The sequence below is a fragment of the Medicago sativa genome, chromosome 1, assembly GCF_051527215.1.
Source record: "Medicago sativa cultivar Bolivia chromosome 1, Bolivia_mono, whole genome shotgun sequence".
Lineage (NCBI taxonomy): Eukaryota > Viridiplantae > Streptophyta > Magnoliopsida > Fabales > Fabaceae > Medicago > Medicago sativa.
The window spans coordinates 37204570-37267870 of NC_140749.1; the positions used below are offsets into that span (position 1 = coordinate 37204570).

The following is a 63301-nucleotide window of genomic DNA, read 5'->3' on the forward strand; positions in this document are numbered from 1 at the left end:
CCGGCCCTATGGAAAAGGCCACCATTAGGAGGAGAGGGCTATCAACGAGATGGAGCTAGTTCTCGATTCACCCATTTTGATTATTTTCACTAAATTGAGTTTACTATACTTTAAAAAACATTTTTGTTTTGAGTCGAGAGAAAAGAGCTATCCGTTAGATGGAGCCGCCCCTATGGAAAGGCCACCATTAGGAGGAGAGGGCTATCAACGAGATTGAGCTAGTTCTCGATTCATCCATTTGATTATTTTCACTAAAGTTGGATTTATATACTTTCTTTAAAGTTGATTATTTTGGTGAAATCAAATTGAATGTGATTTTATATTTTATTTGAAGTTGATTATTTCGATCATTTTCATTAATGGAGTTTTCTATATTTTCTGTAAAGGCTTTTACTATGATTTTCATCGGTGTATTTATAAATGCTTGTAACCTATTTTTCACCTCTTTAAATATGGGATTTTCTTTGAATTATTCTTATTTGATTGGAAATATTTATACATGTGTAAATTATCATGCGTCTAATGCGGATCAATAGAATTTTATACAATTACTATTTTTGTAAATTGACATTAGATTTGAGAAAGTAAATAATCGTGCCCTTGTGTGTTTCCCTTCTAGGTGGTGGTTGTTGTCTCTCACTAAGTCTTTGTGACTTACCCCTTCTTCTTACATTTTTTTTTCAGATTCAAAGTGTAACACCCTAAATTTTTCATAATATATATTCTATATGTTCATTCTCTATTTATTATTTTAAGTTGTTTTAATTTGACATGTATGATGCTTATTATTGGGACATCGTGTGAATTAATAAGAATTGTGTGCATATTTTATTTTAACTATTTTTAACTATCATTTTATTTAATTATTTATTTTATAAATAATTATCTTGGTGTCTTAGTAGTATTTTGATTATTTTTCCTTATATGTGTAGTTGCTATGATGTGATAATGTTATACGTATTTATTTGATTTATAAATAATATAAAATGTTATATTTTATTCATTGATTTATTACCGTAAGCATTTTAGAAAAATGATAGTAGTTTATAATAAGTATTTTTGGGATAATTTTAATTATGGGTGAGTAAAATAAAAATAGAAGAGTATAATGCTGATTTTCAAATGGGCCTAATTGCTTATACGATGTAAAGGATCTAGTAAAATCTAATAGGTATAATCTTGATATGTACCTATATATATCATATATACAATCAACTTAACCTAATAGCCAATACACATGAGATCAAACAAAAATAGAATAGTGCCGCCTGTGTAAATTAGGAGAAAAACAATTATCAACGTTAAAGAGAATAGTCACGGTGAGGAGAAACAAAGTTAGCTACTTCATTGGATAGGTTGCCTTTATGGGTTCGTTGCTGCTACGCTGACCAAAAAGGAGATGTGAAGTTGCAGTTCAGTTTGTTATATATTGTTAAAGCTCCAATTCAGGTATGGGGTGAGAGAGAAGAGTTCGAGATCATGAGTGTAAATTAATTGGGATGAACGAAAAAGCCGTATTTCCCAAAGTTCATTCGGGGCTCACCGCGACGGTTGTAGCCCTTTGAGAGAATAATTAATTAATGTGCAAATTTAGATGTGGGAGGTTAAAAGAAGAATTAGAAACATTATTAATGTGTTGCTTGATTTAAACTATGTGAATATGTGGTATTTGAAGTCATGGATAAATTTCTGGGTGCTTATGCTTGATTTGCTGCAACTATTTAGATTGATGACTTATTTAATGAATGATATAGACGTGATGTTATGTATTAGAAGTTGGAATTGAAGTGGTGCCGTATACCTAGTATAAATAATAGTTTATTTTTTTTAAGTGATTTTATAGAGATAATAATTGAAATTATTCTTACTATCTTTGAATGTGTTTGAAATAAGATTTATTCTCCTTATAGATGTGTCTTGGATACCATAGTGCTAAATGTATTATTTTAAGATGTGTAAATGAAATATATTATTTGACTATGTGATATTTGAAGATGTATATGATTTAAAGATGTGGTATGTAAAGATGTGATATTTAAGAAGTATAGTTGATGTATTATTTGACTAAGTGTAATTTGTGAATTACTTGATGATGTGAAATTGATGTGTTAATTGATGATGTATAACTGAAGTGCTATTTAATGATGTGTATTTGATAATGATGCTATTTAAAGATGTGTTATATAATGAAGTGCTATTTGGAAGATGTGTGATTTAAATATGTGTTATTTATGATGCTTATGTTGATGTGATGTTTAAGATGTTGATGTTTATCGTTTGATGATGTTGACCATTAATGTCATAAAGTTGTAAGTGTCGGTCTAAGTTGCAAGAATTTAAGAAGTTGTCCATGATTATGAAGTTGTATAAGATGTTCACGTTGTTGTCTAAGTTGTAGGAAGATTGAGTCCATTGCATACCTATTAAAGTTGGGGGCTTTAGGCCCGGCAGCCATTGTGCTCATTAAAGTTGGGGGCTTTAGGCCCGGCAGCCATTGTGCTCATTAAAGTTGGGGGCTTTAGGCCCGGCAGCCATTGTGCTCATTAAAGTTGGAGGCTTTAAGCCCGGCAGCCTTTGTGCTCACATGTTGAAGAGCCTAATTACGCTCATTTACGTTGTTGAATGGTACCACATGCATTTGCATATCAAGAAGTTTCACGATGATTTAAGTTGTTAAGTTGTTAAGAGTGCATTGCCAAGTTGAGTCGTGTTGTCGAGTCAAGTTGTTAAGTTGTGATGTTTTAACGAATTACTTTGTGATGTCTATTAATGTAATTGTGTGAGACGATGAAGGTGATTATTTGTTGATGTCCTTATGAAGATGGTTATTGGTGACTACATGTGTTGTGACTAGTTGGAATTGAATTGTGACATTGTGTTTGTGAAGTTTTTTTGGTTCTTAAGTTGTAATGATATTTTCTACTAATATAGATTGAGATGATATAGTATATTCTTCAAGGTTCTGAATATTATGTTGTGATGTGAAACGACTTTGACTTAATTGCTTACATGTTCTTCTCATTTTTTTTTATACTATTACATGTTCTCGGAACTCACCCTTTCGTTGTTTGTGTTTGCTGGCTTGGCCCTGCGGTTGCGAAACCGTAGTTATATAGGTTATGAGTCTTGGAGTCAAGTGCATGCCTTTCGTGAGGACTTGTCTTGTGTCGTCGATTATTTTGGGGAAAAGCACCGCTCTGATAGTGACACGGGAAAAGGGATATGCTTACTTATTTAATTTTGTGCAAGAAAACCATTGTCTATGATGTAAAAAAGATTAGATGTTATTATTACTATAATTTTTAATGAAGTGAAATATGAATTATGTTTGTTATGAGTCAATGTGATATCCTAAATTTTGTGGAAGAATTCCTATATCATTAGAGAAGTTTTTATTTGACACTTTCCGCTGCGAATCAAACTCTATTTTTAATTAAATAATAGCAATAATTATTCTTGGGATTTAGGGTGTCACACAAAGTCAAGTGCGTAGAAAGCTTGTAGCAGAGTTAAGGATCTATCAATGTCATTCTTTTGGTAGGTCTCCTCTATGTATAAACTGAATGGTCGATGTATCTGCAGCTATTGATAGTCTAGAAATGTTTTGTTTTGAGTTGTACAAACATCTAGTTATGTCACTTTGAGATTCTGCTGATAATACAAGTATATAAACAGGATTCATATCTTGGAAAGTGTTCAAAATACAGAGGAAACTCTGTCGAAATTTCAGTGGATGTCATTTTAAGTGAAAGTAAATTTGAAAATTGTTTAAATTATAGTTTGTCAAGTGTCGTCAATAGGCTTGCCGGACTAGGATGCTTTAGTTCCTGCGCCGGTCACGATATTGAATTTTGGGTCGTGACAATAGCATATAGAGTGTAATATACTGTATATAGTGAAAAAATAGTATTGCTTCATAAACATCTTTTTAGCCTCTATAAATTAAACTGAGAATCAAAGCATCTGACACAACTTTTAAACTCTCAATTGTGAATTTCAATATCACTTGCACTTGCATTCAAATTCTCATTCTTGGAAAAACTCTGTTCATTCTTTTTCATTCATAAAGAAAAGTTTTTTCTGAGCATCAAGTCCATTTGCAAGTGATATTGATTATGATATACATCCATACAAATTTATTCTTCAATTACTTTGTTGTAAAGTTTCTTGTCATTGTTGGTGAGAATTGGTGTAAGATAGTGGGATGCTATCTTGTGTATGTTAGAAACATTGTTAGGTGTCTTGGGGTGAGATTGCTTGTAACAAAAATTTTAACGTAGTAAAATTCCTTCACGGGATGTACAGAGAGTGGATGTACCTATAAGGGAACCACTTAATTTCCTTGTGTTCTTTCTCTTTTCCTTACTCTATTTTTTCGCATTTCCATTCAAACCTTCATAATAACTTTTTGAAAAAATTATAAGAACATTAAACTCACAAAAATTATCCAATAAATCCTAAAATCTAAGTTATTAGTATTATTGTAGAAAAATATGCTATATGTGTGTATTTTAATAACTACATGTTACTATTTTCATTGTACATTGTGTACTTTTTTAATAGTATAAAAAATCAAATGTTTGACAAAAAAGTTATTTTATTTTAGATTCTTTATAATAAGTTTCTTAAAATTTTAAAAAAACAACCCATTGAACCGACCAAAACCCGACCAAACCAATATGTTCTCCATCAATTTAGTTTAATAAGAATTTTGTGAAAAAATTGTAAAAACTAAACCAAATCAATTTTTTTAGTGTAACCAAGAAAAACCAAATCAATTTTTTTTTATAGGATTAGTTTTTTTTTTTTAGCCAAATATAGAATCAAACCGACCTATTACACCTCTATTTCATCCTTTCCACTTGTACGTTTCTTAAATTTCTCATTTTGATTGCATCCACATTTTCTTTGATATTCGATTTTAATCTTCAATAATCACTTGCTATATGACCCAATTATCTTAATGAACCATCTAAGACCATAAAAGTTTTTTTTGACAAGAAAGACCATAAAAGTTAGTGATGTGAATTCTTAAAAAAAATAATTAGGGACGTTAATTCTATTCATTTATACATACTTTTTCTGAACGATCATTTATATATACTTATTGTGATAATCTATTCTGCCTTCGTTGTATTATCTGGTGCAATTGATTGTTGTCCAGTTGAACATGCCAACATAGTTGAAATGTCAGTATTTTGAAATAATATTGTTTTTCATGAAAATTGAAGTTTAGTTAAGACTTGTTGTATTACTTTTCTAGTGAAGGTCAATATCCAAATTGAGTCTGAGCAGTTTTTCTAGTTGCTTAGGCTCTCATTTTTAAAACAAGGCAGTAATGAAGTAAACAAAACTAAACAAAAACATTTATCTTCCATTTTCCTAATTCTAAACAGTAATATACATCTAGATTAGTTACAACATGAAGGAACACAGTTTCTTCCCCCATCTCTTGGAGAAATTACATTTTAGCAACGGTGTACAAGATGCAAACACATGGTTGTTCTTGCTTTCTGGATTTTGTATAATGTTTTGATGTACACTATATATCTGCTAACTAAACATATAACAAAGTTAATTGAGGATCCCTATCTTTGTGTATATATAAAATAAAATGTTGATTATGATAGATTTCAAGAATCTTGTGAAAATATTTTGAATATGAAGTCACGAAAACGCCTCGAGTATTGTCTTGGATCAACGGCTGATATCGAGGTTGGGTCATATTGAATGGACTTATAGGCATGCTCAAGCTTCTTACTGATATCATAGTCTTGAAGTATGTCAATGATACCGAAAAACAAGACAACCTCATAGTACTCTCCAATTGGTTCTCCTACGAGTTGTAATTCACAATCACTTGTTCTCACTGTCCTTTCAACCCGTGCTGGCATATTCACTCCCAATTTGATACTTGCCCATCTACAAACAAATATACAATAATTGTTTTAAGAATTTATCTCATAAACATTGATTCTATATTAAAACTTTCGAAAGACATGTGACCTGGAAGGATCTAGCAGAAGTTGATCCATGTCTTCGCGTGAAATACGGGGCGTTCCTTCACCCTCTGAATCACCTAAAATTTAACATCCAAATTATTTTTCTACGAATTTAACGAGGATGAACAAAAATTAAGACAAGATATACTATTACGGATAAGAAAAATACCATCAAGTGGAGTATGAGATCCTGAAGGAATAAGATCTCCTTCTGGTGATATATCTTTGAAATGAATGCCAACTAGTAGACTATAGTCCATAATTCCCTCCTGTTCCAAAAGCTCGCAGTCCCTGTCGATTTGCCTGAGATCATATATAACAAACACATGACATGTTCAATTGCTTATTCTTTTCGAGAAGGTAAAAATAGAAATATGTTATATGATAGCTAGCTAGGTCACATTAAAATTTTCTATAATATATTTAACTTTTATCACCTGCAAAATTCTAAAAACCAAGATCGTTGTAGTCGAAATATAAAATTTAGATCAAGATCTTTTAGGATGGTGGTTTCAGTAATCTCTGACTCAGGCTTAGTCGTTATGCGCCCAAGTGAAGAACCCTTCAAATCAAAGCGTCTATGTATGGTATACTCAGAACAAAAAAGGTTGCCCATTATGATAAATCGTACCTGAAATCCATAAATTTTATAAATATGAATTCCGTAGTTCTCTCTTATTAGAAATGCATGCTTTCCTATAAGGATAGATACTAGTAAATGCTTAAATTATTTTAAACAATAAAAATCGTCTACAACAGATAGGTACACCTTTTTCTGAGAAGGTCCATTTAACTTGACACAATGTAAACCATAAAACTTTGTCACTAGAGCATTTTCAAATGCTCGAAAATGATTGTAATAAGCAGGAAGCATTCTCAAGAGAGCCTGCAAAATAAAACCAGCACGTCCAAATCAATATTATGCTAATAACGTGTGTGCCTTGGTTTCGATAAGATAATTAGTATGAAACTCACTTTAGCCTCAGCTTTCTTCATTGTCTTAATCATATAACGGTCATCATTGGTCAAGTAAAAGAAGCTTCCACTTTTTCCAGGCGAAGAAAGTTCACGCAGGGCATCATTTCCACATATAGATAACATGTAATCAGCTGCATCCACCTTGAATAGCTTCCTAAGAGTTCTGAGGGAATTTTTAAGAGGTAGTTATATGTTGATCAATTATAATATGCAAAAGGGAACTTAATAATAAAAATTAATAAGGATTAACTACCTAAAAACTACTGGGCAATAGTCCTTCCATTTGAACTCACTGGACGGATGTGGAGGCGTATATTTGGATCCTTCGGGAGGAAATCTAGTCCATACTTTCTCTTTGGAATCAAAAGCTGAAGGTTTCAGATCTAAAGATGCTGAGGGGGCAGGTCTTCCAACAGAATGCCTATTATATGCAACAACTCAAACAATTATCATGAATAAAAACGCTACATTGTTTGTTTTTGTTTCTTAAAAAAAATTACGTTACCTGATTCCCAATTGTAAATTGAGCATGAGCTCATAATTCTTGTGTCCTTTGCATATGGTCTCTCCCTGCCTCTTTGATTTCTTTGGTGCTTTCAAAGTTTGTCTTGGATTATTAGAAGCATGTAAATGTAAACCAAGCAACTCATGATCATCTTTAGTTGGAGTTCTACTACCAGTTGGAGTTCTATTACCAGTTGGAGTTCTATTACCATCACCTTCCCCGCCGCCCCATAAATGCATTCTATCACTTGGTTTTTCAAGCCCTACACTTGCCCTCCCTGCATCCACTGACATTCTTCTCGGCTTAGCACTACCACCATCCCCCTTGGTAGACCTCCATACTGCAAGTCTCTTCTGTGATGGCAAAACTGAAACCTTCTCCCCAGGACTAACTTGATACTCACTCAACTCAGTATACACTTGTTGTGGTTCCCAATCAAGATGACCCTCTTGCGATTGCGATGACCCGGGAGAAGGATAATATGTTCCACTTTGATCTCTTGGATCCTTACTCCAATTACCTACATAAAAACTTCCATCACCCCATTTGAAAGTTCCATTCCCTTTAGGCAAACCATCTTCCCAATACCCATCATACCTATTCCCATTACTCCATACAAATGACCCTTTACCCCAAATACTCCCATTCCTCCATTCCCCAATATAATAGTTCTCATCTTTCCACTCATATCTCCCTTGTCCATCCTGCAAACCCCTTCTCCATTCTCCCTCATACTTATCTCCATTCGAATAACTCGTCTCACCATGACCATGTTTCAAATTCATTACCCATTGTCCCTTATAAGTATCCCCATTAGTAGCAGTGTATGCACCTATTCCATCCATATAACCACTCTTGAACTCCCCTTCATAAGCTGGCCCTGAAGGCCAAGTGAACCTTCCCTTTCCCATAGTTTTTCCTTTGAACCATTCTCCGACATATATACATCCATCTGTCCATAAGTACTTCCCTTTCCCGTGCGGGAAGTTATCAACCCATTCTCCTTTATAGTAATCTCCATTAGGTAGAACCCTCTCTGCATGGTATACTTCTTCATCCTTGCTTTCTTCTTCATGATCTCCATGTTGTGAAGCTACATATGTTGATCCAAATATGCTATTTGCACGCTTCTTCGCAACTGCCTGTGTCTTCTTCACCGTGGCCTCCCATGCCTTCATCATACTACTATCTTTACCCATCATTTTGTTATTTTACATCTGGAATGGAAAACCTTTCCACCAAATACTTAAAATTTCATGAATATGTATGCCTAGATAATGAAAAATAAATAAAAAATCATAACAAGATTATTGTATCATTAATGTAGTAATAGCATGCAATTTTTTCAATAGCTTGTGGGGCCTTCTCTCTTCTAAGCTGAAACCAACACGTGCATGTTGGTGTAAGATTTTTTGTTCTCATGATATTCTTGAGTATGTAAAGTTGATGTTCTAGGCTTGGATGAGATGCACATGCACAATATTTCCTTATTAATTTTGTGAACTTTGTTACACAAATTAATTCATTAAGGAATTAATCGTGACAATGAAGAAACTGTGGAAATTTTCATGACTGGATAGGTAAGATGCGGTTTTTTTCATGATCCAATGTTTGAATTATTTTTTGGTGAAAGAGAGAGACTCGGTCATATCCTACAACCACTAAAAACCGTAACACAAGGAGATAAGTGCTAAATCAACGGGTTTGTTTACTATTCTTGCAAAGGCCATAACAAATATATCTATTTACTGTTTGTTCATTGTTGCTAACCTTTCATATTTATTATTTTTCCTTCAAATTAATATTGTCTAATTTTGTCTATCAGACAATCATTTTCATCCTTTGTACATTGTATCCTCCATATCTTCTTTAAATATATATTTTCCATTAAAAAAACAATATGAGAAAATTGATTTTACCTCCCACGAGGTTTTACTCTAAGTAACAAACACTCATATGGTGGTTGGTGAACATGATAAACCTAAACCAGAATGTGTGCATATGCTTTTGTGTTAGAGATGTAAATTCGCTGCAAAAGCATTGTACTTTGATTTGATTGACAATATTCGTAAGTTATGGGATATGTCTGATAGGTGCAAGGATGGAGGTTTTGCCTTTACATTTTTTTTCTTCATCTGGGTAGTCATATAAGGAACACAATTAACAATGATTATCATGTTCTCATATGTTCAAACTAAATGGTAACCGCATGCATGCGCGAACACACATATATATTATGTTGCTAAACTATGATGATAGTGAAGTTAATAGAGAAGTCCCTTGAAATGGTAATTAGAGAGTCTTACGATGAATGACGAATGAACAAAGAAGTGTGTTTGTTTCCACACTGGCATTTAGGTTCGATTCGTCTCCATCAATATGTATATATTATATGCAAGTGGTCTGACCAATAAATCTCCTTCCGGATATTTTAGAACCCGTAATGTGATTTACACAAAAACACTAAGCGTGTATTTCAATAGTAGTTTACAAAAAAAATGTTTCCTACACTTCACTCGTGCATTAGAAAAGAGGAGGATTTAACCTGATAAAATGAGAGAGAAAAAGGCTATAAAACTTCCAAATTCGTATGTCTTATTATTAATGTTCATGTTAGTTTAGAAGATTTTATAATGACATAGTAGTAAGGTACCTTTTGAACAATCACACTGACACATCGACGCGAGTTCTTATCCCTAAAGGGACGATTCCATTCATTTTGAATTATTTTTTCCCTTTTAAAATAATGAATTTTATTAAAAATAAATAAACAATAGTGCATTCAACCACTAGACCATCTCATTCAATTGGATATAAACATTACAAATACACAACCTTCCAAATCAATATATTGGAACTATCTCATAATTTAAGATAGATTGGTAGGCAAGTTTTGAGTCAATTTTTCATTATAACAAATGCGCAAACTCACATGAAATCTCGGTGCAATCGAAAGAATTTTCAAATTGACATGTTTGGCTAAGCCTCATGTCTTTTATCTTTTTGATGAGAATTTTAAAATCAAACCATAGAAGTCTATTTAATTAGAAAAACAAAACTTTTGATATAACGTTTAGTAAGAATCTCTCCAAAATTCTCAAGAGTTTTGATGTAGAGAAGATAAGAGATAATTAATAATATGTTTTTGAAAGGTACCTCCCCAAACTCCGAACTCCAAAGAGTTTTGACACGAGAGGATCAAAGATAATGTTTTTAGAAAGCATCCTCTCCACACTCTTATTTGGGATAACATTTTTCTACCCAAATCTCAACGAGTTTCAATGGAGAGAGTTGTCTTGAGGTTTTAAATATGTTCCTCCCAAAACTTTTCAAGAATTGGACGAAGAGAGGATTCAAAATAGAAAGGCAAATGGTAACATGTGCTCCAAGGGCATATGCTAAGAAATTCAAAATAGAAATAAATGTCTTAAAAGTTGTGCATTCAACCTTATTTAACTTTTTAAAGTCAAAATTTTGTTCTTTTCTATGAAAAGTTTCTAATTTTGCATTCCTTAACGTGTGCCCTAAGCGCATAAGATAATGAGACCCAAATAGAAAACATCATCTCCTCCTCCGACCCAAGGATCCAAGATAACGTTTTGAAAAATGTTCTCCCCAAACTCCCTAGGTCAGAGAGTGTAATACCCCTCATGTAGAAATTCAATATCAGTTATTCTATCCCTGGAATTTTTAAGAGAAGGGCAAAATGGTAATTACACATAAGACTTTCAGGACCAAATTATATTATTTCAATGGACTACGGGAAATGAAATTTGCTGCTTAAAACTTTTACGGCATTTTATCGTATATTTTAGTTGAGGAAGAGTGTAGAAAGGGCATTTTGGTCATTTACTACACAAGATTTTTTTTCTTTTATTTTTCCACTACCATTTCTCTCACTTGAGAAAACTACTCCCTCCTTTCTCTCTTTCACTCTCACGACACCTTCTTCTTTTCTTCCCAAATCATCACTTCCTCACTCAAACCAAAATCCAATCTTTATAATTTTCCTACTTTTTCCCATGGATTCAAGCTTGATGAGATCAATTCTTCTCAATCTATATGTTGGAACTACTAAGAAACAAAGGTAAGCTCACTTCCTTTCTTTCCCAAGTGAACCCTAACCCCAATTTTTGTATTTTGTGTCAATTCTTGCCTTTCAATTGGTTTAAGTTGCTCCATGTTTAAATTCTCACTCAAGAATATATTCTTGAACAAAGAGATTGGAAGTTTCTAAGGAATCAAAGGATAGAGAAGAAATGAGAATTTTATGGGATGCTAGTTAAGTGAAATAGTAAGCTAATGACCTTAAATTGGACTGTTGTTGTGGTGTTTTGGGCTGGTGTTAGTGTTGATATTGATTGCTATTGCTAGATAAGTTACGGTTGAGTTTTATGAAATATTAACTACAATTCGTAAGGACAGAATTATGGTTTTTGGGTTATATATTTTGCGGTGTATTTCAGGTTAGAGTGATTATTTGATTTTTGGATTCCTCATTCAATTCCCTACAGTTTAGACACAAATTTTGTATGATTCGGAGTAGAAACGAATTCGGAAAACGCAATTGAAGTTGGTAAATTCTGCTGGAAATTTGGTTACGGGTTTTGAGACAGGGCTCCACTAAAATGGTAATAACTTTCTCTATGTAACTCCAAATCAGGTGGTTTTTGTTGCTATGGTTAGCTAACAAAATTGCCGTCGTTTGGGCACCGGTTTCACTAATTTTGGATCAGTATTGAAGTCGGGAGACGATTTTGAAGTATGGGGACTGATGTAGGATTTAAGCTGAAGACATTGTTTTTATGTTAGTGTAAATGATGCTTCTACGGCTTAGGAAAAGGTTTGAGTGCAGAAGCTTGGAGTGAGGAAAGCTTGGATAGATTTCAGAACTTTCATGTGAGTTCCTTTAGCTTAGAACCCACCTTTGAAGATCGATTATGAATATGCTAGACTATTAAGATAATACGAATAATTAGATCATTTTATGAATTACTTGCCTTTTGTGCAAACATTTCTATTATGCCATATGAATGGTACATTTGAAGTAGAATGAATATAAGATAGCAAGAATGATTATTTCATGATTAGGCTCTCTTACTTGTTAATTCTAAAATATCTTTTATGTTAATAAGTATGTTGATGTTAGTATAAATGTTGGAGGGAAATTAACAACGCAATTGATGCATATATACTGATAGAAATGATTTGAAAGAAAATTTGAAATGCAACCTATGAGTAATATGCTCACAGTGAATCATAGAAAATCACAGAAAATGGAAATGAGGAGAAAAATTGAAATGAGTAACATGCTCATAGAAAAAGAAAGAAAGAAAGAAAGAAAATATGAAAAACTCCGTTTGCTACAACGAGAGATAATGTAGCCTATGACGTACGGGTCATAGTAATCCGTTTGCTACAACGAGAGATAATGTAGCCTATGACGTACGGGTCATAGTAATCCGTTTGCTACAACGAGAGATAATGTAGCCTATGACGTACGGGTCATAGTAATGAATATGAAAAACTCCGTTTGCTACAACGAGAGATAATGTAGCCTATGATGTACGGGTCATAGTAATCCGTTTGCTACAACGAGAGATAATGTAGCCTATGAGGTACGGCTCATAGTAACGAATGAAATGTATAATTACTGATATGAAATTTTAAGTCAAGAATTATTCGAATAATATTTGAAAGAGAACAAAAAAAAAATTATGGAACCAAGGAAAATTCTAAGGACCCTCCAACATGAATACTAACATAGCATACACATATTAACATAAAAGTTATGTTTAGAATAAATTAGCTACGGAACAATGTTTCATGAGTATTTTATCAATAGTTGGAAATGACGAATGTTAGTTATGGAACTAGGGCTTAGTTAGCCGAAATTAGTTATTATCGGAAAAGGATCAGAGACATACTCAGATAAGTATGTCAAAGTATAGGTTACATCAGAATACGACATATTGGATATATGATTGTGATTGATATGATTTTGTTGATTATGATTATATTTGTTTTGTTATATGATTTGTTTATTGTTGCTGAAATGAATTTTAGGATTGGTGCCGAGCGGAGCATTGCTTCCTCTGATGCTATGGGGAGGAAGGACTCACTTTATCCTTGCCATTAGTTTAGATTATGGAATTGATTAACGTTAATATTGACGCATCTTGATGATATAGGAAATGATTATAGATTAATGTCAAACTTTATATATATATGAAGTATATGATAGAAATTTTGAATCAGAAGTATTTATCTGATAGGATGTTTTATTTTGAATTGTACAGTTAATATGAAAAATAAAGATGTTATTTGGAGATTATGGCTGATAGAACAGATTTTCTTTTAAAAACAGGATTTGCATCTTGGAAATGTTGAAAATACAGAGGAAACTCTGTCGAAATTTCAGTGAACATTTCTTTGAAATGAAAATTCAAATTGGAATTTTTATTTATTTATTTTAGTTTTCAAGTTTGCCTAATAGGCTTGCCGGGCTAGAATGATCTAGTTCGTGCGCCGGTCACGATGATTATTTTTGGGTCGTGACAAAGTTGGTATCAGAGCAGGTCGATTCAGATCGTGCCTTGGGTCAATGGAATTCAATAAGATGTAGTGTGACTATTGGGTTCCAGATATTTATTCCAAATGTCATGTCTGGCTGAGCCTGATCAACTCAGACTAGTATATGACAGTTAGAACAAATGTCTGAGAGATGAATGAAACCTTAACAGAAGACGCAGTATAAGGAGTATGATGTAAGGTGTGAAGAAATAAATCAGAGTGGCGCAGCGGAAGCGTGGTGGCTGGTACCTATACAGTTTAAATTAGTCAGCCAGAAAGAATCAGTTCGTAATGGATGTATGTTGGAATCTAAAGTTGAAATTGTTTATGCTTATTAGCAATTAAATTTCTAAAATTTCGAGGACGAAATTTCTTTAAGGGGGGTAGAGTGTAATACCCCTCATGTAGAAATTCAATATCAGTTATTCTATCCCTGGAATTTTTAAGAGAAGGGCAAAATGGTAATTACACATAAGACTTTCAGGACCAAATTATATTATTTCAATGGACTACGGGAAATGAAATTTGCTGCTTAAAACTTTTACGGCATTTTATCGTATATTTTAGTTGAGGAAGAGTGTAGAAAGGGCATTTTGGTCATTTACTACACAAGATTTTTTTTCTTTTATTTTTCCACTACCATTTCTCTCACTTGAGAAAACTACTCCCTCCTTTCTCTCTTTCACTCTCACGACACCTTCTTCTTTTCTTCCCAAATCATCACTTCCTCACTCAAACCAAAATCCAATCTTTATAATTTTCCTACTTTTTCCCATGGATTCAAGCTTGATGAGATCAATTCTTCTCAATCTATATGTTGGAACTACTAAGAAACAAAGGTAAGCTCACTTCCTTTCTTTCCCAAGTGAACCCTAACCCCAATTTTTGTATTTTGTGTCAATTCTTGCCTTTCAATTGGTTTAAGTTGCTCCATGTTTAAATTCTCACTCAAGAATATATTCTTGAACAAAGAGATTGGAAGTTTCTAAGGAATCAAAGGATAGAGAAGAAATGAGAATTTTATGGGATGCTAGTTAAGTGAAATAGTAAGCTAATGACCTTAAATTGGACTGTTGTTGTGGTGTTTTGGGCTGGTGTTAGTGTTGATATTGATTGCTATTGCTAGATAAGTTACGGTTGAGTTTTATGAAATATTAACTACAATTCGTAAGGACAGAATTATGGTTTTTGGGTTATATATTTTGCGGTGTATTTCAGGTTAGAGTGATTATTTGATTTTTGGATTCCTCATTCAATTCCCTACAGTTTAGACACAAATTTTGTATGATTCGGAGTAGAAACGAATTCGGAAAACGCAATTGAAGTTGGTAAATTCTGCTGGAAATTTGGTTACGGGTTTTGAGACAGGGCTCCACTAAAATGGTAATAACTTTCTCTATGTAACTCCAAATCAGGTGGTTTTTGTTGCTATGGTTAGCTAACAAAATTGCCGTCGTTTGGGCACCGGTTTCACTAATTTTGGATCAGTATTGAAGTCGGGAGACGATTTTGAAGTATGGGGACTGATGTAGGATTTAAGCTGAAGACATTGTTTTTATGTTAGTGTAAATGATGCTTCTACGGCTTAGGAAAAGGTTTGAGTGCAGAAGCTTGGAGTGAGGAAAGCTTGGATAGATTTCAGAACTTTCATGTGAGTTCCTTTAGCTTAGAACCCACCTTTGAAGATCGATTATGAATATGCTAGACTATTAAGATAATACGAATAATTAGATCATTTTATGAATTACTTGCCTTTTGTGCAAACATTTCTATTATGCCATATGAATGGTACATTTGAAGTAGAATGAATATAAGATAGCAAGAATGATTATTTCATGATTAGGCTCTCTTACTTGTTAATTCTAAAATATCTTTTATGTTAATAAGTATGTTGATGTTAGTATAAATGTTGGAGGGAAATTAACAACGCAATTGATGCATATATACTGATAGAAATGATTTGAAAGAAAATTTGAAATGCAACCTATGAGTAATATGCTCACAGTGAATCATAGAAAATCACAGAAAATGGAAATGAGGAGAAAAATTGAAATGAGTAACATGCTCATAGAAAAAGAAAGAAAGAAAGAAAGAAAATATGAAAAACTCCGTTTGCTACAACGAGAGATAATGTAGCCTATGACGTACGGGTCATAGTAATCCGTTTGCTACAACGAGAGATAATGTAGCCTATGACGTACGGGTCATAGTAATCCGTTTGCTACAACGAGAGATAATGTAGCCTATGACGTACGGGTCATAGTAATGAATATGAAAAACTCCGTTTGCTACAACGAGAGATAATGTAGCCTATGATGTACGGGTCATAGTAATCCGTTTGCTACAACGAGAGATAATGTAGCCTATGAGGTACGGCTCATAGTAACGAATGAAATGTATAATTACTGATATGAAATTTTAAGTCAAGAATTATTCGAATAATATTTGAAAGAGAACAAAAAAAAAATTATGGAACCAAGGAAAATTCTAAGGACCCTCCAACATGAATACTAACATAGCATACACATATTAACATAAAAGTTATGTTTAGAATAAATTAGCTACGGAACAATGTTTCATGAGTATTTTATCAATAGTTGGAAATGACGAATGTTAGTTATGGAACTAGGGCTTAGTTAGCCGAAATTAGTTATTATCGGAAAAGGATCAGAGACATACTCAGATAAGTATGTCAAAGTATAGGTTACATCAGAATACGACATATTGGATATATGATTGTGATTGATATGATTTTGTTGATTATGATTATATTTGTTTTGTTATATGATTTGTTTATTGTTGCTGAAATGAATTTTAGGATTGGTGCCGAGCGGAGCATTGCTTCCTCTGATGCTATGGGGAGGAAGGACTCACTTTATCCTTGCCATTAGTTTAGATTATGGAATTGATTAACGTTAATATTGACGCATCTTGATGATATAGGAAATGATTATAGATTAATGTCAAACTTTATATATATATGAAGTATATGATAGAAATTTTGAATCAGAAGTATTTATCTGATAGGATGTTTTATTTTGAATTGTACAGTTAATATGAAAAATAAAGATGTTATTTGGAGATTATGGCTGATAGAACAGATTTTCTTTTAAAAACAGGATTTGCATCTTGGAAATGTTGAAAATACAGAGGAAACTCTGTCGAAATTTCAGTGAACATTTCTTTGAAATGAAAATTCAAATTGGAATTTTTATTTATTTATTTTAGTTTTCAAGTTTGCCTAATAGGCTTGCCGGGCTAGAATGATCTAGTTCGTGCGCCGGTCACGATGATTATTTTTGGGTCGTGACAGAGAGGATCCAAGACAAACTCCTTGACATTCATAGCTCTAAATAACTTGTCTTAAGCACCTAACAAAAAGAAATTCCTAAAAAAAGAGGGAATTATGCTCTTTACCCAAATGGTTTCGTTCATTCCCAAAGTAAATGTCTAAAATGCCCTTACGCATGTTAACTCACGCCAGTTATAAGAGAAGCGTGACTTAAGTCACGCAGCGTGAGTTAACTCACGCTAGTATAAATTTCCAAAATTTTCACGTGACTTAAGTCACGCTTGCTGAAATTTGTCAACTGAAATTTGTCTCGCGAACCATTTGTCACATGGAAAAAATTTACATTATTTTAACTAATTTATATTCTCGTCTCTCTGATTTTTCCACCCAGCAATAACATGGCCTAGAAACAACAACAATCATAGAAACCGTTCAACAAACCCAGATACATAACAGATGCTTTGAAGGTTCTGGGTTGATTTGGGATGATGAACCCACAAATGAAATTCTGATTCACCTACTTGTTAGTCCAAATATGAAATTCTGATTGAAAAAGTAATGCATAAAATTGTGGGTCGATATAAAAACTAATGAGATGGTGGTGTTTTGTAACTGTATGTTTGTTTGTGTCTTCTTCAATGGATTATGGGTCATAGTAAGATGTATTGTAGGGATTGAAAAAGAGAAAGGGATGGTAGTATGAGAAATATATGAAAGAGGGGATTGAAGCAGTTGGGTTAGTGATGATGATGAGAAGGTCGGTGTATGGTGATGATGGTCATTACTACCTCACCTCAACGGGAACTAGAGCATGTATTAAAATTGTTTTTCAGCAAACGTGGTGAAAAATTTGGAAATTTATACTAGCGTGAGTTAACTCACGCAAATTTAACACTATCGTGAGTTAACTCACGCAGGGGCATTTTGGTCATTTATTTTGGGAATGAGCGAAACCATTTGGGTAAAGAGCAGAATTCAAAAAGAGGCACGTACAACTAGTGTAAACAGTGTGATGGCCCAGATGAAATCAGGCTGATGATGGAATGCTTGCTTTGAAACCTTCGTGAAACAAAAATGAAAGAGAATCTCACATTCGAAGGCACGCCCCCTTTGAAAACTTGTGCTGAAAATAAGTTAAAGGTTTTGTAGCCAGACACCTTTACAGGTGAAAACAGCCTTGCCATAGAAATGGGAAACAACGTTTATGTTAAAACTTAAAAGCTATTTAATTACTGTCAAACCCTCTCAATATTTCTTGCACTGTTGGATCCTTTCTATTTCTCAAAAGTAATCAAAAACTTCTTTTTATGATGTATAAAAGTATACATTTCTATGATGGAGATAATAGAACCAAAATTATATAACAAAATAACACCACTTTTTTTTTTTTAGAAATGGAGAAAATACCTACTCAACAAATGAACCCCATGAAATCATAAAACCTATTAATGCATTAATCAGTACAAGACAAAATATTCAAATTCGGGAAGTTCAATCTTACCATCAAACTAACTAATAATAGTTGCATTTGAAAAGTTGAAGCACAGGAGATAATATGCTAATCTCCTCAATCAAGCAAATCAGAAACTGGAGTTTTCCTAAACGGATCAAGTTGCGCCAACTGGGCAGCCAAAGCTTTGTTGGGGAATAGGTTATCAGCTTTCATCCTCTCCCTGATCCCATATGCCGGTAGTTTGGCGTTTTCATAAGCCTGTGCTAGAGCATGGAACGGAGATATTCTAGAAATATAATTAGCTTGTCTCAATCTATAGAAAATCTTCTCTGCGTTATGGACGTCACCCCTCTTTGCATACTGCTCCATAATAGTCATATAAGTAGTAAACATTGGCTTCATCTTATTTTGCTGTAGTGCCTTCTGCAAAACAGTGTCTGCCTTTTCGACTTCCCCTGCTTGAACATAAAGAGACACAAGTGCATCCCAGGTTGTTGGACCTATTGTGCATCTACTATCTCCCATTGTCTTAATAAGATCCTTACCCTTGTTTAGCATCTTATGCCTTATATAAATTTTCAGGAGTGCTTCGTAATTCCTGGCCGTAAGTTTCCATTTATTTGACATCATCTCAAAAACTGCCTCTGCTTCTTCAATTTTCTTCAATCTTCCCCAAGCTTCAATTGCAGCAAGGCAGTCCTCAACCCGTGGCTTTGACTCACAAACCTTCCAAATTCTCTCCACTTCATCAGCCCTACCCAGAATTGCATAAAGGCGAAGCAAAGTTGGGCATACCCACATATTCTCTTTCAAGTTTTCACCTTCAATCTCCTTCAATACAGCTTCAGTTTTTTCGGTAAGCCCAGCTGCGGCATAATGCCTGGCCAAAGCTGCCCGTGTTAGATGGTCCAGTTCACAACCTTCTGCCTTCATTGTCTCAACAATTTGAGACATCCCATCAATATCATTAGACATTCCCTTCACGTCTATTAAAATTTTGTAAGTATAAGAAGAAGGTTTGACATTCTCCTTTTCCATCATAAGTAACACGTCAGCTATTTTCTTCTTGTCAATCTTCTTATAAATGAGAAGCAACTGATTGCAAGCAAATGCTGTAACAGGAAAACCTAACTCCCTCATTTTGTTGAATGTTTCCTCCGTTTTCCTCAAATTTTCCAGACTAGCACAGTTAGCTAGTAATGTTCTGTATAATAATTCTCCTCTGAAAGAATTTGGAACATGCTCGAGGTATTTTTCTGCCTTTGGTAGGCCACGCAATTTGGCAATCAAATCAAGTTTAGAAGCATACTCTTTCTCAGTAAATTCAAGCTTTTTGTTTGACTCTAGCCAATCCAAGGCCTACAGTTCCAACCAAAGAAAGAAAAAAGATAAAATTGTGTTATAAAAATTAAAACATCATATTATGGAACCAGAAACATAAACAAGGTAAAATATACATTAATATTTAACGATGTAATACGTAAAATACTTCTAAAGAAGGATCAAATAAGACAATATGCCTGCAATATATGCCCAAAAAGGAAACGAACCATTCCCTCTCCCCTGCAAACGAGTTGGGATCCTCTCCATTTTTCCTCCCCATTACTATAGTTTTGAAGGGTTTTGAAGTGTCAATAAAATAATTGGACCCACAAAATGTCACATTATTACATTTATATTCCCAAAACTTTGATAATGGAAAAATGGAGTGGGTAAAAAATGGAGTGGATCTTGAATCCCTGAGACCTAACTATAGTTATTAACCCCGGAGAGCTGCATTGAATGACCAACCCGGCAACTTCAAAACTGCTACAACAGGATGGCCAATATACCAAAGGATATGGGTACAACTTACAACACAAGGTAAATAATTTATAATATGTGTATATAAATGCTGCATAAAACAGTATGAATGGACTCGTGAGATCAAAATTTGTTGGATGTGAACTATGAAGTACACTTACAGCAAAAGATGAAAAGAAAAGAAACAAAGACATGCATAAGTTAGACGAGAGAGAGAGTGGGAGCAGAGAATGAGTTTTTTTGGAACTAAGCCAACAGAGAAAATGCATGAATCAGCCGAGAGTGATAAGCAACCAACACGTTGAAGAAAGTCAAACAAGTGAACTTGGCTGAAAAAAAATACTGGGGCTCTGGAAAATCACCAGTAAACAAGTGGGATGATGAAAAGAAGTTTGGCTGAAAGTTCAGCACAGAGGTGGGGCAGTAGGGTTTCGTCCAGTGGGCAATGGCACAATAGGAAGAGGAAGAGTAAAGTGGAGCTTTTGTTCCCCATATTAGGGTTTGGCAACCAACCTCCAATGACCACTCAATCAAAACACAACATGATGCTTTGTATAATGCAGGGAGGCCCCTGAAAGCATGACAGGTAATGTATTCTAACTCATTCAATTGTCAGAAGCTAACTCTCTAATAACTAAATCGAAGTTGTTACTAGTTTAATCCAACAATAATACAATGAAAAATACAGCCAACACTATAATAATTGAATCGAAGTTGTTACTAGTTTAATCTAACAGTAATACAATGACAAATACATACAGAAAGTAAACTATTTTTATGTTGATTTACTTCACTAAAGAAAACATGGGCTGGAATGGAATGGACCTATGAAGCTGTGCTATGATAATGAGCCAGCAATCAGCAATTCAGCAAGCTCATAATCTGGGAAGCACTGACATTTTATCTGCAAAAAGCTCGTTGGTGGTTTGATTCATACTCGTATGTACCTTCACAAGGCCAACTTGCAGACATTCTTACCAAAGGATTGAGCAGTCCATATTTTGAAAGAATGTTATGCAAGCTGGAAATGAGAAATAGCTATTTTCCAGCTTTAGGGGAGTGTTGGAAATAGAGTCACATCCATGGTTGTCAAGGTTATTTCATAGAAGTTAACGAACGTGGAGGTTGTGGAGAGCCTATGTATTGTGAGTTGCGAGGCAATTTAGGATGTGGCCAAGAACCTATTTGGCCATGTTCAGCAACTTAATGAGGTTTAGGGTATCTCTCATTGACTGCTCAGGGTGAGGAGGCTATTTATTTGGACACAACAAATAGTCGTACATGCCCATCAAACAAACAAAAAACAAATAGTTGTACATATGTAGTATAAGAGGCTTACAGTTTTTTTAAATACGTGGGAAATTCATGTATTGATATATGACTTACTGTCATTATATTAAAAAAAAATTAAAAATACACCCAAGTTGTATATCCAATGTATGACTCACTGCAAAATATATAAAAAATAAAGATTGTTGATGGTATTCATGACTTTGCTTTAGAGGTTTCGATTCTCGTACTTGGTAATCACAATTCACACTTATTTTGGAATATATTTTGTTTGTTTCTAAGTAGGACCAAACACCCCAAGAAAACTGGTAATATCTTTTCAAGTTCAACTTGCACTATCCAGATAAATTTGAGAACTAATCACCCTACTGTGGTAAAAAAAACAATCCGTGACAATCATTCCTATTTTTCTACTAATGAGGAATTGGAAGATTAAACAAGCATAGCATGATATCAAACATCAAAGTCACTTTGTACTCAACCTGATAGCTGCATATATAAACACTAAACCATTAGGTGGGGTCAAATATCCATCATCATAAATACAATAACAGCCATTGCTCTGCCAATTATGTGTGATTGGCTCATTTATCAAATGACTTCATAATGGCCTATCCCATATTAAGTCTAAAATTATATATCATTTACTTCAAAATATCTCCTAAATTATGATGGTTTGACCCATGGTTGTCAAACTTGAGATCCCACTTAAGATTGTTTGGTATAGAAAAATCGTAAATCATGAATCGGAACATAGATCGTAAGATCCCAGCAAATAGACAAATTATATTTAGTTATTTATATATCATAATTAAGGGTGTGAGAATTTAAAGAAACAAATTCGAGAAAAACAAAAATAAAGATCGAAATAAAAGATAACAAGGTTAAAAAGAAAATTTAAAATTAAGAAACAAGAGTTCTTTCCAAAAAAAGAAAAAAGAACGAGAGTATTTAAAAAAAACAAAAAAGAGTGCAACCGAGACTGCAATTGAGACTCTGCTTCTTTGAATGTTTTAAAGGAAAGTGGACTTTCCGGATCGGGTCACATGATATAATCCTTTTAGTGGACCGGGTTGCTGCGCCTGCCACTCATTTTTAGGGTTTTTTGCTATCGGGTTAGGTCAGGTGACAAAACCTTCACCACCGGCGCAAGAGAAGAGTGCTGCTCCCACGATATCACGATCTTGCACCGCACACCACTCGCACCTTTGCACCGCTCCAACACAGTTAATGGAGAAAAAGGTGTGGGATCGTATGATCTAACGAGTACTTAACAACCATGGTTTGACCTAATTTTCCTCTACCTATAAAAGTTGAACTATCATTTCCTCTGATGAACCGTCCTTAAGGAAGCTTCTACGGGCCTTCTCCAATCTCCACACATATCCAAACAATATAAGATGGGACTCTACCATCTTTTCTATATTGTAACATTCGCTAAGTTTACTACTCCCTCCGTTTCACAATACTTGTCCATTTTGGAGAATTATTTTGTTTCATTTTACTTGTCACTTTTCAATGCAACATTAATTATTGGTTTATCAATAATACCCTTACCTATTTACTGTAGAGAGAGAAATAATAGAATGAAATAATACTGTAGAGAGAGAAATAATAGAATGAAATAATAAATGAGTAAGGGTATTATAGAAAAAACTCAGAATTTCATCAAAAATGACAACATTTATTTGATTCTTTGGTATGTGTAATTTCTTCAAAATGGATAAGTATTGTGAAATGGAGGGAGTACTATTTTAACAAGAATACTTCAAATCAATTATAAGTTTGATTGATTTACCTGCAAAGCCCTTCCATACATTTTACGCCTTCGAAGACTATTCAATGCCAACCCAATCTCTTGCCTGCTTAATTCTTTACCTTTTTCAACCCACTTGTCGAGAGCAGTATCAACTGACAAACCTGAAACACTTACAATCGCCTTGAATAGTTCTGAACGTCTCCTTGTAGAAAGTGATTTTTTGTCAGATGAATCAGTCTCAGTATCCGACAACTCCAGCTCATTGATGTCTATTTCAGCAGTGTCACGGCTATCTCCGTCTGCATCTGGCTCAGTCAATCGATCTTCAATCTCCATGTCATCACGACCATCCGCATCATCCTCTTTTTGGCTGCTAGCATCAGCCTGTGAGGAAAGTTCACGGGTGGTGAGAGTAAATCTGTGGGAAGCATGAGGTATGTGGCGGTAGGTTGTCAGAAATCGAGCATGTATGATTTGATGAGAATCAGGAACAGGAACAGCCTCCTCTGAAGTGTTTGGAATTAATTTGACAGACGCGGCACCAGAAATTCCTGAATTGTTATTAAGCCCTTGGTTTCTACAAATTCATCAAATTAATGAGGTTAAGCAAGCATTGATTGATGATAATAGTGAAAATGATTAAACCGGGATCAAATAATAAAATTAAAAATAGTGAAAATGATCATGAATGAGAAATAAAATGAGTGAAGAATGAGATTGATAACCTTAGGGTGAAGCGAACCGAAGTTCTGCGAAGAGCCCACATACTTGTTGGTCACAGAGAGAGAGAGAGAGCGAGCGATGATGATAAAGATAAACTGTGAAATGAATTCTTAAACCCTAATACCAAAACCCAAAAACCCTTCTGCTCTTATACTCCTATTTATTTATTGCCTCTTCTATCCCTCTGCTAAATTACGATTAAACCTTCATTCAACAAACTAAACTACAATTATACTTTCTGCCGCTAATAAAATGATAATAAATAATTCTCGTAAAATAATGTGTCTAAAAAAATAAAAAATGTTGAGATATTTTTTTCGGTGTATAAACTGAAATGATCTTTGGGAAAAAGGGATCATGTCATCCGAAGCTTAGGCAAATGTAAATTAAACCGTTTGCGTTTTTATAAAGAAATATTTTAAGATCTCATATAATGTTTAATGCTTACTTTTGTTTGAGGTTAAGGGATTTGCACTATCAATATATAAGCTTTTCTACCGTGTGCTTATTTTTATATAGAAAAAGAGATATCAATTTTATCATATATCAAAATCAAATATTTTTTGTAAACAAAGCAAATAACATTTTTTTTATTAGTATCAAATATTGTTTATATTGTAGTAGTGTTTTTTTTTTTTTTGAAAAAACCAAAATGGAATTAAACTCAACAAGAGTGATTTATCTCGCACGAGGTGTGCAAAAGAGAACCACCCAAAAGGAATACAAAGATGGTGTTGTTCCCATTTTAATGGGATTTAAGTAGAAATTAGAAATTTTAAGTTTCATTTTCTTTGGGGTCAATTTGCAATTTTTTTGGTGTCAAATTGAAGATTTTGGAAAATTTAAGGACCAAAATACAAAATTTGAAAAATTATAACAATGAAGAATCTTAACTTTTAGGTGTCATTTGAAATTCTCTAGATTTAACTCGAATAAAATACTTCGCAAATGTCCATTATGTTAAAAATTCTTCAAATTATTATCCAAACAATGAAATTTACCTCAAAGTATTTGAATTCCTTCAAACAATACATTCCCGCGAAACATTCCCCCATCCAAACACACTCTTAGATTTTTTTAGGTGGTAATGCCCCATGAAATCCCTTTATTGCAACAATTCTAAAAAAAAATTATAAAAAATAATAGTTTATAGTGAAAAGATTTAATCACCCTCTAAAATTACATTAGCTCATGGAATTCCCTCATCCAAACACATCTGTAGTTGATAGTACTTGTCAGAAAGGGGAAAAAAAGAGTTGATGGTTTTAATGGTTTATCTTCAATAAATGAATTGTGTCTACCTCTCCTTCAAATATACTATCTGCTATAATACCCCTTCCCAACAAAAAAGAAAAAAAAAATACTAGATTGAATACAATGATGAGTCTCATTTTCTCTTTTTCTTTAAAAATGATGCAGCACGTAGGAAAATCTGGTCAACTTTATCAAACTTGGGCAAGTCAGCATCTTTTTCCATGTTTTTAGAGTTGTATGATATCTGTTGCAGATGCTCCTCAAAATCATCTGTATCTCCATCACTTTGCTCCGGAAAATTATTAAATTCGTCCAAATAAAGAGGTTTCTCCTCCTTTACCAAATCCTCCGTATCTGAATCTGTCTCAAAGATGTCTGATAATTTATCAGAATATGAATCCAAATCAGAGTCCATATGTGCCTCATCCTCCGAGCAACCGTTGTTATCATTAAACATTGCACCAACTTTATCTAGTTTCTCTAGTTGGAGATTTGAAACACTACTTGGTTCAACACTCACTTTGTCACTTATTTGGATTCCCTCAGCTGCTTCTGTGTTACTTTCAGCTGTGCTTTGAAGTTGTGCTCGAAGAATTTCGAGCTCTTGCTCGAGTTTGGGAATATATCTCCTCACAGCGCGGAGGCCATCCCTATATTTTGATTTATCCAATGCCTGAATAAAATGAGAGTAACCCAAGGAGAGACAGTGAGAACTAGCATAACAAAAAAGAAAGTATGAAAAAGTTCAAAATTGGAAAAAGTAACAGTTCAATTTTGTGCAACAGTAACAGACAAGTAGCATGCACAGCAAAGATTGCATATATACCATATATAGATCCAAGGTTGCAAATAAATGCTATAATTAACACATTGCAGAGGTTAGGCAAGGGAAGTTTAGAATGGAGGCAAATAGGAAGGTGAAGCAATCTTTTATTGTGTGGAGGCAATCTTTAGGGACATCTGATAAAACACGATACAATTAGAAATGGTCCAAATTTTTATTTTTCCAAAAGAAGGGTAAAAGGAAGAAGATGCAAAGGGCAAACACAGTCTCTACTCTACAGATATTTTATTGTGCGTGCACACACACAAACACACACATCTCTTAAAACACACCAAATACATCACTATTTTTCGAATGAAGCACGCTAGAAAAGTAACCGACTGTGAGAGTTGTATCTAACATTTTATCAGCTTAAATGACAATGGTTAGAGTCTGTTGTTATTGACAGAATATCAATGGCGTTGAGCAAGAATACAACCCATGGATTCATGACGGCGAAAACTTAATTTCTTCTCACCAATTTTCCCAAAATGCTAATCTTGGGGAATGAAATCCTAGAATAGTATGAAGAAATTTTGAAACACCAACTCAGGAAAACTCCAAATCTGTTTTTTTATTCACAAAATTTATGAAATATTGAACACCAAACGAAGTACCTTCTTTCTTGGGAGAGTGACTCGTGGAGACATTATCTCTGTTGGTGGTTGAGAGTAATTTTTCCCTCTGTACATTATTATTGTGTCCTCTTCATGAATGCCAAGCACTATACCTCCAGTCAATCTTGCCAGTTCAGTGGCAATCTCCTTAACCTCCTCTGCTGAAAATGTCTTCACCACCACTTGCAAAGTTTGATGTTTCTTCCAATGTAGATGCATGTTCAAAATTACACCTTGGTAAATTCCTCTTCTTCCAACTGGCACATAATTTTTGCTTTTCAGGCCCATTTTTAAGAAGAAAAAGTGTTCTTCTGGCGTCAATATCTCAGGATCATGGATTGTTTCTGATGATTCTGTAGGCTCAATCTTCTTCAGAGCTTCGCGAAGTCTCTCTTCTTTTTTCCGAGCCTACATTAGAAAGAAATAATTCTATATTCACTAGCTAACATAATAAACATAAAATACACAGCAGTAAGACAAACATAAAGATGACTTACATATATCTAATTCAAAACAATGAAATAAAAAGCTTAACGAAAAATGACATCAACAGAGATAAAAACCAAAAATGATGGATCTTGGTGTGATGGAAATGAATTCAGTGCAGGCCAGTTTTGATTTAATAATGGCAGGAGTAAAAATGAAAATGTTATAACAGATATATCCCCTACAAAAAAATTATAACAGAAATATCAGGCAGGAAGGTCTACTTGTTATGGTAACAACTGACAAGCCAAGAGAAGAACTAACCGGCGCTAACCTGATCTACACAAACTTCAAAAAAATTGTAATTTTATAACTTTTAGGTCCTTCCATTTAAGATCAGATACTTTATATCAGAGGTCCATAAGTGTTCTGAGAGTACTAGAAAATAAGTAATTAACTATAGAATGTACAACTTGTAGACTGAAATTCTAGGATTGGCCTTCAAAAAGGACAGTAAAAATCTTGCTTTGTTAAACACATAATGTTCTACCAAGACAAAAGAAACCAAGATAACATTAACCATTGTTTATCCTCTTGCTGGAAGATATTTTCCAAGAATATCAGTTGCACTAAAGCTCCTGCATATACCATTTTGGTGTATTGTATGCAATCTTGCCCTGATTTTTACACAAAGGCTGTTTCTAGGACTTGAGTCAGTGACCTTTCAGACGTGACAACAACTTTATCAATAGACTAAGGGTGTGTTTGGATGGAGGATTTAGGAGGGGAAGGGAGGGGAGGGTTTACTTTTTGTTTTTAAATTGAGGGACACTATGAAATGTTTTATAAAAAGTTAACATATTAACATAATAAACAATCATATAATACTTCAATCACACTTAATTTATTTTAGAAAAACATGTTATATAGTTCGTAATTTAAAAACAAAAAGTAAACCCTCCCCTCCCTTCCCCTCCTAAACCCTCAATCCAAACACACCCTAAGAGTAAAAATATGAAATCTTTAAAATAAGGTGTTAAAGTAGGAGCAAGTGTCTGAAACTAGAAAGGCAAATATTCGACTCAAGCGACTAATGTCGCACCCACACTGAGACACTAGCATTTCCTAAAGAGAGTGTACCTTTAATAACTTGTATAAAATTCTTTCCTCTGTTGTCATCCTTTGAAACTCTTTCTTCTTCTTAAATCTAAAGAACTTAAGCCACCTTACAACAGCTCTTTTTCCCTTCAATTTTCTCCTCGTCGTTACTTTGACATCACCATCAGAATCCTTAGGTTGTTCTACGACCTTATCATGATTATACTTCGAAAATGGAGTTGAATGAAAACTTAGGCATCCTACTCGTGTAGAAGTAGAAGGAAGGTTCAATTGATGGCGTTCCTGGGCATAAACCTTGCATATAACATAGTTCAAGCTACAACAGTGTAAGTCAATTTTTTAAAAACAAAACTAACTCCTGAAATGATTATTATATATAAGCTATAAGCTGTTTACATAAGCAATTTTGAAGTTATGTTTCATTCTTTTGAATATTATCAAAACTGAAATAAATACCTTGTTTTGCGGCGAAGTAAGAAAATGGTAGAGGAGTAGGAGAAGAAGTGAAATTTATTGACAAGCGGTGATGTCAAAATCCTCCACGCCATTTCTCTCTCTCTCTCGTCACGACCCACGGCGGTGGAGGCAAAGACTTCTCTCAGTTTTCTCTCTTCTCAACGTCAGGCGATTTACCAAAACTCTCTTCTTCTTTTTTAATCTAGACTAGACTAGACAACGTCGTTTTGAGAACTACAATCTCAACCGTTTGATGCATCAAACGTCTCACATTTACTTGCTTAAGGAGTTGTATTCAACTATTCTGTGGTACCTTGTGAATGCGGGTAAGGATCCTCTCCGGTGAGAAATCCACTGCAGGCTGTCCAGTGATAATCTTCACCGTTCACTTTTTTTTTTAATAATTGAACCAGCATTTAATAAACATAACATGAGTGGAGGAGATTCCACTGGATGGAAATTTCACAGGAGACAATCTCCTCCCTGTGAATGCAGGGGTAGCACTTCACTGCCTTTGTCTTCCGTGCCTTTGGGTGCCTTTGTCTCTATCTCTCTCCTAACCAATAATTATCTCTCATCAAAATAATTTATTTTAATCATTCAATCACCTCTCTTTCTTCTAAAATACATTAAAGTCACCCAACACAAAGTCACTGAAGTGTCATCCGTGAATGCACACCTTAATTTATGAACATCACTTGTGTAAGGTTAAGGTGAGAATGTCAAGCATTGATCAATTTAATTATGACACATCTATTGTGAGGCTTAAGAGGGAATCTTCCAACCCAAAAGTTCATCAATAGCCTTAAGAGGAATGACCATCCTATGATTAAACAGTGACTCATTAGTTCTATGAGATTGTTGTTTCATTAATTTGTTACAAATACGATAGAAAAGATCTAGATTAACTTTGTCTATATAAGATCTAGTACTTTCTCTATTACAATCATAAATGAAATTAAGTCAATTTTCCTTCTCTTCAATTCTTAAGAGGTTTCTTTTGGACTTACAAATCAGAGCGAATTTATCCATATCATAAGACAATTCAATTTTTTTTTTTCTCCGTCCCTCTCTCACATGTTTTTATGTTTAAAAAAATATATTGTCACGTGTCACATTTGAATTGATCAATGCTATGTGATATTAGATCACATGAACGCAATTCTAAATTTATTTGTTATCTTCGTATCAACTAATATAAAAAGAATAAGGTTATACCAAAAAAAAAAAAAGACCATTTTTTCATTATTTCAAAGGTAAATATGTTTTTGAACCAAGCAGACCCTTATGTCTTCAAAAGTTTTCAAACGCTACTTTGATCTATACTTGTAAGTTAATTTGTAGACTTCATATTTTTAAATAAAACTTTTAAACATGTTTAGAATATTATATGAATCTTGTCAAAAAAGTATAATTTTTCAAGAAAACATGAATTAAATATGATTTTTTATGTTTGCATTTAAAGAATTTAAACTTTCGCGAGTTTTTTTTTTAAAAACCATGTTCCCAAAAAAAAATTCAAAACTGACCCCCTATGAGACTTATTTTCCAAAATGACCAACTTTCAATTTTTGTTGATTTTTTTTTTTTGTCGTTTTCCTCATTCCCGCCATTTGAAACGGCGGGAATGAGCCGCCATCTGACACATGTCACATCGTTACTGGTCATGCAGGTTTGACTTATTTTTTTTGAATTTTTTTTTTCTGTCCCACCATTTCAAACGGCGGGAAGGAATATTTAATTTTTTTTTCGTTTTTTGTCAGTCGTTTTTTGTTTTGTCCTGTAGTGTATCAGAAAATTGAGAAAAAATTTATATCTGCTCCCAGTCCTGTAGTGTATCAGAAAATTGAGAATTTTTTTTTTCGTTTTTTGTCAGCCGTTTTTTGTTTTGTCCTGTAGTGTATCAGAATATAAGAAAAGTCAGCCGTTTTTTGTTTTGTCCTGTAGTGTATCAGAAAATTGAGAAAAAATTTATATTTGCTCCCAGTCCTGTAGTGTTATATTTGCTCCCAGTCCTGTAGTGTATCAGAAAATTGAGAAATTTTTTTTTTTCGTTTTTTGTCAGCCGTTTTTTGTTTTGTCCTGTAGTGTATCAGAATATAAGAAAAAATTTATATTTGCTAGTCGAACCAGGACAAAGCAATCCTGTGTTGCCACTGAGCCAGTGTAGAATTGTTGTCAATTTACGCATCCAATAATATATATACCATTTCTTAAAACAGTTTTACACACCATGAACCATCCAATTTTTCATTTTTGTTTTTTTTAATATAAGTCTTATAAAATATATATATATATATATATATATAGGAGTTTTTATAATTTTAATTGGGATAATATATATTTCGACGAAATTATCATAGGGGGATAATATATATTTCGACGAAATTATCATAGGGGATAATATATATTTCGACGAAATTATCCCCCTATGATAATTCGACGAAATATATATTTTTCACCGGTAAATTATCCGACAAAATGATATATATATATATTATTTCAAAATATATATATTTAAAATAAAATCTAGATTTTGTTCATATTCGTCTGGTAATTTTTTAAAATAAAATCTAGAGTTTGTTCATATTCGTCGGACAAATTTTTCAAAATAAAATCTAGAATCCAATTAAAATTATAAAAACTCCTATATATATATATATATATATATATATTTTATAAGACTTATATTAAAAAAACAAAAATGAAAAATTGGATGGTTCATGGTGTGTAAAATTGTTTTAAGAAATGGTATATATATTATTGGATGCGTAAATTGACAACAATTCTACACTGGCTCAGTGGCAACACAGGTTTGCTTTGTCCCATGTGCGCCTGGTTCACAGGTTTGCTTTGTCCCATGTGCGCCTGGTTCGACTCCTGCTGGGAGCAAGCTGGGAGCAAATATAATATAAATTTTTTCTCAATTCTCAATTTTCTGATACACTACAGGACAAGATTAGATATATTTTTTCTCAATTCTCAATTTTCTGATACACTACAGGACAAAAAAAATAATATAAATTTTTTCTCAATTCTCAATTTTCTGATACACTACAGGACAAAAAAAAACGGCTGACAAAAAACGATGTGCGCCTGGTCCCATGTGCGCCTGGTCCGACTCCTGCTGGGAGCAAGCTGGGAGCAAATATAATATAAATTTTTTCTCAATTCTCAATTTTCTGATACACTACAGGACAAAACAAAAACGGCTGACAAAAAACGACGTGCGCCTGGTCCCATGTGCGCCTGGTTCGACTCCTGCTGGGAGCAAATATAATATAAATTTTTTCTCAATTCTCAATTTTCTGATACACTACAGGACAAAACAAAAAACGGCTGACAAAAAACAAAAAAAAAATTAAATATTCATTCCCGTCGTTTGAAATGGCGGGACCGAAAAAAAATTCAAAAAAAATAAGTCAAACCTGCATGACCAGTAACGATGTGACATGTGTCAGATGGCAGCTCATTCGCGCCGTTTCAAATGGCGGGAATGAGGAAAACGACAAAAAAAAAAAATCAACAAAAATTGAAAGTGGGTCATTTTGGAAAATAAGTCTCATAGGGGGTCAGTTTTGAATTTTTTTTTGCGAACATGGTTTTAAAAAAAAAAACTCAACTTTCGCAGGATAGAATTCTATAAGGTACTAAACATGACTTTGGAAAAATTTCAAAATTTCGAACGATACACATTAGTTGACTTAATTTTTTTTAAGTTGAAATATTGAAAAACATATTTAATCCTAATTTTTTTTATAAATAAATTAGGCCATATTTTCTTATAATTTTAACTCTCATTTTATTTTTGGGTACAATTTTAACTCTCATTTAATCATTTAATTATCTTATAATGAAAAATGAGCAATAAAGTTTTAAAATAAATGTGTCGATAATTAAAACCAAAAAAAAAAAAAAAAGTGTAAACGACAGTGCAATTGGTGTTTGTCGAAACAAAACGACGAGAGAAGAGGGAAAAATCAATCAATCGAGGGTTTCGTTCTTCTCTTTTCTCAATTCTCAATTTTCTGATACACTACAGGACAAAACTTTCTGATACACTACAGGACAAAACAAAAACGGCTGACAAAAAACGATGTGCGCCTGGTCCCATGTGCGCCTGGTTCGACTCCTGCTGGGAGCAAATATAATATAAATTTTTTCTCAATTCTCAATTTTCTGATACACTACAGGACAAAACAAAAAACGGCTGACAAAAAACAAAAAAAAATTAAATATTCATTCCCGTCGTTTGAAATGGCGGGACCGAAAAAAAAAATTCAAAAAAAATAAGTCAAACCTGCATGACCAGTAACGATGTGACATGTGTCAGATGGCAGCTCATTCCCGCCGTTTCAAATGGCGGGAATGAGGAAAACGACAAAAAAAAATCAACAAAAATTGAAAGTGGGTCATTTTGGAAAATAAGTCTCATAGGGGGTCAGTTTTGAATTTTTTTTTGCGAACATGGTTTTAAAAAAAAAAACTCAACTTTCGCAGGATAGAATTCTATAAGGTACTAAACATGACTTTGGAAAAATTTCAAAATTTCGAACGATACACATTAGTTGACTTAATTTTTTTTAAGTTGAAATATTGAAAAACATATTTAATCCTAATTTTTTTTATAAATAAATTAGGCTAACATATTTTCTTATAATTTTAACTCTCATTTTATTTTTGGGTACAATTTTAACTCTCATTTAATCATTTAATTATCTTATAATGAAAAATGAGCAATAAAGTTTTAAAATAAATGTGTCGATAATTAAAACCAAAAAAAAAAAAAAAAAAAGTGTAAACGACAGTGCAATTGGTGTTTGTTCGAAACAAAACGACGAGAGAAGAGGGAAAAATCAATCAATCGAGGGTTTCGTTCTTCTCGTCATCATCATCCTCAATTACAAGCGGCAACTCAATTCACAGTAACTTACCATCAAATCCCTAAACTTACTCGTATGCCCCCTTTTCACCTTTTCTATTCATCTTCAATTTTTATTTAAATATTTACATGATTACTCAAGCAAGAGTTAACGAACACTTCCATTTATTTGTTGAAACAACCAATTTTGAAACTTGGAATATATGTTTGTTTACAGGGTTATGGATTCAAAGTCACAGTCTCCTCCGCCTCATGACCACAACAACAACGATTCTGCTGATGCTGCTGCTGCTGCTGCTCCTGCATTTCGCAAGCCTACTGGGGATGCACTAGCTAATAGGAATTATCGCCGCCCACCTCATGGTTTCATTCTATCTTTTTTTAATGTTTGTTTATGGGCCTTTTATATTATTCTTTAGGAATTAAGATACATGTTACTCTCATAATCTATTCATGAAAGACACAAGCTTTATGAAACAAACTTTCTAATACACTAATAATAATAATAGAGTCATTGTCTACTGGTTGAAGAAAGACAAATGAAAACTTATATGGTTTATCTTTAGGACATTATCACATTGTCTAATCCTTGTTGTTGAACCCATTTCCTGAGAATAGCTCAGTTAAATGGTTTACATGCTTTTATAGGTTAAGTTGCTCATTATGACATTGCTTATTTGTTAAAGAGTCCCACATCGTTTGAGAGATAGCATGAATAAGTGTTTATGAGTGGGGGCAATCCTCACCTCACAAACCGGTTTTGTGGGGTTGTGTTTGGTCCAACCACGATTTCTAAGACTTTTTTTTCTTTCTGTTAAGTAATTAGTTGCCTTTTGGGCTGTGCTGTTATCATTTATCACTATCACCCACCAAGTACTTTGTTCGGTAATTTGTGCATTGTGTTGCCAAGTTTTATCTGAGCTATTCTATAATATATATGGAGTAGGGATTGGATGAAGAGATCTATACTCTTCATTTATATGCAGGTAGTCCCAAGCGTGAACACAGCTCAAGGGAAGAAGATTCTGTCAGAGACTCTCATCATCATTCAAGGAAGTATGATGCCAGGGAACAAGACACAAAATATGCCAGAAGCAGCGATTCTCTTAGACATTCTGACAGACACTCCTCCCGGTCCTCCTATGGCCACTCTAGGCATGACAAGTACGCAGATGAATATAGAAAACATGAGAGGTTATCATCACGTTCTGCACGTGACTCAAGGGGCGATCAAATGAGAGAAGAGAGCGACAGCAGGTCAAAAGACTACGGGCGTAGTATGGACAAGTATTCACGCGAAAAATATGAAAGGTCTGATTATAGAAGCAAGGACAAAGATAGGGAGAAGCGTGCAACGTATGAGGAGGTTGAGAAGGAGAAGCGTACAAGAGACGGGGATGCTCGAGATGAAAAAAGGGATTCACAAAGAAGTTCTGGAGAACACAAAAGTGACCGTGCACTTTACTATTCAGAGTCTAGGAGCCAAAAAGACGACATTGAGATTAGTAAGAACAAGGACCGAAACTCTAAAAAAGTAGGAGAGGTATTTGGTATTGAAGATAAAGAATCTTCTGGAAAGAAACAAAAGTTGTTTGACGCTGACAAGGATGCCAATTCCGGAAAAGATGGTATTGTTTTTGTATTTTTTTACTTAACCTGAGCACAATTATTACTCTCAAAACTCTTATTGTATTAAGTTGTTATTGTTCTATAGCAGATGAAAGGAAGACTTCAGGTTCAAAGCTTTCTCATGACACCAAGCCGGGTTTAGGGGCTGTCAGGACCAGTGGTTTTGATAGTGGCCATAATGTAGATGCTGCAAAAGTGGCAGCAATGAGAGCTGCTGAATTAGGTAAATACATTGCAATTCCTGAAAAGATTTTATTGGGATGTGGGCTTATGTCTGTCATTGTTTGGATTCTGGTTGTTTGAACGTTCTTGAATGCAATTTTTAAACATGTGCAGAATGTGGATTGTCGTGGGTTGGATGTATGTCATGGGCATGGCTATTACTTTCAATTTTTTAGACATGTGTCTGCTTTTCATTTCTTATATTTTCCCCAGAAATGCCATAAATGGTTTTTTCTTTCTAATAATTTGTGTTTCCAATTCTTTAACTTTTTTTTTTTTGAAGGACAATTCTTTAACTTTTGTAGATATAATCCGTTATTTATTTGGAATTTTTGATGCTTTACAGTTAACAAGAACTTAGTAGGGGCTAATTGCTTGACTACGGACCAAAAGAAGAAACTGTTGTGGGGCAGCAAAAAGAGTACACCCACTGAAGAGGTATCTTTGATAATTTATTACATTTTTCCCTTTATTTGCCGAGTTCTTACCAAACTCTTTTTTGTATAACATTAGGAGTACTTCATGCTCAGGAATTATTGAGTTAGGGTCTATAGTGTCCCTTTTCTCCCCGTTTATATTGGATTCTTGGTTAATAGTTGTATTGTAGCAATATGGTCTCTTCTAAATTTTGGCGACGCTTGTAATTATGGCCTCTTCATGACTGCATGTTTTGAGGTGACAAAAGGACGTTTTTTTTTTGTCTAACATGAACAAAACTCTCTTAGTTGTGCAAGTCATGAAGGCATCCAACCTTTAAAATTTTTGCACTCTCTCGTAAAACTCCCGCTCTAGCAACTTTGGAGTACTCGTTTCAGAGGGTACAGTAAGACGCCTCAACCATTAGGATAGAAAATCAGTTGTGGATATTCTAACACACCTATAATTTATTATGTCTGTGCGTGTTATATTGACTGTTGATTTATTCGTTGAAGTGTGAGATTACTTTATCTTCTATAAAAGGAATATCACACACTTTAAATGAGGTAAAACCCACGCTAGGTAATCCCAGCCTCCAAAGTGAGGGTAAAGTTGGGGTCTTTTAAGCTAAATCAGAAACTTACAGTCTGACCCGAGGGCAAACTTGCCTTGGCCTCTGGTTGAATGGTATTATCCTTTGATATTGTTTACTGTCTAGTTACAAGTAAACGGTGTTTATAAATTTTATGGTGCAAGTTGTCCTATTACATTGACTTGAATAGTTAACTGACTTATCCGTCTCATTTTGCCCAAAGATTATACACATCTTTTCGAAGTTATATATGTTGTAATAGGATAATTAGAGTGGTAAATGGTGAGTGCCTAGGCGTACAGTTCTGAAAAACCTCTGCCTCAGGTTTCTGAATTTGTTATTGTACCATTTTTCTTGCTTTATAGCATGGGTAGTCATACATGTAAACAAGGAATCTGATTGCTGCTCTGTAATGCATTTTCCACATGTTGCAGTCTGGCCACCGCTGGGATATGGCAGTGTTTGATCCAGAGCGACAAGAGAAATTCAACAAACTCATGGTAAGTTTGAATTCACTCGGTTGTTATATTCTGACCGAACAATAACATGAGGAGATAGTTCCTGAATGACTGACTCACTCTGTTAGCGTTTCTTCACCTACTAACACATTTTGAGTCTGAGGTTGTACTCGTGCCTATGGCAAATTGTAGGGTGTGAAAGGAGAAGCCAAAGTGGAGCAGAACGCTGACAATCAAAATGACAACGACTTACTCCGTGCTGGGAAGCAGAAGGAACTCCAGCTGGATCTAGAGAAGCAGTATACTGCAGGTCTTCGACGAAGAGATGGCCGTACGGTTGGATTAGGTCTTTAAATATTTAGTGGTGGAATTTTTCATCCTTTGACTTTGCAGTGATTTTGAGTATGTTACCCCTGCGCATAGGTGGAACTTATCATGTGTTTGTTACATTTTGGGAGTTTATCACCTGTATGATCTGATGCTTAGAGGAATTTAAATGGGATGGTTTAATGCTAGAGTATATAATGGGGTTGGGAGAGGTACAAGAAAACATCGATGGTGATAAGCTTTCATGATATCAACTTCAAAACAAATTACAACTTTTGAAGTACTTTAATATGGTGCTTGATATGTGGACAAGCATAGAATTAAGAATCACTCACGTGATTATGGGATTATGAATATGTTAAATGACATAGGAATAACAAGGAATTATAGTTGTATTTTTCATCTGAAAAATTTAAGCCAGGCCACTGAAATTGATAAGATTATTAAGAATAGAGCAACAAGTAGAAATGTGTACCCTTGAAGGCATACCCAAAATGAACGCGTACCCTTGAATTTAAAAAAAAAATAAAATTGCACCCTTGAAAACTTTGGACAAAATATTGCAGTGCTCTGCTACTTTTCTCATAGTATTGTTGAGTATTTGAAAATTGATTGGTACTAACTTGATAACAACTAAAAGTCTGTGTGAAAACACATACACTGGAGTTCTAAATGCAACCTTCATTGTTCAAGTTATAGTATTTTTTTTCAACAGTTTTTCTAACAATGCCATTAGGTATGTGTTTTCATTCTTTGATAACCGCATTCTTCTAACATCGAATTTTTATTTGATTTTATCGGGGATTTGTTTTTTGACGAGTGCATTGTGAATCTTAATCCATATTTTTTTAACTGAGATTTTTATAATTCAATTATAAAGATGGGGAAGTATTAAGTTTCATCGAACATACATAGTTCACTTGACTATATAATACTACTTTTAGGTGGCAAAGGCAATGGTTTCACCGAATATAGTTCACTTCACTTGAGACTAAGTAAATCTAGTGGCCAAAACAATCATGGTCACAAATTCAAATCAGCATAACATTTTACGAAACATACTGCATCAAGAGCAACTTAGAATCTTAACATGTATGTATTCAAAAGTTTTATGATGCAATGCTAATATTAGCTTCTACTGATAAACTTGACCATCACGAGAATTAGCTTATACATTACAAGTGGTGATACCTGTATGCACATACCATTAAAAGTGGGCGATACATGTATGCATCATCAACAAACTATACAGAAAATACCAAAAAGAATCTATTGACATGATATGATGGTATGACACAGTTACATAGTTTGTTGAAATAGCTTTACACTCAAAACTGCCAAACATGCAATACTAGCCTAAATATTAGAACCTTGTCATTACATAAAAACTGCAATACTACTGGATAGAAAAATATTTAATAAATCCAAAACTGTGGGAATACCAGCCTAAAAGAAATTATTTAATAAGAAAAATAAGATTATGTCTTGAAATTAAATATAAAAATACAAACTGAAAAGATCAATAAAATATTCATTTTTTTAGCGCATTTTTTACATGTTTTCTTCCACATGCTTAATGAGCTCATTATCACATCACTTAGAATCAAACACTTTAAGGAATCACAACATAAAACTTATACAAGACAGTTATCAATAATCCAAAATGTTGAAGTACACTTTTTTTTAGAGGAATGTACACAATTTTATTTAACAATAATGCTAGTTATCCCGAATTTCAATTTCACGAGTTATCCCGACTGTGTTATCCACAGAGCCATTTTTGTTGACTTTCATTTTTGTTACCCCACTACCCCGTTTTTGGTGGGCCAGCATGAATTGTGATTGGTTCGGGACAAATTCTGGACAAAAAGTTTCGGGACAAATAGCATTGCTGTTTATTTAATCAATAAAGAATATAAATATAAATAATATACCATGACAAATATTTGAACTTAGCATTCAAATAGAAAATGTATGCTAATAAATTCTCTCCGCTGTCGATACAGGTCTTAAAAAAACGACAATAACTGTAATGTTATCTTTGCTGCCACGTTCCACAGCTTCCGTAGCCAACCTCTTAGAGCACATACCAGCCTCTTTAACTGTGTCCTTTATTATATTTATCACATCCAAACTGCTCATCACATCCCACAGACCATCGCTAGCCATGACCTAAATCAATCATCTTATTAATAACCCAATCATCATAACTGGAAAATATTGTACTATAACAAGCACCACAGTGATATGAGGATACAATTTCAAGCCTTAATCTTTCATCAAAGCCACTTCAATACATTAGAAAACAATTATACAAGTAAACCTAATAAGTTTAAGTTGACTAAAATAATCATCTGTACGCTGTCAAAAAAACGTTTTTGATTTTCAAAACCTGTTGATAAATATAATCAGCAAGATACAATTCCAACGACAACTTATTTTATCCGTCAACTTATTTTTTGCAATACTTGAAATGACAACTTATTTAAAGATTCAATGCATATAACAAACTTCATGCAAATAACTGCATGTAGCTTAAAACTCCTCACCAGAAATTCATCCTCTGCACGTAAGGAGCTCTCAGTTATCTCAGGTTCTGCAGTTACAGCAGGCTTCAGGTCATCGTCACCGATAGAACGAGTAACCTGTGTAAAGTAACAGTCAGTTTTACTGATGTGAAATAACTTGTAAGAGCTTGAATCATTATTAGTATCACAGTCAGTCCCTGATTATATTATTTTCTTAACACGTGATCATTTGATTGTGAAATTAAAACAAAAGGAAGAATTAATAAGAAAGGAAAAGATGGTAGTGATTGTATTATCTACTGAATGAAAATGATTACATGAGTGCTCCCTCCCCTATGCAAATCACCCCTTCACATCCAACAAACCAAAGAATATAGAAGAATACAAAACTAACTTCTCACTACCTTGTTTATAATACATGTGCTTGTAATATATAATGTTGGCTTTCAGCTTAACATTTTATACTTCACTCTTAGTTCTAGATTTTTATTCTCTTCAGTGTTCCTAGAATGTTCTGTAACTGATTCTGTTTTCTAGTATTTGCTAGTTGCAACTGGAGTAGTGGTTACATTACTATTAAATGTTGTACGCCACTAAGTGAATCATAATCACGAATTACAAATCACATATTCAGATCAAACACATTGAAATTCTCTCAAGAGAAAGTCAAGCACCCTGGGTTCCAATTTCATAAAATACGTGTGATATAAACTATAGCAACCAATTTGAACAAACCTGAAGCGCAGGAAGACCAACTCTCCAGGTATCAACTTGCCAATGAACTTGGCCCCCTTGACGAATAACACGCTCTCTCTCTTGAAGACAGCTTGCAATATGATCCTAATAATAATGCTAATATTTGATTAGTAATCAAATAAGGAATAAATTAAAGAGGCTGTTGAATTATTAAATATTTGCCAACAGTTGTAGTAATTTTCAGCATCTCACCTTACTCAGAGCAATGGGATTACCAGCACGACATAAGATTGCCCGACAATCACCACTATTAGCAACAAATAGCTTGTTCCCACTTACAATAGCAGCAATTGCTGTACAACCAGGATGCCAATCCTTCTGGATACATCAGTTGGATTTGCGATAGGAAGCAAGCTCTTTTCTGAAGGCAGTATCTGTTCTAAGGAATGCTTCCACTAGTGCATTAGCAGGACTGCACTTAAATATTAAATAATTTACCAACTTTTTAGATAAGAGGGAAAGAAATAGTAAGGCTCGGGAAGGGGGAATTTAGAGTGAAATATACCTGCCCGTAAAACCAAGAGTTTGCAAAACTGCTGGTACAGCCCTAGAAGAAAACTCTGCAGCTGCTGCGCCTGCATATGTATCAATTATGCTTATTAAGTTATACAAATGTCCTAATAGAAATTATCTGGTGTTAGAATATGTCTTGGCAGCGTTCTTAACTGTGCCTAGCTTTCAATTTAATTACAACTGAATGCTGACCTGTTATTTTAACTAGCTTGTCACTTAGTTCGTTAACCATGAGAGTTAGTTAGTCCTGATAAGATCGATAGCAGTGCAGTTAGTTTTCTCAGAAATAAGAACATATCCAGTTTCTCTAATTTTACTTTCCATCACTTTCTAGCACATAATCATGATATTTGAGGACATAACTTTAAAATTGATTTTGATGTTCCCCAGAAAATAAGACGATAATTCTCCTAGTGATGCATCCTGTTTAGAGACATGTCGATAGATATTACCCTTACACAAACAGAGTAACAACTAACAACACCAAAGTTCACCACGTGATATACATTCATCTAAATCTGACCGAAAACTTTTTGGTAAAAAGAGGCATACTGGATTTGGAAACAAAGAGAGGAGACATAAAGGGTTCTCAATAATGTAATAATGAAAAGCTGAATGGCCATACTTACGTTGCTTATTCTATCACAAATAATTATGGTCTTCATATATTCAGAAGTAGGATACAGGTGCATGTAACAAAAATTGAAAGAGATTTGTAGTACATGCTAGAATACTATTTCAAATTCTTGATTATCCACAACTTCTCAACATGCTGGGAACTGCTTTTTTCGGCTAAACTAATGCCCCAACAATGCATAGCATAAAGAAAGCTTTACAATGAACAAGATAATATTTCCACATTGGATTACTACTTCTTAATTTTGAATTTCAATGAATAAAAAATCTAGATATTTATTATATCAATAATAAGTACCTCTATGGCCATCAAAGATACCAAAAGCATAGACATCCTTTTCATTGAAAACATGGGGCAGAATGAAATGTGTGTCCTCCATAGCCTCCCTTCTCCCACAAGTAGCATAAGATCCCCAAGACAGTATTGGACGGTATGCGAAAGGCTCGTCGTAAGACTTGGACCATGTTCTGAAACCAGCATCAGTTGAGCTAGAGGTATTCCTGGCCAAAAGCTCTCCTTGAGTAAACCAGCTAATACTCTCTTGATAAGTCTTGTCCACAAGTTGGTCAACAGGCAAGTTACAAGATCTAATATGCATATCTTCCACTTTCTTTACCTTCCTGTGTTCCATAATAAAATCAAGTTCCTTGACAATCTCGTCAAAGGAAGGTCTACTTTTAGGATTAGCATCCCAGCACTTTCGTATCATCGATACTAATCTTGATGGTATACCCAACTCCTCGCTGGCAAGGACCGGTCGTAATCCATCGGAAACAACAGCTGCTGTTAGTTGTTGCTCAGTATAGTTCATCTCAAGTACCGTGTGAGCCTGCCATGAGGAAAAATTGATCAATATCACTTTTACAGAGTTTTGAAAAAGAAATTTTGATATAGCCAAACAATATTTTCCTAAAGCTTCCAATATGAAAAAGTCAAGAAAATATCCAACCAAGTAATAAATTACTAATAGTAACAGTCCAACTAGAAACTTGTTTTATTTTGATGCAGATATAACTCATTTTACTACAGTGCTACATGATATTAGTTCAATTTCATGTGACCTAAAGCTCAATTAGTTGGATGTCTGAAATCAAATAAAACAACACTAGCTTCTACACTTCACACTTCACTAACTTCAATAGACAAGCAATAAGTTCAAACTACCCTACACACAGAAAAGATAGACTTACCTGTGCTTCTGCACGAAGATCAGTATACGGCACAACACCAGTAAGGAGTTCACTGCAACATATCCAACAAATGTTTTAAATTCACAAAACAGAACATAAATATAAGATTTTCAAGAGAAAGTGATTTGATAGACACAAAACATTCATAGAGTTCTGTAAGCAATGATTTATTTAACAGTAGCGGCGACAAAATTTAAAAAAAATCTCCTTTTAATGTTTAAACTTTAGCAACAATACCACTGCTCAGTTATTGAATCTGATAATATGAATGAATGCCTCTTGTATATGTTTCGTATTATTGTAGTTCTATTTAAATTAAAAAGTAGTCTTGTATAAGTTTCTGTTTGTATGAATATTATTGTAGTTAAACAGAAGCCATGATGGAGAATGGCATGGCAGATTATGTCCCAGCCACCATAAGCAATTTGTGGAGTGCCAACCACCATAGCAGCGCCATAGGCATAAACCTTCTTCCACCATTGACAACAATGATGAATATCGTCTATTTAAAAATGAAAAAACAAAAGACGTGGATGATAGTCCATCGACTGTTCTGCTAGACTATCTCTTGCTTTCCAAAGAAAGACGGAGTAAATATCTTGGTAAATTTAAAATCCTATAATTCCATTTAAGAAATAGCATACTTAAGCATGGTAAAACTGTTGCAACTAGTTCCTCTTATGGCAGATAACTAACAGCATCAGATATCCAAGACATTACCATCATTTAATTTTCCTTGAACCAAAGAGAAATACAAATTGAAGGAAAAAAAACTCAAATTCTTACTTGATTGATATCCCAAAACTGTATACATCCGACTTTTCTGTGTGTAATTCCTTTCTTAATATTTCAGGTGCCATATAAACAAGTGTTCCAACCATATTCTTTTTGTGAAAACCACCAGTAGGTTTTCCAGAAGACTTCCAATTCTCAAGAGAAACTCCCTTAATATCACTCTTGTATTCAGCCAAACCAAAATCTGTGAGGTGCGGACAGAGATTTATGTCAAGCTGCATCAAAGATACATTAGATTGGTAAGGTAATGTACGAAAAGAGTATGATACATCAAATATTGAACACAATGTTAAATAACTAGAGAATCGAAAGATATGGGAGATTTTTACAAGAATATTTGCCGGTTTCACATCTCTATGCAGAATTCCGAGGTTATGCAGATATTGCAAGGCCTTTGCTGTAAAAATAAAGTACAAGGAAAAACTGTCAATCACATTATTTCCTTTTTCTATTTGATAAAATTTCAATCATGTTATATTCTTAACTTCCACAATTTCCCTACATGATTGAAGTTGTTAAAATACAATGGTTAAAACAGTTAGAAGGAAAATATTCCTAGTCGATATAATGCTTCTACAATCTGCAAATTCTTTACTTGGACATTTAACTAATAATTCTGGCTAGAAAAGGAAGCCTCAATGCTAAAACAAATGATCCTTCAAAGTTCCTTCAAAATTGCTCGAAATAACTTTGCAAATCACTTTACATATGCAATAATTAATTCTCCCCTACTGTCCTATTGTGGGTATTAAATTAACTTGGTTAGAACATTAAAAGAAAAGTAGATAAGGTACTTAATGAAAATATTCCCAATCCTTCAATATGTAAATGAACATTTGTTTATAGTCCAAAAAATACCAAAGTCTTGGTGCATTGGTGAAAGATGTACTCACTTACAAAGATTTTTAGAATTGAGCTTATAACCTAACCAACTCGGTACAAAATTGGTTTGCAAGGTAAGGACTGCCCAAACCTTATAAGCACTACTAACTACTAAGGTCATATCTTTGTGTGATGTGGGGATAAACACACCTCCTACACCCAACACAGTCAAGGTGTCAAAGGAAGCAATGAAGGTGCTAGGGGAGGACAGCAATTAAAGCGGATCTCCGACAAATATGGTATTTGTGACATTCCAAATCATATACACCTTGATCTGACCAAACAACACTACAGTTTAACATAACACGTAGGCGAAAGTTTAACCAGGCAAAGTAATTATCACATGATATTTCAATAATGCAACTACTCTATACAAGCTGAAATCACAATCATACCTAACTGCATTGTTATCATAAGCGCGTCATTGACGGTTGGGGCCCATTCTTCTACATGTAACTTGTGGCCGAGATTGGAAGACTCATATAACTTGAAGAAAAACATATAATTGGGTGGTTTTGCATGGGCGGCAATTAGTGTTGCTATTCCCGGGTGATCTAGCTTGCTACATTTATTTAAGAAATCGAAAAACAGTCAACCTCAAACTCACAATACTTCACATTTTTTTGTGAATGGGAAAGATAATATACATATATGAATAAAGCGTGAAAAGTAAAACGAAATACAATAGCTGAGGAGTACAAGATGTACTCAAGATGGATAAAGCACCACCAAAAATCAAACAAGAACAAAAGCAAAAACAATCAAAGCCGGACCAAAATAAAAGCACCTGGCCCCCCTCCCACCTCCTAGCAGAGACACCCAGACCGTTATCGAGGGGCAAGAAGAACAAGGCAGAACCACCCAAAGTCACAAGGTCCCAATACAGACAACCCACAGGTCTCTAGCAGTACCAACACAAAATAGGTTCTATTTCCCACTCATAGTATGAGCAGGAATAACCAGAATGTCTACCAAAAACCCACTTCCACGAGGTGAACTTGATTTTGTCCACCAGTTGATGCTCAGAAGCCACCTTCCCCGAAAGATAAAATCATTCTGAGATTTCCGAATAGATGATACAGTAGAATGTCAGACCAAAAGGAGATCTAATCTAACCTTCTTCCCACCCCCAAGATCTAGAATAAGACTAAGGACACTACCCAAATCTGAAGGTAAGACGAGCTCCCACCCTAACCACCTGAAGACTCTAACACACAGGACTAACTAGCGGACACGTAACAAAAAGATGACAGGCCAACTCAACCGACGCACCACAGAAAATACAACGGGCACCCCAGGGTTAGCAATCACCCTCCTATCAAAAAGATTGTGGCGAGTCGGACTCCTATCCTCCAGATAGACCACACAATACTCCACATTTATTCTTTACAATACCAAAAAATGAAGTAAAATAGCAAATTCCATTAGTTGATGTGCAAATAAACATAAGAAGATAAAGGCGCAATATAGAGTAGCTATTAACTTATAGGAGATTCTCATATGGAAATAAGTACATAATTTTTTGTCACAAGATAAGCTAACCTATGTGTATGAAGAAGTTAAACGCGAGAGCTTCAGAAAATTTTAAGATGTAAAAGTTAATTTCAATTTTATGGTAGAAACTATTGTTTAGAAACCTAATTCTTGTAAGAGGAGTGTCAAGAACACTCTTTTAAAGACTCAGCCTTGTCTCACCCACCACCGTGTGTGATCCATTTATAAAGTGCGAGAACCACATTGATTTTATTCGGTAAGAGAGTGAGGATTGAAACGTGTTGAAATTTGGGGCTTCACTCATCCATGAAAAACCGGCTTGCAAGGTGAGGAGTGCCTCCTCCTCTTTATAAACTCTTATCAAGAGTCCTATCTATCTGATGTGAAACTAAATTTACCCCTCAAAGCCAACGCAAGGAAAGCCAACACGAGATAACTCAAATGTCGCAACTAGACGACTAGAGGCGGATCGCAATAAAGGCGAAATTTCCAACAAAACGAGAGTGTTTCTAACACTCATCTTATTCGAGTTTTGTTCTCCTATAAGAAAATTGGTGATGGTAATCCCTACCATGAGCATTGAAACAACAATAACTAAAGTGAGGGATTGTGTATAGTTGTAGTTATTATGAATATATATGAAAGATTAAAGTGGGAAAAAAAAGACAAACCAAAGCAATTGTAATTGTTTGTGGAAGTTATTGATGTGTTCAGAAAGAGACAAAATGGGTTTCTTAACAGCAACTTTGTCTCCATTCAAAGTGCCTTCATAAACAACACTTTCAGCACCTGTGAATGTAAATGAAAAACAGTGAGTTATTATATAATATACAATATAATTATATATAAGAAATTGAGAAGAAGAAAAAAATTCAAGTGACCTCTGGCAATAGGAAAAAGAAGAGAGTAGGAAGAAGGAGGGAGATGAAGGGGAATAGAGGAGCTTGTGCAGCAACCCCTAATGCAAGTGTTAGGTTCCACAATCTCTATTCCTACCATTCTTCTTCTTCTTCTTCTTCTTCTCAATATGATTATCAATATGATTGATAGATATATATAACTTTTGAGCTAACTAGACTACTAGATACGATACAACACAATCATATGTATCATCACGGTGCTTTTGTTTTGTTTTGTTTTGAGAAATTTCGCGTTGCTGCTTCCTGCCGCATACTACGCATGTTCCATCCACTTACAATCCACAAAACCAAATCATAATCGACCCGCCTATATTCATTCTTTTTTATTTATTTAATTTTTGGTTAAATATATTTATTTAATTTTTTTCGTTTTGATCTCCTTAACAACATTCTTCTTCAATTTTTGATCCTTTAAATTTTTACATCATTACATTTGATTCTTGCTTTTAAGTCAAACTCAAAATTTTGATTTTTTTTTCTTCACAATCATGTTCAAAATATTATAGAATTCTGTTGTAAAATTATAATTTTTTTAATTAAGGATAAATTAAATATGAATTTTTATATTTTTGACATTTAAAAATTCATATTTCATTTATTTTTGCTAAATAATTATTTTAATATTCTAAACATTCTTACAAAAACTCAATCAAAATTTTAAATGATACACACGAGTTACGTAATGTGAAACTTTTGGGAAACCAAAAAGACTAAGAATTTTTTTAGGAGGACTGAAATAAAAAGCTAAAATATTTATAGGAATTAAAAATATATTTAACTATTTAATTTAATTCAAAAACAAATCTTTATTCATTTTAAATATTAGAGAATACAAGTCTTTGAAAGAAATTCTTTACAAACTTTGAATTACAAATCTTCCTTTAAGAATCGAATGATTAAAAAAATAATAATACTACTTTTTACTCACAATAAGTGGATTTTCATATCTTTATTTTTTTCAAAACAAAATAACTAGACTTTCGATAGAAAAATGTCCTCTGATTCATAAAAGTATCTTTCAATAAATCAATAGTATATCTACATGTAAGGTTTTTGATGTCACATCTAGTTTTCCCATTTATTTTCTAAGAATTTATTAATATACATGAAAGAAAACACAATTTTACCAACTTAACTCTATTAACTATCAATCGATTTTTAAACATTGTCGTTTTCTTTCATGTACTAATTTTTATGCCACGTCTGGTTTTTATAAGGTAAGAGTGAGAAGAACATCACAGAGAAATATAAAAATCCCAACTTACTTGGCACCCATAAAAAACTCATATCTTCTGTCACTCACTCAATATATATAGAAAAAAAAAATGTATAAGAGGGAGATCAAACCAAAACTCTACAAGTCCCAAAAAAATAAAAACGATAACAAATAAAATGAAATATAAAGGAGCCAGTACTTAGACAAACCAAAACAATCCCTAAAAAAGGTCTGCTTAATAAAAAATAGGTCGTGAACCCCACCAAACTGTGGCTTGAATAGAAGGTCCCGTGTTAGAAAATTCATCCGCACAGTCGTAATATTTTTCTGGCATATGCACACAAAATTTTGTTACATGAATACTTTGCCAAATGTAATTAAAAATTATCATCGGTTCAGCTATACACAAAATACTAGGACGGTGTGAAAAACATAAATTCTTGAGAGCAACCTGGGAGTCGTGGTTTGGTTGCCAATACTTCTTTTGGCTCTACTAAATTCTTGAGATCTTTTGTTATTACCGGGCATTTGTGAGGAGTGACCACCATAAAAGGGGGTTGCTGACACAGAAACATTATTTCAGTGGTAGATGTGGACTGTGGAGTTGCACAGAAATTTTCTTGCATGCAACCCTTGCTTTACAGTATCCAAGGTTGCGACAGAATGATTATTTGTTTGCTGAATTTCCGGTTCCAAGATGAGGGGAATATGTTCCAAGCCATTATTTCGAACCAATGTAGACGTGTCAACAATTTCATTTGTAACATTTCGAACCAATGTAGACGTGTCAACAATTTTGTTTGTGACATTTGATAAAGCAAAATGAAAAGAGGAGCTAGCCTTGGAAGGTACCAACTGAGGTGAAGGTTGAATAGAATTGAAATCGAGAATGTTATAAATAAAAGAGATATGAGCCTTTGCAAAACAAAAACAAAAGAAATATGAAATGTATAACATAATATGTTTGTCTATTTCTGTACAAAATATTAGAATATTGCTTATCTCATGGGTGTGCAAGTTTCAAATTTAGACTAGTCGTAGGTCCAAAGTCTATATAAGGAAATTCATCCAAGTCCACAACTTTGTGAGCTCTTTGATTCAATCAAAATTCATAGTTCTGTACCCTCCCTCACTTCTCATTTAAGTCTCAAAATGCTTTCTGTGTAAAACTCTTCTACTTACCAATAAAATTCAGATTTACATTTTACCGATATCGAAATAGGGGGATTGAAAATATCAGATAACAGGGCTCTTAAATAAGAACACAAGTATATATTATATATAATAACACCCCTAGGCAAAGTGCAGAAGAAAAAAAAAAAGAGAATGGAAGAAAATTCAAGCAATAAAACACGAAGTAATAACTAAAAATCATGATCTGGTGAAAAATCCCAGATGGATCGACGTTTTGCACTTCAATGATCTTCTTCCACCAAAAACAGCCAACTATCACCAATGTACAGAGTTTGTGAATCTTTCACATTCATTATAATTTTAACATTCAGATTACATAACCATAACTGGAATATCATAATCATAACTAACAATGATTTCCTTGATTTACAACCCCCTTACGCTATCGATTTGTCCTAAAAGAATCAGAAAAAACTATGTATAATCAAATAACAAACCAATAATTAATCCATGCACACACTACAAGCAGCATTTCTATAGACTATAACATATCAACACTACAGATTAAAGCCAGCACCAGTGCAACCACGGTTACTTATTATTTCAGATTTCACCTGTCCCAAGAGGTTGCCTTGAGGCATTTCCAGAGGCCCAGGCTTGATAATCTTTCACAAGCTGTTCAAGACAAATAACTCAGCATAAAATAAATTGTACAAATTTCTCACTACCTAAAATTAGTACAAAACTTCAACTTCAAGTAGCAAGCAATCTATTGTAGAACCATAACTCTGGCTACCGCTGCTGTAGTCAGCAAGTATGTATCAGTAGCAGTAATACAGAACTAAAAGACCAATGAAATAAAAGGTGAACTCAGAGCAATTACTTTGCTATATAATAAGTTATTCACAAAGATTTATATTAATGCTGTATTTATTGTAAAAAAATATATTAGTACTGTGTGCGTCACTAAGAGGGTCTGCAACCTCCCTAGCCAAATGGCTCCATACATTTACCTAATAAACAGCCTACCCTTCTCAATTCCCTTCCACTATTAACCCTCACATATTCCCATGCTTACTAACCATCCACCTGGACAGTTTGTTACATATTTCACCCCATCCTCTCATGATCTAGATAAGAGTCAATTAAAGTTATTTCGATGAGAGCTGCACAGAATAAAACATTGCAACATGTAATATGGTATTGGTGATGTTTTTAATAATAAGTTTTCCTAGGATGATTTTTTCTATATAAAATCCAAGGATATTATAGAGTATTTGAAAATTTTATGACAATTGGCATTATCGCAGATGATGGACGAGACCACCAAACACCTATCTCTAGTAATAAATTATTATGGATTTCACATTTTAGGCTGCAATTAATATACAATGTTACTTTGTTGAATCAAACTACAATATTGTAAAACAAAATCTTCTCTGTCTTTAAACTCTAACACATCCAGCGTTTGATCTCAACCCTACGCAATTTATATACAGTCCATATAAAAGGACTGATTTCTCCCAAGAAATGTGACTTTTAAACTTGAATTTGCAGAAACACCCACTCTTTCGTTCATTCCAGTATTTGTGTAAAAGCTGACAGAATAACATGACTGAATCTTTCTACCTAAATTTTGAGTATTTGTTCAAGGACTTGAGTCCCAGCTGAATCTTTCTACTAGTCAATGTACATGTAATGAAAAAGCTAAAGAAATCAGAGATGCTTCATAGAAGCTAGGTTTACAGTCATCTGTCTTCCCAGATTATGTTATTTTAAAGGTTGGCAGTGTTTTGTTTAAGGTTAATAAAGTCAACATACGTAATCCCTTCCCTGCAAAACTTTTCAGGTTTAACATGTCATGGTGGAGATAAATATCCTTCCAGAGGATGACATGAATAGCACAGTTAAGTTTTATTGTTCTTTCCAGGACGATGAGAATCTGTATCTTGTGATATTGCATCTGCTACTCATGGATAGGGATATGATGACTTGGTACTCAATTCACATCAACATAATTTATAGTGAGGACATGATGACTTTATGAGATAGGATACGTTGTCTGAAGGTGAAGTCAGATTTATGTAGGATAAATAGCTTTGGCTATTGAGTCTATACATCAACAAAATTATGTACATTGGTATTAAAAACTCCATTTATAGAGTAATCCTGTTTTATCAGTTATTATACAATTTTTTGTATGGTGAACTTAGAATGCAACCATGTATAACTTTTAGATAATTTTCAAACATACTGTCAGAGTTATAATTCCTATCACGATTGCAGCTAAAATCATTTCAAAATGATAGAATGCTGAGAACAGTTTGATATATGAAGCCAAAATTATATACGTATCTGTGATTGAAACGAAATCAACCTTGGTCAGTATTTTATGTTCCAGGGATATCAGTCAGACAAGTAATGACTTCATAGATATGGACAATAAAGACTGTCATATTGGACCATTTAAAGTTTAAACCATTAGATTAGAATGTAGTACACTTGAAGAAAAAGATAGTCCTATAGGTTAGAATGCCAGTTGCTGTTGGAGGGGTGTTCGGTAAATCACCGTGTTAGGTGCGAAAGCAAAGGAGATAAACTGTCTAATTTAAGATACTAAGTAGTATAATAAAATAATAAATTCAACAAGTATTTTGAATTGTCAAGTTACGTAACTTTGACTCTAGTTTTTATCATACTTATAGTTCCACAGACCCTCATGTGTGTAAACATTCAAATTTTTATACATATACTGGTTTCTTCTTATACATGTGATAATTTATCAATCTTTTGTAGTTGGCAATTTTGCTGGATGTTGTGTTATGTCCTTGACACATAAACACATTTATGCTGATTATATTTCATGGATATGGTTGAGTAAATAGGCAACATTGAAACATTTCCATGCCAAAGTGCAAGTGCAACCTGTGGAGGCATTCGGTTAGAACATAACTATCTTACTTTTAAAGAGGTCTTGTTGGAGTAAAAGTTGATTTGGGATAAGACTAAGCGTCTCACTTTTGGCTTATATTTGGCATAAAGTACATGATATGGATTAGGTGGCTTTGATTAATTGTGTGTTTTGGTCTTATGTTAAGGGGGAGCTTTAGTGTATAAAAGAGGGCAAGGTTGCGTACAATACACCAATGGTGGGACCCCTTCTCGGACCCTGCGTATGTGAGAGCTTTAGTGCACCAGGCTGCCCTTTTTTTTGGTCTTATGTTAAGGAGGACTCGTTGTTCCTCTATCCCTTTGTAATTTGTTCTTCGTCAGAATTAATTTCTGTTATGATATCATCAAAGAAAAGATGCCACATCATGAAAGTTAGTTGTAACAAAGAGATTGGAATCACATGGAATGAGAGGTGTGTGCGAGGACGGGACACACATGGTATATAATAGCAGTGTAAGGAATGAGAAAGGGTGTGCTGAATTTGATGAAAGTCTTTATTTCCTCCCTTTGGCACTGTTTGGAATGACTTCTTCCTCTTAGGCTTGTACAAGGATCTCTTACTCTCACTTCTCTTCCCTTCTATAAATTGTTCTGTTATTTGGTTACGAGTACTTGTATTTCTCAATCATTTGTTCCTTTGTACTCATCATTGTACTAGTGAAAGGTGTTTCAGAATTCATTCCATTACCCGTGTTAATCTCTATTCATGAATATAGGGTTCTTATTTCTCTAAATATGTTCATTTATCATCTCCCAAAAGTCCAAACCCTTACAGCTTATTTCATACAAAAATAGAAACACATTTTAAATCAAACATGTAAATAATATACTGAGCTTTAACAAACCTGTGACATAAAACGGGGAAGCATAATCTTGAGTATTTGTTCAAGGACTTGAGTCCCAGCTGATTCAATTGCTTGCTTTGGTATTGCTTTGAAAGCGAAAGGAATTTCAATGCTTACCTGAATTCGACATAGCAATGCAAAGAAAATTTAACTCAAATTACACAAAATAAAATTCAGAAGAAAACGATGGTAAACCAGAGTACTACCACCTCAATTATAGTGTCTGATGTGAGTTGCTGCACCAGTGACTTATCTGAGTCACTTTCACACGATATCCGGTTCACCATTATAGCTGCATTACCACATTAAAGTATTGAAAAGACATTCCTGAGAGTAGCATGAATCAAATGACATGACATATCCTACAGATTTCCTTTTTCCCTTTCTCAGAAAGGGAACGAGAAAACTACCTCTACTTGAGTAAACATGGAGGTATCCATATAATTTTGAAATCACCGTAACCATCCTTATCTACATTCACATTTACTACTTTAAACGAATAGTAACATCTAAAGAATTATTTCATTTCATCTACCCTCCTTGTATCGCGAGTCTACATTTTGGACACAGATTCAGTAACAGTCAAAGAATACATGTAGCAAGGGATCTCGATAGTTGGATGAAGATCAGACAACTCGTATCATGGCTTAGAAAAACCAGCTTTATAATACAAGTCATCTGATCTTCATCCAACTAATGACCGAGATTCGACAAGTAACAAGAGACTTAGCAAACAATACTACTGACCATCAAACTTGTCGTTCTGAGCAGCGACCATAGGGGAACCCTGAAGCTGTAATGTAAGAAAACAAGAAATAAGAAAGGGTGAAAAAGAAAATATGGGATTTAATGATAAGTAAAGTAGGTACCTACCTTGCAGGACAAGAGCTTAATGCAACAGCCATTGGGTTGTTGTTCAACTTTGACAAGCAAAACAGGACAAACCTCAAATGTGAAAAACTTAATTGTGTAAACGTAACATCTGAATGTATCCTCACTCACACGTTCAATCCTTTCAGCGTCCAACACTGAATATTGACTTGCTGGTAACCTCATATATTCAACTACAAATTCCAAGTTCAAACTCAATAAATTACAATAACAAGTAACATTCATTGCTTTGCTTGCTTGATAATACTACTTACTTAGGGGACGTTGGAGTTGTTGAACAGAAACAGACTCCTTACGGCGAGCAACGAAACGGGCTTTGTGGGTCGAAGGAGGAGATGCTGAAGCAAGAAGTGGAAGGCGTTGTTGGAGTTGATGACAACGTGAAATGGGTTGAACAAAAATGGAACTAACCAATGACGAAGCCATCCCAATTCCTCGACCTTCTCTTGTTTTGTCTTGGCTTGTGTGTGGATGGATGTGGTTGCTCGCTATACACTTGAGTCACTCACCATCCGTTTCAAACCAAACCAAACCTTGGTTTGACAAACCAAAATATATGTTGTCAACACAAAATTATACTACTAATTAATTTTGAAGAAATGATATTTGTAGAACCATTTTTTACAACTTTCTCTCTCATACTTACATGTTATTCTTTTCATCTCTCTTCCTTTTTCTCTCCCCATTGTTTTCGACCAATATGAAGCGGGAAAAATATGGTTGTCACCAAAGTTGTCATTAAATAGATGTACAAATATCATTCCTCTTAATTTTGGGTATCACTTGAGGGTCCTAGGAACATTGGTTAAAGAATCTTTGATAAAAATTTTATTTTGGAAATATGTTTTTACTTTTATTTTTAGCAATGGTTACACCATTTTTTGATGTAAGTTTACTTGTTTTAGTACTTTAACCAATGACCCAAAGACACTTATTAACATCTTTTATTAATTTTTAAAACTTAAATTAGACAAAATATCAACCCGAATGTGTAGATTCCACATAACACATTTTATTGAAACTAGCCCGAAGTATCTTGATTTTGTGATGTGGAATATGAATTTTCCAACTTTGTGGCGAAAGTGGATGATGGAATGTATCTCAATCCCAATGGTATATGTTTTGATGAATGGTAGTCCTACTGAGGAGTTCAAGCTGGAAAGGAGTCTGCGTCAGGGTGACCCTCTTTCTCTGTTTCTGTTTCTCATTGCGGTTGAAGGGTTACATGTTATGATGAAAGTCGTGGTTGATAAGGGTCTGTTTACACCTTATGGGGAGGGGACGCACGGAGATGTGGTCATTTCTAATTTGCAGTTTGCAGATGATACTTTTTTGATGGGGGTTAAAAGTTGGGATAATATTCGTACTTTAAAGGTTGTGTTGATTTTGTTTGAATCAGTGTCTGGCTTGAAGGTAAATTTCCATAAAAGTTTGCTGTATGGGGTTAATATCTCTGATTCTTGGTTACATGAGGTAGCGGTGGTTTTGCGTTGTAAACATGGTAGAATACCCTTTCTGTATTTGGGGTTACCCATTGGCGGTGATCCAAGGAAACACATTTTTTGGTATCCTCTAGTTGAGCGGATTAAAAGAAAGTTGTCTGGTTGGAAAAGTCGTAATCTGTCTATGGGTGGTCGGTTGATTTTGCTTAAGTCTGTCTTGTCGTCCATTCCGGTCTACTTTCTTTCCTTCTTCAAGGTCTCCTCATGTATAATCTCTATCCTTGAATCTATTTTTAATGCATTTTTTTTGGGGGGGGGGGGGGGGGGGGGGGGGGATGTGAGGATATTAGGAAAATAACTTGGATTAAATGTGATACTGTTTGTTTAAGTAAGGAGGAGGGTTGTTTGGGTGTTAGGAGGTTGAAGGAGTTCAATCTTGCTCTTTTGAGCAAGTGATGGTGGAAGATTCTTCATGAGAGAGGGAGTTTATGGTATAGGGTTTTATGTACCCGGTACGGGGAGGAGGGGGCGGTTATGTAGTTTTGGAGGGGGGGTGGTGGATCGGTGTGGTGGCAGATTATTCAGAGTGTTAGAGATGGAGTGGGGAAGATTGATACAGGGTGGTTGCTTGACAATATAACACGTCAAGTGGGGGATGGTGTGTTCTACTTTGTTTTGGACTGACCCTTGGCTTGACGGGAAACCGTTGTGCAAGGCCTTTGTGAGATTGCATGAGTTAGTAGAGAATAAATTAGAGACGGTTGCTCATATGTTCACAAGGGGCTGGGGTGTTAATGGGGAGGCGTGGAAGTGGCGCCGGAGGTAGTTTGCTTGGGAGGAGGATCTTTTGGGGGAGTGTGTTGCTCGGAAGAATTTTATGACTCTTCAGGAGACTAGTATCGATAGGTGGATTTGGTCGTTACATGCTTCTAACTGTTATACTGTTAGTTCTGCTTATTCTTTTTTTAACAGAGACATATATTGATCAACAACAACATGCTAGTAACAATTTTATGTGGTTGAAAGTGGTGCCTCTCAAAGTTTTAATTTTTGCTTGGTGTCTGTTTCTCAATCGGATTCCAACTAGAGACAAGCTTTTCCAAAGACATGTTCTCTTAATTTTTTAGCAGCATTGTGTTGCAAATTGCGATTTTAACGAGGACAGAGATCATCTATTTCTAAATTGCGGTTTCTTTGGTGGCATATGGCAGCACATTGCGGGTTGGCTAGGCTTCTCAACAATTTTTCATGGCTCTTTTCGTGATCATTTTTATCAGTTCGGTGGGCTTTGTGGCTCTTCGAAAAAATCAATTGAATCCATGAACATTATTTGGATGTCAGTTGTTTGGGTAAAATGGAAAGAGCGTAATAACAGAGTTTTTCAAAGGAAAGAGGACAAGCTGCATGTGATTTGTGAAAGGGTTAAGCTCCATACTTTTTGGTGGTTGAAGTTGAAATACGTTACTTTCAATTTTGATTATCAATTGTGGAGGCAGAATTCTTTACATTGTTTAATGGCTATTTTTTAGCTTGTTATTCTTTTAGTTTTTCTTCAGGTGGCTATCAAAGACGCTTTGTATAGTTGTATGAACTTTGTTTGTGTCTAGGCATTTAGGCACTCCTTGTGCTAAAGTGTCTGACAATGTTTCTAATATCAATTTGGCTTTTTCAATAAAATGATAGATTGTATAACTGAGAGGATGGGGGTTGTACCTGCAGACAGTACAACACGCAGGTCAATATTTAAGCGAGAAAAAGGGGTTAAGGATTGATTGAATCGTACCTTATAGGGTCAAGTCCTCTTATATAGTGGAGGAGTGAGACTTCTTCAAATGGTAGTTGTATAACTGTCTTGCATTACCTTTGAATCCCGGATACGAGATATGGGTGCGGGTACGATATGATACGGGTACATGGATATGGAAATTTTTTAAATTTAGGATACGATAAGGCTAAGACACGTTAACAAATTTTTTATACTAAAACTTATATGCATGTAAAATACTTGAAGAAAATAAGCATTGTTTGCTCTTGATTATTATACTATTATAAAAATAATACATGTGATCAAAAGACAAAATGTAAAGTTTCCTTATAAACCATATTATATTTTCATTCATATGTTGGGATATCAAGAGAAGCATCATTAAAAGAACTCTACGCAAATTTTGTCTAATGTTGATTAGTTGAATCTCCTCTCTCTCGTTACGTTCATCTGCAAGAACTATAATTTTAAGTGGCTCATCGAGAAACAAGTCTACTGATACATATTTAAAATTGAATCATATACATCTCTACTAAATTTTCACAACATTGTCTCACTTTGTTACCCTTCAATTTTTCCAGCATACGCATATGAGAAGTATCCTGGTGTATCTGTGGAGTATCCTATAAGTATCCGATAAAATATTTTTTAAAATTAAAATAGTTAATTCTAATACTTGGTAGGTAAGTATCCAAAAGTATCTGTGAAGTATACGATACGTATCCGATACGGGTACATCTCCATTTCGGAGTATCTGGGCTTCCTAGAGCAATGAAAGTTGTTGGAGGCGCTAGGATTCTGGTGGAATCTGTTACCTTCAGCTGTTGTGAGCACACCTCCTTTATGAGGTGAGGGTGTGAATAATGCTAGTTGGTCCTAAGTGGACTGGGTATGATTCATAGACACTTGATTGCCATCAAGGCCTTTGAGCAGTCCAGAACAGTTGCCCCAAATTTATCATTCTAGAAGTGGAGATTATTGACTTTGATGGGCGGGGTAAAATGTCTCGTTGGTGTGAGACAATTTCCTTAAAGTAATAATAAGCTCGCGAGGAGATTTTATTGTTAGATAATATTGAGCTCGGGGGAGTTTATGTAAAAGAACGTTGAACTCGCGAGGAGCTTTTCCTAGGATAGAAACATTAAGCTTGCAAGGAACTTTCATTGCAAAGAGTATTAACCTCGCGAGGAGATTTCACTATAGAAAGATGTTAAGCTCACAGAGAACTATTCATGAGAAAAATACCTTCATAATGAGTGTTATGTATGATGAGTATAAGAATGCAATAACGCATTTGATTTTGTAAAGATCGTGTCGAGGAGACATATTGTGGAGAGTTGTTCCTCGTTTTGATTAGCATATAATAATATTGTGGAAAAATACCTTCAAATTGAGTGTATGCATGACCTATATCATCTAATCAGTGACTATTTAGGAGTTTAAAATTTTGAGTAGCTTTTATTGTAATTTAATAATTTGAACTGATAATGCTTCTTGTTGATGTTTTTTGGAACAACACAAGGAAATGCATTGGAGATCTAAGCAGTTGCAGTGTGGAAAAGGAGTCTGGCGATATATGAAGATACATCTTTAAAAGATGCAATGAGATATATCACTGCAGCTCGTCCAAGATGGTCGTACAATTGTACGACCTCTTGTGGTTCTAACTTATCATTGTTTAATGGTCAAGTTCTATGAGCCAAGGTCAATGATTGGTAGTATGATGAATAAAAGAATATGCTTGGTACTGCAAGGATAAGATAAGGATACCTAATAGAGGAAATGACCAAATGGTACAACTTGTAGTGGTTGACCTTATACTATAAAAGGACAGTAGCATGTTAGTGCCAAGGGTCCAAAATTTGCATTGTTGAACTGAGCGGTCAAGTTCCAGCTAGGGTTAGCAGCCACCTGAGTTCTCACTCCGTTTCATCTTCTTCATAGATGAGCGTGAATGCTTGTTCTTATTGATTTAGAGTTAGGATTACTTAGGTGATACTTCAAGCTCGCCTCTTTCCTTATTGGAGTGCTATATGTTCTTAACTCTATTTTATCTATCAATTTAGATTTCATGTTTTCATTTATGTTTAATTTCGTCTTTATCTTTGTGTTTAAGCTCATCATGAGCTAAACCCCTTCTATGTGGTTAGACATGATGATGTTATGATATTCTTCGCTTAAGATTTAAAGAGCTATTGCTTCGTGCTTCTTTCAAACAAACTGTTTTAATGCAAAATCTTTGAAAGTAAAACATGATCACTTTTATTTTTAATGACAAGTTTCTGAGACAGAAAAGAGATGAGAATGGAAAATGTTTGTTTACGTCCCTAAGTACTGAATGGAGATGAGAATAAGAGAGACTGCCTGAACTTAAACAAGATCTTGGAAAATACTAGAGATGTGCCAAGTTCTATCTAGGACTCTTATCATAGGCCAAGACTCAACCTCTTCTCATATGGACAGCTACTGAAGACCAACCTAGTAATGTTGCATGTTAAGTAATGTGATATTACTCCAGTGAAGGTGTGTCTTCACATGCTTAACATGATGGATGTGTCGAAAGACCCTTAAGACGACCAGGCGTCAGGAAGCCGTAGAAAGCTATGTGTGTGTTTGGTATGACGGCGGCGAGAATTGATTTTGATAGAATTGAGTTTGAAAGAATTGATTTTGGTTAAAAGTGAGTTGAATGTGAATTGATTTATGTTTGGATACACTTTACTAAAAGTGATTCTTATGAGTTGATGTTGTTTGGATAGTTTGAATCAAAATTGATTTTGATTTTGTAATGACCAAATTATCCTTTTAATTATATTACTATTTATAAGAGTTTTTTTTAAGAAAACTTATAAAGTTTTTTTTATATATTTTTATCAATTGAATTATTTTTTTATATTCATTTTAAAATATTATTAATTAAAACAATTTTTAAAAAATCAAATAAGAATTCTCTAGAACCTCTCTTTATTATTTATTATTTAATAAAAATGTACTCCTTTCAACCATTCAGTGTCTCGCTTGCAAGAATTCTCTCAAGTTTATTCTTCTGTAATATTGATGCTTGTCCATCTCAATTTGTTCAATTTCATGGATGGCATCATCCTTTCTTCCCTTCAATTCTGATTTTAGTTTGTCAAATTTCCTAATTTTTCATTGTGTTCTCCATTGAAGCCTCTATGAAGATTGCACAGTTTACTCACTCTTCATATCCTACTTTCATTTTTCTCCAATACTGCAAAAATAAGGAAAAAGCGCATACATCTTCAATTCATTTTCATTGTTTTAAGTTTAATTTATTATGCTTTTTCCACTCTTCTCTGTTTCATCTGCAAATCTGAGAAATTATAACAGATCTGTAATTAGAGGGAGAAGAACTATATCGGAGAAGTGATTTTAATGAAGAAGAAAGATGTTTATGGGTAAGGAATTGGAGAAGATCTTATGGGTAACTTGGTAATTATACAAGTCACTGAACAGTTGAAGTTTTTAATCGCTTTTGCTTTGCCGCAGAAGCTTGGATTTCTAGCTTCGGTCCAACTCGCGTTTTGTCATTATAACTGCGTTTTGCAAACTCGCGTTTCAGATTGCCCAAACATCATGGGAAAAGCAGGACGCCGTTTGCAGCAAAAAAACCACGTTTTGAGGTTGTGAACGCGCAACCAAACATACACTATATCTATGTGTATTGTAGCGAAGCTTAGCCATAACCAATTCTTTGTTTAAACCACAGTTTTACTTCTGATAACTTCTTAGTCTTTTTAATTGTTTTCCCAAACTCTTATGTTTATTTTATTGTTGCGACACTTATCAATTATTTTATTTTCTTGCAAACAAGTATACTACTGGAAAGTTATATGAAGCTATAGCTCCTCAGTCCCTGTGGGATCAATATCTATTTATACTATAACTTGGATAATGTATACTTGCACTTAATCAAAACTCTAAAAATACTTAGGGTGTGTTTGTTTCAAGGATTAAATTTACAATCCTGGGAATAACATTCCTTGGAACATTATTCATAGGAATCTTAATTGTATTAAAGTGTTTGGTAATTAATTTAGTTTTCCAGGAATGTTTTTAAATATATTTATTTTATAATTTTTAAAAAAAATTAAAGAGTTAAAATAGTGTGATAGTGGGAAGTTATGGGTGGTTGCCTCTTATTCCCATGGGAATAAAAGATTCCTCTACTTTAACATGGGAATAAAAAATGGAAAAGTCATGTGTAAATTTTATTCCTAGGAATAAAATATACTTAAGGCATAATTTATGATAACTTGAAATAAACATGAGAACCAAAGATTCCCAATGTCACATTCCTGAGAATAAATTTGCAATCCATGAAACAACACACCCTAAAAGTAATCTGGGAGACACCAGATTCCTACGAAGCTGAGAAATACTAAGCGTGAACCCCTCTTTGATAACAATGGGAAACACAAGACCTAAAATCATTTCATTAACACCTTTAAGTTGGTCAGGGGTACAACAGTCGAGGAGACTAAGACCATGATGGGTATACTCGTGGCATTTTGTTTGTCTTTTTGTGTTTGTACACTTATGTTTTATTATATACACCCTCCGGTCACAAATATAAGCAAAAATTCACTTTTTAGGTTTATTCGATAAATGATGTATTTGGACTATTAGTCCAAATACATCATTTATCGAATAAACCTAAAAAGTGAATTTTTGCTTATATTTGTGACCGGAGGGTGTATGATTTATAAGAGAGGTTACACATTAACCTAATGTCTTAAGATTTTGGGTGGAAATGTGATGTCTCATTCTCTTATGCTAAAGGATTAGCCTGGTTGATGTTCCCTGTAACTCTTTGACTCCCCAACACTAGGGGTGGGAATAGGCCAGACCACCCGACAGGGGCCTAAGGCCGAGCCTATTTAAAGCCTACCCCGACCCAACTAGTTTAATAAGATGGTCAAACTCAAGCTTTTTATAAAACATATTTACTTAAATAGGTCATGCTAAGGCTTACAAAAAAACCTATTAACCTCGTCATGTCGACCTATTAAACTTTTTATATATAACATCTCTTTCATTATTGATATTGTTGAGTTTTTTTTTTTTTTTTTTTATAAACTCAAGCCTTCATATGATTTCATTATTTAGTAGTAGGTATATTGGTGTGATTAGATCTTCGTAAGATTTTAATATTTAGTAACAAATATATTCATGTGCTTTAAGCCTTCATAAGATTTGACCTATTTAGTAGTAAACTTATAGATGTTGTTAGACCTGCAGTAAAATAGGCTTTAAGACTTTATTAGGTATTTAAAATGGTCAAAGCAGAACTTAAAAATGAATCTATGATGGAAAATAGGTCACACTCATTCCTATAATATTTAAAGTAAGCCAAACATAGGTCTTATAAAGTTCGGTCCGACCTAGCCCATTTCTTCCCCGAACCAACACTTATATAAGAAAAAAGGTTATTTGTTGATTCTCATTATTATAAATGTAAAGTGAATAATTTGAAAGTGACGTATATAATATATCATGGAAAGAGAAATTCTAATATGGGCACAAACATAAATGAATAGTGTTTGGACACACAAATATCAAAGTTTTTTTTTTCTTTTTATAATAAAAATGAAATTGATAATATAATGATTTAATATTTTGAGAAAATGCATTTTTATGTCTCTGTGACCAAACACTATTCATTTATATTTGTGACAATGAAAATGCCTTTTACTACAACCATTGAATTAACAAAAATC

At 34.2% G+C, this 63301-nt stretch overlaps 6 protein-coding genes and 1 long non-coding RNA gene across 18 annotated transcripts; 2 read left to right on the plus strand and 5 right to left on the minus strand.

Annotated features, from left to right (window-relative positions):
• Positions 1 to 5356: 5356 nt before the first annotated feature.
• On the minus strand, positions 5357 to 9273 carry LOC146954724 (phosphatidylinositol 4-phosphate 5-kinase 5-like). The gene is made up of 8 exons (XM_085718010.1): positions 7486 to 9273; positions 7234 to 7401; positions 6978 to 7143; positions 6772 to 6888; positions 6440 to 6633; positions 6172 to 6305; positions 6007 to 6079; positions 5357 to 5922 (listed from the first exon to the last, which is right to left on the minus strand). Exons 1-8 carry the CDS (start codon positions 8685 to 8687, stop codon positions 5634 to 5636), a joined length of 2343 nt encoding a protein of 780 aa, XP_085574136.1. The 5' UTR covers positions 8688 to 9273; the 3' UTR covers positions 5357 to 5633.
• A 2117-nt stretch (positions 9274 to 11390) lies between these two features.
• LOC146954725 (uncharacterized) lies at positions 11391 to 17144 on the plus strand. Of its 5 annotated transcripts, none has more exons than XR_015014722.1 (4): positions 11391 to 11572; positions 11952 to 12384; positions 13552 to 14897; positions 16877 to 17144. It is a non-coding gene; the product is annotated as an uncharacterized LOC146954725 (long non-coding RNA). The 5 variants fall into 5 exon arrangements; XR_015014720.1 differs by having other exon boundaries at positions 12000 to 12384; XR_015014721.1 differs by lacking the exon at positions 11952 to 12384 and adding an exon at positions 15277 to 15709.
• A 1625-nt stretch (positions 17145 to 18769) lies between these two features.
• LOC146954726 (pentatricopeptide repeat-containing protein At1g80270, mitochondrial-like) lies at positions 18770 to 24497 on the minus strand. Its single transcript, XM_085718019.1, has 3 exons — positions 24381 to 24497; positions 23695 to 24232; positions 18770 to 20162 (listed from the first exon to the last, which is right to left on the minus strand). Exons 1-3 carry the CDS (start codon positions 24419 to 24421, stop codon positions 18918 to 18920), a joined length of 1824 nt encoding a protein of 607 aa, XP_085574145.1. The 5' UTR covers positions 24422 to 24497; the 3' UTR covers positions 18770 to 18917.
• Positions 24498 to 25524: 1027 nt separating this feature from the next.
• On the minus strand, positions 25525 to 29243 carry LOH1 (RNA-binding CRS1 / YhbY (CRM) domain protein). The gene is made up of 4 exons (XM_085718031.1): positions 29074 to 29243; positions 28639 to 28933; positions 27073 to 27480; positions 25525 to 26305 (listed from the first exon to the last, which is right to left on the minus strand). Exons 1-4 carry the CDS (start codon positions 29163 to 29165, stop codon positions 25766 to 25768), a joined length of 1335 nt encoding a protein of 444 aa, XP_085574157.1. The 5' UTR covers positions 29166 to 29243; the 3' UTR covers positions 25525 to 25765.
• Positions 29244 to 33931: 4688 nt separating this feature from the next.
• Positions 33932 to 38011, plus strand: LOC146954728 (pre-mRNA-splicing factor). Of its 6 annotated transcripts, none has more exons than XM_085718089.1 (7): positions 33932 to 34029; positions 34173 to 34318; positions 34902 to 35583; positions 35670 to 35807; positions 36153 to 36244; positions 37250 to 37315; positions 37466 to 38011. In XM_085718089.1, exons 2-7 carry the CDS (start codon positions 34316 to 34318, stop codon positions 37625 to 37627), a joined length of 1143 nt encoding a protein of 380 aa, XP_085574215.1. In that variant the 5' UTR covers positions 33932 to 34029; positions 34173 to 34315; the 3' UTR covers positions 37628 to 38011. The 6 variants fall into 6 exon arrangements, with proteins under 6 accessions (XP_085574215.1, XP_085574218.1, XP_085574204.1 ...); XM_085718092.1 differs by having other exon boundaries at positions 35673 to 35807; XM_085718078.1 differs by having other exon boundaries at positions 34942 to 35583.
• A 1460-nt stretch (positions 38012 to 39471) lies between these two features.
• Positions 39472 to 47598, minus strand: LOC146954729 (protein kinase family protein / protein phosphatase 2C (PP2C) family protein). Of its 3 annotated transcripts, none has more exons than XM_085718054.1 (12): positions 47277 to 47598; positions 47067 to 47184; positions 45297 to 45463; positions 44349 to 44416; positions 44011 to 44234; positions 43225 to 43276; positions 42332 to 42863; positions 41390 to 41459; positions 41077 to 41296; positions 40864 to 40968; positions 40150 to 40245; positions 39472 to 39772 (listed from the first exon to the last, which is right to left on the minus strand). In XM_085718054.1, the coding sequence occupies exon 12, from the start codon at positions 39767 to 39769 to the stop codon at positions 39578 to 39580; it is 192 nt and encodes a 63-aa protein (XP_085574180.1). In that variant the 5' UTR covers positions 39770 to 39772; positions 40150 to 40245; positions 40864 to 40968; positions 41077 to 41296; positions 41390 to 41459; positions 42332 to 42863; positions 43225 to 43276; positions 44011 to 44234; positions 44349 to 44416; positions 45297 to 45463; positions 47067 to 47184; positions 47277 to 47598; the 3' UTR covers positions 39472 to 39577. The 3 variants fall into 2 exon arrangements, with proteins under 3 accessions (XP_085574180.1, XP_085574185.1, XP_085574195.1); XM_085718069.1 differs by having other exon boundaries at positions 40864 to 40980.
• A 2398-nt stretch (positions 47599 to 49996) lies between these two features.
• On the minus strand, positions 49997 to 54875 carry LOC146954730 (RAP release 2, galactose-binding-like domain protein, putative (DUF1997)). The gene is made up of 6 exons (XM_085718106.1): positions 54608 to 54875; positions 54336 to 54526; positions 54210 to 54255; positions 53672 to 53754; positions 53463 to 53579; positions 49997 to 50340 (listed from the first exon to the last, which is right to left on the minus strand). The coding sequence occupies exons 1-6, from the start codon at positions 54777 to 54779 to the stop codon at positions 50269 to 50271; spliced, it is 681 nt and encodes a 226-aa protein (XP_085574232.1). The 5' UTR covers positions 54780 to 54875; the 3' UTR covers positions 49997 to 50268.
• Between the last annotated feature and the right edge of the window lie 8426 nt (positions 54876 to 63301).

Bases quoted from the DNA above. Each gene is read 5' to 3' on its own strand.
- LOC146954724 (XM_085718010.1), bottom strand. From the start codon at position 8,687: ATGATGGGTAAAGATAGTAGTATGATGAAGGCATGGGAGGCCACGGTG. The intron at 6,080-6,171 runs GTATTTTTCTTA...GTTAAATTTTAG, and splicing joins ATCTCATACTCCACTTGATG to GTGATTCAGAGGGTGAAGGA. The intron at 5,923-6,006 runs GTCACATGTCTT...ATTTGTTTGTAG, and splicing joins CTTCTGCTAGATCCTTCCAG to ATGGGCAAGTATCAAATTGG.
- LOC146954726 (XM_085718019.1), bottom strand. From the start codon at position 24,421: ATGTGGGCTCTTCGCAGAACTTCGGTTCGCTTCACCCTAAG. The intron at 24,233-24,380 runs GTTATCAATCTC...ATGAATTTGTAG, and splicing joins TCGGTTCGCTTCACCCTAAG to AAACCAAGGGCTTAATAACA. The intron at 20,163-23,694 runs GTAAATCAATCA...TTGGAACTGTAG, and splicing joins TGTATGGAAGGGCTTTGCAG to GCCTTGGATTGGCTAGAGTC.
- LOH1 (XM_085718031.1), bottom strand. From the start codon at position 29,165: ATGGCGTGGAGGATTTTGACATCACCGCTTGTCAATAAATTTCACTTC. The intron at 28,934-29,073 runs GTATTTATTTCA...ACACTGTTGTAG, and splicing joins TTACTTCGCCGCAAAACAAG to CTTGAACTATGTTATATGCA. The intron at 27,481-28,638 runs GTACACTCTCTT...TTTCTAATGTAG, and splicing joins TTTTATACAAGTTATTAAAG to GCTCGGAAAAAAGAAGAGAG.
- LOC146954728 (XM_085718078.1), top strand. From the start codon at position 34,177: ATGGATTCAAAGTCACAGTCTCCTCCGCCTCATGACCACAACAACAAC. The intron at 35,584-35,669 runs GTATTGTTTTTG...ATTGTTCTATAG, and splicing joins TGCCAATTCCGGAAAAGATG to CAGATGAAAGGAAGACTTCA. The intron at 36,245-37,249 runs GTATCTTTGATA...CACATGTTGCAG, and splicing joins AGAGTACACCCACTGAAGAG to TCTGGCCACCGCTGGGATAT.
- LOC146954729 (XM_085718059.1), bottom strand. From the start codon at position 47,394: ATGGTAGGAATAGAGATTGTGGAACCTAACACTTGCATTAGGGGTTGC. The intron at 47,185-47,276 runs GTCACTTGAATT...TTACATTCACAG, and splicing joins TCTTTTTCCTATTGCCAGAG to GTGCTGAAAGTGTTGTTTAT. The intron at 41,297-41,389 runs GTATATTTCACT...ATTTAAGTGCAG, and splicing joins ACTCTTGGTTTTACGGGCAG to TCCTGCTAATGCACTAGTGG.
- LOC146954730 (XM_085718106.1), bottom strand. From the start codon at position 54,779: ATGGCTTCGTCATTGGTTAGTTCCATTTTTGTTCAACCCATTTCACGT. The intron at 54,256-54,335 runs GTAGGTACCTAC...CTTACATTACAG, and splicing joins TTAAGCTCTTGTCCTGCAAG to CTTCAGGGTTCCCCTATGGT. The intron at 50,341-53,462 runs GTTTGTTAAAGC...TGTCTTGAACAG, and splicing joins TTCCCCGTTTTATGTCACAG to CTTGTGAAAGATTATCAAGC.